The 69,138-nt window shown below is 38.8% G+C and overlaps 2 protein-coding genes across 2 annotated transcripts; one reads left to right on the top strand and one right to left on the bottom strand.

The window, feature by feature from the left end:
- The first annotated feature begins 31,691 nt into the window (after positions 1–31,691).
- LOC113362827 (ABC transporter B family member 4-like) lies at positions 31,692–37,341 on the top strand. The gene is made up of 12 exons (XM_026521232.1): positions 31,692–32,276; positions 32,452–32,506; positions 32,661–32,836; positions 32,950–33,171; positions 33,321–33,559; positions 33,657–34,185; positions 34,273–34,546; positions 34,643–35,604; positions 35,704–35,970; positions 36,067–36,330; positions 36,442–36,735; positions 36,807–37,341. The coding sequence occupies exons 1-12, from the start codon at positions 31,962–31,964 to the stop codon at positions 37,155–37,157; spliced, it is 3,948 nt and encodes a 1,315-aa protein (XP_026377017.1). The 5' UTR covers positions 31,692–31,961; the 3' UTR covers positions 37,158–37,341.
- Positions 37,342–52,926: 15,585 nt separating this feature from the next.
- Positions 52,927–54,324, bottom strand: LOC113273211 (vinorine synthase-like). The gene has a single exon (XM_026522969.1). It carries the CDS (start codon positions 54,322–54,324, stop codon positions 52,927–52,929), a length of 1,398 nt encoding a protein of 465 aa, XP_026378754.1.
- Between the last annotated feature and the right edge of the window lie 14,814 nt (positions 54,325–69,138).

Raw genomic sequence — 69,138 nt, 5'->3', positions numbered from 1 at the left:
AGAAACCTATAATCCTGGTTGGAGAAACCATCCGAACCTTTCGTGGTCTAAGGGCTAAAGTGAAGGTCAGTTTAGTAATTCTAATGCTCCCCCAGGTTTTGGCTATACTAAGAATCCTTCAGGACTAGCTCAGTTTCAGAATCAGTCAGATAAGGAAATCCTAAGTTTAGAGGAATCTCTCGCCTTGTTAACTCAGCAAACTGCAAAATTCCAGTTATCCGTAGAACAAAGTCTACAAGCTAGTAACAGGATAGGACAAGAAAATAGTCAGGCTATTTCCGAGTTAAAAACCCAGGTTGGTCTGATAAGTGATTCTTTGAGAGAAAAAGGTAAGTTTCCTAGTCAAACACTACCCAAACATAGAGGAGTTCATGAATTAGGTGCAAAACCATCGAATCAATTGAATGTTGTTAGATCCTTAGAAGTGGTAGAGTTATAGACAATAAGGTAACCATGCCTGATAGTGAACATACTGTAGTTCACCCCTCAAGATCTCACCTCTCAGGACCAGTAGCTGAAGAGACTGATAAAGTTTCTGATGATGTGAATTCGGTTCCTGAAAGGTCTGATTTTAGGCCTAAAGCCCCATTTCCTCATCTATTAGTACCAACAAAGAAGGAATCGGACTTTAATGACATAGTGGAGGTTTTTAAGCAAGTTACCATAAACCTTCCCTTATTAGATGCAATTAGGCAAATTCCTGCTTATGCCAAGTTCCTTAAGGATATGTGTACGCGAAAGCGAAAACTTAGCATCCATAAGAAAGCCTTTTTAGCTAGTCACGTAAGTTCAATCATTCAGAACACCACAACTCCAAAGTACAAAGACCCAGGTTATCCTACCATTGCTTGCACAATAGGTAACTTCCGGGTAGATAAAGCTTTACTTGACTTAGGAGCCAGTGTGAACTTACTGCCATTCCATGCATACTTACAGCTAGGACTTGGTGAAATGAAACCTACTCAGATGACACTGCAGTTAGCTGATAGGTCTGTTAAAATCCCTCGAGGTGTTATCGAGGATGTTCTTATTGAGGTCGACAAGTTTATTTATCCAGTGGATTTCGTGGTCCTAGATACCCAACCTGTCCCTGACCCAGAGAACCAGATACCTGTGATTTTAGGTCGCCCATTTTTAGCTACGTCTAATGCGATCATTAACTGTCGAAATGGTGTGATGAGTTTATCTTTTGGTAATATGACTATGGAGATGAACATTTTTAATGTCAGTAAGCAACCTCATGAGCTAGATGACACATGTGTTGAGGAGGTGAACATGATAGAAGCCTTAGTTCAGGAGTCATTACCAAACATCTTGTCTGAAGACCCATTAGAAAGTTGTCTATCCCATTTTGGTTTAGATTTTGACGACGATAGCACTATTGAACAGGTGAATGCTCTATTAGATTCTACCCCTGTGTTAGACACTGATAGATGGAAAGCTAGGTTCGAACCGTTACCAGTTTCTGAGACTACCCTAATTCCTTCTTTAGAAGAGCCCCCAAAGTTGGACCTTAAACCACTACCCGATACTCTAAAGTATGTGTTTTTAGGCCCATCTGAGACTTTACCTGTGATTGTAGCTTCCAATTTGGATAGTGATCAGGAAAGTAGGCTAGTAAATGTACTTCAAGACAATAAGGAAGCTTTAGGGTGGACTATAGCAGACATTAAGGGTATAAGTCCTACTGTGTGTATGCATCAGATTCATTTAGAGGAAGACTCCAAACCTTCTAGGGAGATGCAACGTCGACTGAACCCTAACATGAAAGAGGTAGTTCGAAAAGAGGTGCTTAAGTTGTTAGATGCGGGTATTATTTACCCAATTTCAGACAGTAAGTGGGTCAGCCCTGTTCAGGTTGTCCCCAAGAAATCAGGTATCACTGTAGTCCAGAATGATAATAATGAATTAATCCCAACCCGAGTGACCACGGGATGGCGTGTGTGTATTGACTATAGGAAATTGAACAAGGTCACAAGGAAGGATCACTTTCCCCTTCCTTTTATCGACCAAATGCTAGAGCGATTAGCTGGACATAGTCACTATTGCTTCTTAGATGGCTACTCCGGTTATAATCAGATCGTTATTGCCCCAGAAGACCAAGAGAAAACCACTTTTACCTGTCCCTTTGGTACCTTTGCGTATAGACGCATGCCTTTCGGGCTATGTAATGCCCCTGCAACTTTTCAGCGTTGTATGATGAGCATATTTTCTGATATGGTAGAACGGTTCTTAGAGGTCTTTATGGATGATTTTTCAGTGTTTGGTTCATCTTTCGATGAGTGCTTGCATCATTTGACATTAGTGTTGACTAGGTGTAAGGAAAAAAATTTAGTGCTTAATTGGGAAAAATGCCATTTCATGGTTAAATCAGGAATTGTATTAGGGCACATCGTCTCTTCAAAGGGTATAGAGGTAGACAAAGCCAAAGTTGACCTTATTAAGACTTTACAGGTCCCAAAAACCGTAAAAGATATTAGGTCATTCCTAGGGCATGCAGGTTTTTACCGTCGATTCATTAAGGATTTTAGCTTGATTTCTAGACCTCTTTGCAATTTGCTTGCAAAAGATGTTAAGTTTGTCTTTGATGATGCTTGTTTAGAGGCTTTTGAGAAGCTTAAAACTTTACTCACTACTGCCCCGATAGTCCAGGCACCTAACTGGAACCTACCCTTTGAGATTATGTGTGATTCTTCAGATTATGCTATAGGCGTCGTTTTAGGACAACGAGAAAACAAATTACTTCATGTGATTTATTATGCTAGCAAAACTCTGAATGATGCCCAAATGAACTACACAACTACCGAGAAGGAACTTTTAGCCATCGTGTTTGCCTTGGATAAGTTTAGGTCCTACCTATTAGGTTCTAAGATCATAATCTATACAGATCATGCTGCTTTGAAATACCTTTTATCTAAGAAGGATACCAAACCTAGATTGATTAGATGGATCCTATTGTTACAGGAATTTTCCCCAGACATTAGAGACAAAAAGGGTGCAGAAAATGTAGTAGCAGATCACTTGTCTAGGCTAGTTGTTAGTTCCCCTAGTGATTCCCTTCCTATAAGGGATAGCTTTCCTGATGAACAATTGTTCTCTGTTTCCCAATCACCTTGGTATGCAAATATAGTGAATTATCTTGTTACTGGTCGAACCCCTCAACATTGGGGTAAGCAAGATCGTTCTAGGTTTTTAGAGGTTAAGCATTTCTTTGGGACGATCCTTATCTGTTTAAGTATTGTCCGGACCAGATTATTAGGAGATGTGTATCTGAGAGTGACCAGTCTAGTATTATCTCCTTTTGTCATGAACATGCATGTGGGGGTCATTTTAGTGCTAAGAAGACTGCTGCTAAGATTTTGCAGTGTGGATTTTACTGGCCTTCGTTGTTTAAAGATTCCCATAGTCATTGTGTTTCTTGTGAGCGTTGCCAGAAGTTAGGAACCATTTCCCGTAGAAATATGATGCCTTTGAACCCTATTTTAGTGATTGAGGTCTTTGATGTGTGGGGCATTGATTTTATGGGTCCATTTCCTATTTCGTTTGGTTATCTTTACATACTTGTCGCTGTAGACTATGTGTCTAAGTGGGTTGAGGCGGTTCCGTGTAGAACGAATGACCACAGGGTCGTAGTCCAGTTTTTGAAAGAGAATATACTTACACGTTTTGGTACGCCGCGAGCTATAATTAGTGATGGAGGTTCACACTTTTGTAATAGACCGTTTTCTCTTTTAATGAAACAATACGGTATTACCCATAAAGTAGCAACCCCATATCACCCTCAGACTAGTGGTCAGGTAGAGGTTTCCAATAGGGAAATTAAACGTATTCTAGAGAAAACAGTTAATCCAAATAGGAAAGACTGGTCGTCGAGGCTTACTGATGCCTTATGGGCTTACCGTACTGCGTTTAAGACACCCATTGGAATGTCACCTTATCGTTTAGTGTTTGGCAAGGCATGTCACCTGCCTGTTGAGTTAGAGCATCGAGCCTATTGGGCTATTAAGAACTTAAACTTTTCACTTGACAAGGCAGGAGCTCAAAGAAAGCTCCAGCTCAATGAGTTGGACGAGATTCGTAGAGATGCATACGATAGTGCTAAGGAGTATAAGAACAAAATGAAACTTGTGCATGATAGGAATATTTTACGAAAGTCATTTTCTCCAGGTCAAAAAGTTCTTCTGTATGACACTCGTTTGCATCTATTCCCCGGGAAGTTGCGCTCTCGGTGGACCGGTCCTTTTGTGGTCCGTACTGTTTTTCCTCATGGCGCTGTTGAGATTGAGACACCAGATGGTAGTAGTTCTTCGAAGGTTAACGGTCAGCGATTGAAGCCCTTTTTAGAGCCTTTTCCTACAGGTGATGTTGAGGAGGTCCCTCTGGAGGACCCTGTTTACCTTGATTGACCATCGAGGCGATTTTGTATGTTGTATAATATTTTTGTAGGTTTTTGGTTACACTTCACCCAGGTACTATCTTTCCGACTTCTCTCTTTACTATTTCCTCATGTTACTTATATTTTTGGTACTGTTCTTTGATTAGAAACATTGAGGACAATGTTAGATTTAAGTTTGGGGGTGGGGTAGAACTTTTTGTTACCTTTTCGTTGCAATAAATAAACTCCAGAGCCTAGAAATTTATCCCTATTAAGGATGGCACTAACCAATCTAAGTGGATGGAAGCATTTTGGTTGTAGGAGTTGAGGAACCAATCTGACTAGATGGCAACATCTAAAGAGTCTATTCATAAAAGCACAGAGCTCAGGTGTTAGAAATAACATGATAGTTTCACCATATCTCGTTGAGTCCTTTTCACTTCTGTTTTTATTTTTTTTGTTTTTAAACTATGTTTCTCTAAGTGATTAGGTGGGGCTCACGATTCAAGTTGTTACCAATGCTAGGGTGAATTAGAGTGATTGAGATACAAAAAAAAAAAAAAAAAAAGACCAGACCATCAGACCAACTGGAATAAATTCAATAAAGTCGACCACTGGAACCCTTGTATATGCCAGTTGTGTTGACCTAGAGTTAGGATTATCAATCACTGGTTCCCTTGTATATGCCAGTGTGTTGATATTAGTCAGACTAGTATCTCAGTCCATTAGGATAGGTTCATTTTGGCGGAGGCCTTCAGACAGATATGAGAAACACCGTTCACCTAGTAAACATCAAAACCATCTATGTTTTTCTATATCCATCTTCTTGATCTATCCATGTGATTAGTTTTGACTCCGGATATTGATGTCCATAGTGCGACTATCTGAGTAGAGCTCTGTCACTTCATATGAATTTTAGTATGCTTGAGTGCAAACTCGTGTACAACAATTGGAATTTCGCATCAGGGTACTTCCTCCTGTAGTCAATAAGTATGCCAACCAAGGAGATTCTTTAGTGCCTTCCAAGGTTCTGTGTAGATAGCTAGGGTCTGGAGTAAAAGGTTTTGTGGGTATACCTCTGGTAAGCCCTCCGGAGACAACACTCCGCCACTAGGGACACCTAGGGGTTTAAAGGCTTATTGCATACGCTAAATGCAATCGACGATGCCTGCGACAGTGAGTTAGGATTTTATTTCTATTTTATTTTTGCTCGAGGACTAGCAAATAATAGGTTTGGGGGTATTTGATAGACACATTTTTGTGTCCGATTTGTCTCGATTCTATATATTGTTAGGGCTCATTTTTGTACTTATTATGGTTTTTATTTATTTAGGTATTTTTGGCTAATAAACATTTTTGGAAAAAATTGGCTCGAAAAGTTGTCGGAAAGCACCCGGAGGACATTTGCTATTCGGACTCTCACTTTGGATAAGGGGTAACCTAATTACTAAGGGGCATCCCATTTCCAGGCAGTTGCTAATCGCACCCCTACTCTGGATAAGGGGCAACCATCTTCAACATTCAAAAACCAGGTTTTGGCGGGAAAATAGTGCAGTTAAAGAACAGTTTTGGCAATCGTGATTTGGAGGAGTTTGAGGTCGATTAAACCTCTGATTTTCATAGGATAGACTCCTTATGGGTCTAGGAATCTGATATGGGTGTTTAAATCGATTAGACTGGGCTCAATCGACGGATTTTTCTCACAACAGAAAATATGGAAAGTCACGTGTGTGACCTGTTTTAGGGAATTTTAGAGAGATTAAAGCTGTAAACCTTCCCAAAGATTTGTATCTATCTAAGGAAGAGTTTAGAATAAAAAGGAAAGCTCAGAAACGCGTAGAAATCTAAAACAAGAAATTGCCGCAACTTGGCCGTGAAGAGAAGGAAAGAGATTTTGGAAGATTTGGGAGAGATTTAATCGGTATTTTTGATATAAATAGATGTCTTGGGTCATATAGAAGAGGTGTCGAGAGTTTGGGAACCTAAGGAGAGCCAGAGAAGAAGAAATCAGAGCTTTACCAAACTCTGTTTCTGCTGCTGCTGCTGCTGAAGAAGAAGAACGCGAAGAACATTGACGCCGGTAAACAGTCGCAGAACAGTGTCGTTGTTTAACAGCTGAAGAACATTAAGCTGTGGGCAGTCTTATTCTAGGGTCTTAAAATCAGCGACAAAGCAACAGTTTTTCTGTAACAGTTCCATTGTAACAGCTGTTTTGCAACACCAATACACTGTTGCAAACAGTCTGTGTTATTACTTTTCACTCTTTTAATCATCTTTTGAGCAACAAACACATATTTTGAGATCATGATTAATATGAGGAGCTAAACCCCATTGCTGAGGCGATAGAGGAAGCTATTTTTCCAACAAAAAGTGGTATATTCTATTTTATCTTTTTATTTGCAATAATTATATGATTATTTGCCTTGAACTATTATTGAATATGATTTTTTTTGAGTGATTGTGATCTATTTTGATGGAGTATGCTTAGTTTTAAGACTTTTGATGCTTCATACTTGGTATTTACAATTATTACTTTTGAAAATCTACTTGTTGCAATATTTTAGAATCAAATTAAACAAGAAAATTGCATAAATATAAGTATTGGTTTAATCACTTTGAACTTGGAAAATAGTGGAATCTTAGCCTCAGTGTTTCTTTTAGTATTGATATCATCTTTGATTGAGTTTGCTATAATTTTTAGTGAGTTTTCTATTTTAATATTAGAATTTAATTTTAATTAATATCATTCACAAGTCTGAGAATCGAACCACTTTTACCACTATCTACAAATCACATCAGGTTTTTAATCCTTTATTTTTTTTCTTCACAGTGTCTCTTCTGCCAATATCATTGAATCCAAGAATGTTCCAACATATAATCTTGAAATCCATAAAATACAAAGTACCCCAAATCCAAAACCAGCTTAACCACTTACGCAGACTTCAAATTCTCCACATCAAAATTCAAGAGATGGAGGTTGAAGGAATCAATCATAACATCATCAATTTCCTCTCCAGAACCATTAAAATGAATACCCAATCTCGGACAAACGGATACCATTTGAAGAATAATGTTCTCAAAATCTCTTCTAAGGCTAGGATTTATTTTGGCTTTAAGAGTACACCATTTTTTATTTGTCTTCCATAAAAAATAAAAATCACCAATCTTGTGAATTGATAAGTTATCCTGCCGATGAGAATTTCCCATTGCATATGTCATTTGGAGGCATGGTATAGAAACCGCTGCTTGCAAATATTCCTCTACATCCTCTTCATTTTGAAAAATTGGTATTATCTCCATTGAAGATGATAGAGTTAAATTTGAAGTATATTTATTCGCCGATTCAACCCCATCTGATTTAGTTACTGAATCAACCATCTCTGTGTTTAGTTTGTTCGATCCAGATGATTCTGTTGAATGAGAAGTTTTCATGGGGGCTGAGTCAAACCAACAGAAGCCGACTCGTCTAACTTAGAAAATGATGGAGCCGGATCCGAATTTGTAGAATTTAAATTCAAATTTGAACTGAAACTTACTACCGAAGACTTTCCTTTTGTTGTAACGGAAAATTTTCTGAACACATCTTTTATACGAGAATCATGGGGATGTCGAATAACTTGAGGTATTCGCGGCCAATCTATATTGAATGAAAGATTCTTGACTGATTCTCCGACTGGTACAGGGACCAATTTAAGTTTTGAAACCTGATTTTTTTTGAAGGATTGAACATAATCACCACTAATGGATTAAGAGAATTGTAACTTTATTGAAAAATAATAATTTCCATGATGATAGAGAAAGGATGAAGATACCCCATCAAAAATTTGGACTCTTAATCTAATTGTAGATACATCTTCCCAATTGATAGTAGAAGAATGAACCCCTAAAAGACCTTCAAATGTTGGCACCAAACTCTTAATAAAATTTTTGTCCCCACAAGTTAAACGACACCCCAAAAATCTCAATCCAAGAACTCCTTGAATTTTTCTCCGCTAAAGAGATGAAATTTGAAGCATTCCACCAAGGTAAAAGAAGAATTGACATATTATCCATGTTCCATAAACCTTTGTGAATCATAGCATCTTTGTATTAATTTAGAGAAAAGAAAAAGGCATTGTTACACTCAAAAGGAAATAATTCAAAACCAGTGGCCGTATTGAATCTCTTAGCTACTTCCAATCCTATATTATTCAAAGAATCAACTCTTTTGGATGTTTCAACAATAATAGATTGATTCCAGTTTTTTGGAATCTCTGTTGGAATTGTAGGATTGTGTTGCTCAAACGAGTGCGATTTGACAATCACTAGAAGTTTAAGAGAAACAATCTTTGAGAATCCACTAACGAACCGATTTCCATATCTGATCTCCCTCTTCATAAGGAAAGCACATTGACTTCTTAACCTTATCACAAGAAATAATAGTTCTAAAAAATTCTCCATATTCATTTTTTCTTAACATTTTTGTTTCTGGAAAACAATATGTGCTCACTACCTCTATAAAAAATCCAATACCAACTGCCATCTAAACTATTTCTAGAATCCTTCCCATAATATTCTTCATCCATATGACACCTTCAGGACTTATGGGAAATTGAATAATCTTCTTTGTGTTCCTTGTCTGTACATCAAACAAGATACCATTAGGTTGTTTTAACAAGAGGAAGGATTTGTACTCACAAAAAATAGAGACCTCCCGCATCTGCTCATTGGCCTCTTTAGTTTTTCGCTTTTCTGAAACCACTTTCCATCTGTGCTTGTAGAATCATAAACCTTATGTTACTGATCACCAACAACTTCTAACCAACGCTTCGAAGAGTGCAAACTCTTCTGTACATGTCGATATGAATCCAATAACCCTTCTCTGCTCCATTGAGAAGATGATGTTCTCACCATTCTTGCCGCCAGAATTTCGGACGTTCTCTCTCCTCCACAGAAATACAAAGTTTGTTAATCCCTTTTGTTGATGGTGGTTTTTAGTTCAGGGCTAAAACCGTAAAACCTCAAATTTATGTACTCTTGTTCTGTAAAGAAATAAAGCCATTTTAACAGTGATGAGTACCTACGCATCTTTGCTTACATATGTATTGAGCAATTCAGTATACTTATATATATGAAATTTACTTAGAATAATGTTGGTTGTAAAATCCCAGATATTCTATAAATTTTATTAATCTCCCACCTGCGTTATGCATTGACGCATGGCATGCTGAGTATCTATCCTATGCTATGTTTCCCGGCTGAACTCTTAATATTGACATGACATGAAAATTAATGCTCACTCGCGGTTGAGTAGCATGAGTTTCCCGAAGTGTCAGGATTAAGATCTGCATGAAACTACTCAATCGGAAGCACGCAAACTGCGCTGCTTTCTGAGAATAAAATTAGTGATTTTGTGTCAAACACACAAAATTCACAAAATTTGATTAATTTTGTGTCAGCTCGCAAAATTAATTTTTTTTAACCTAATCTAATTTTACCAATTTACAAAAATTAGATTTTTGCGGCCTGCGCAATATCTCGATCCCCATTGGTCGAGACTAAACCTAGGAAAACTAAGAAATTGGTCCATTATGGACTAGTAGGAGCAAAGTCCTACCAAAAGTTGAAAAACAAAAAATAAAAAGGAAATGCGGCAAATAAAGGCAGCAGCAAAAGGGGCACGGCGCGCCACTTCGCCGGCTGGTTCGCCCTAGCTTGCGCCGCCGTACCATCGACCGACCATGCCCATATTGCTGCTTGCAGTCCCCTCTTTCCTACCGACCAATCAAATCGCTCTAAATGCGCAACCTATACTTTTAATTAAAGGTGGAAGTTTCCTGATTGACACACTTAATTCCTTAAGAAATCAAATCTAGATTGTCCATGCCAGTCTTAAAACGATCACGGCCGCACGATTTGGCCGACCAATTTAACGAGCTTAACCTTCTCCCAGCACGACCAAACAAGCTCCATGGTATTCACTGGCGAGCTCACTTTTATTCCAACCAATCGGAATTCTCATAGCCTGCCAACGACAACCATGACCGCTAGCCAAAATAGGCCAGCCGCGCGGATGAAAAAGGTTTCAATCGAATTAAGACCGCACATGGCAGTCTTAAATCAATCGTGGCCGTCCAACTTTGCCACCCGAATTGAACGACCTAGATTTGATTTTAAGCGACCGGCAAGGTATGAATATGCTCACTGGAGGCTCAGCTATAGCCCTGACCAATCGCATTGCTTCAAACCTACCACCAATGCCGCAAATCAATCGTCCAAAGAGTGCCGGACACACGGCTTTAAAAGCCTCGAGTTCTACCAACGACAGCGCATAACTTTCGCAAAGCGATCTCGGCCATCCAACTTCGCCAGCCAAATCAACCGGCCTAAATCTGATTTCGAGGAACCAATGAGATGTCGTCGTGATCGCCGGCAGCCCCTCTTCCATGAGAACCGATCGACCAATCCTCAGCCTACCCATACGGCTCCTGGTGGCTTCCCAAAGTTAGTTGGCCACACCACTCATAAGAGCCTTAAATAAATTAGAGGCAACCAATAACTGCCGCAAATCATCTAAGCCATCCAACTTGGCTAGCCAATTTAACCGGTTTAGATTTAATCTGGGCCAACCAATATGATGTCAAAATGGATACCAGCCATCATTCTCCTATAGGGACCGACCACCTCATATTTAATGTACATGGATAGATCCTAGAAGCTTCCTGAAGATGGCCGGTCATCCTCCTTTTAAGACATTAAGTTTCGCGACCAACCAAAACATGCTCTATACAACGATGCTTCATATTTTGAGATGCTTGCTTAAAAGCGATGCTTTATATGCATCAATTACAAACGATATTTTATAAATATCGATTTCACAAATAAACTTAACTATTTAACCTAAGAGCATTACATGCTATTTCTTGTAGCAAGTCTCACAACTTGACTTGTAACATGTGACCGCCTAGCTTGCGCGTGATTGGTCAATATAATTAAGTCTTGCAAGCAAGACCCACTCAAAAACTTGCCACATATTTTCTACAAAATACTCGATACATCAAACATGTTACAAACTTGGGGATGTTCATCAGGGTATTGGTCTGGCGGTTTACATCGTGCGGCGTACAACACGCCCATTACAAGAAAGTGTCGGAAAAGGCGGACAGTTAGTAGCAGTAGATAAGTAGTGGGAGTAAAACCAACTAGTCTTCCCCTCATGGTGGGTACATGGTTTTTACCATTCTACACTATCTCCACTTCTCCATCACTCAACTACTTCCACTTCCTATGAGATCAGTGTGTGTTCGACTATGACTTGTATAAATAGGTTTTTCAATCTATTTCAACCAACAGTTTTTGGTTATCAACACAAGTATCCAGAAAACACCAAGAACTTATACCTTACATTCTGCAAGCAAGTTCTACATTCTGAACAAGTCATAAAACAACCACACCTTCATAATTCATCATCCTGATCTCAACACCTTCTTCGCTTCCCTCCCTAAGATCAACCCTTCTCTTTCATTTTGTGACCGAAGCAAGACTGGAACGACCATTTATTGGTTTAGGCCAGAATTGTATAGATTGATCTCTTGAATCTAAAGTACTCATGTGCAGTACATTTGTTTAGGGTTTAGATTCGTTTCTCGGCGTCACACCCAATTTACCATTTTCAGCAGAATCGGTTTTTACCCTACTACAAATTGGCGATAGTGGGAGATTAATCTCTCGGTTGCAAAATCAATTTCTCAATTTTCATTTCAATTTTTTCAATTTCAATATGGTGGATCTTAGGTCTGGATCAATAACTAAACCTGATACTGCTGGCGCTGACAACACTCATGGATTTAATATTCTTGCTGTCGATACCAATGTACCGCCTGCCAGAACTTTCAATAAATTTCATGGCGTTACATCATATACCACCAACACCAGCGGCACCGGAAATATTCCTTATGGCGTGACACCTCCTATCAGCAGAGCCAGAGACGCTGGTACTCTTCCTAGTATTTTTTCGAGCATGACACCTCCAATCACCACCAGAGATGCTACCATTCCTCCGTCAAGACAGGATGCTAGAAGAATCCGAGACAATCAACCTCCTATTACCATTAATGATTTAATGGAGAGGCATGAAGTCCTTGATAGAGCTCAGACGGACATGGCTGCAACTCAGAAGGAGGTATTCACTTTTCTCAAGACACTGACAAAGCGGCTATTACCAGAGCAGCAACGTCAACATCAAACGGAGCAGGCATGGAACACTTTCATGACTCCTGGTGCAAACACTTCAACAAGGCCAGCCTTTATAGATGACGAAGATTGTGTGGTTTCTGAACGTCCATCGCAAAGAAATCAACAATACAATTTTATCACACTTGAGGATCTGGAAAGACTTCTTCAAAATCGAGGCAGAGAAAACCCAGCAGCCATGCATCAGCATCAACCTCCTTATTCTCCTGATGTGCAAAGAGTTCCTCTTCCGAGAGGATATTCTTATTCTCAATTTTCCCTTTATGACGGTACTGGTAACGCTCGTGAACACATCTCTCGTTTTCTGGAATCGTTAGGAGAGCATGAATACAATCATGTCCTTCGCCTGAAAGAGTTCTCAAAATCACTTACTGGGAGAGCATACACCTGGTATAACAACATTGCACCAAACAACATAGCTAATTGGTGTGAGATGGTTACTGCTCTCTAGAAGAAATATTTCTTTGTGTCTGAGCAAATCACTCAGTCAGACTTGGGAAGAATGTTCCAGCGAAACAATGAGCATCCAAATGATTATGTCAAGAGATTCAGAATTTAGGCAATGGATTGTCATGATCCAAATGTAACCGAACAACAATTGGTGGAGTTATGCATTAACAGAATGATACCCGTCTACCGTGCTTTACCGAAGAACATACGCTTCCAAACATTCTCTGAACTTCATGAAGCTGCAATTTCCTACAGCGTTTTTGATAACTTCATCCACTAGAAGGATTTGCTCAATTCTATCTTGAGTAATCTCGACTCTATCCCCTGTGTTAACAATCAAACCTGTATTGCTTTGAACGACTAAATCTTCAGTATTAACCGGAGATGTACAATGAAGTAAAAATATTACCTTTGAGCTACACTTAGCACTTGAATGCCAAAACTTCTTGCAGTGAGAGAAAGCATCAGGTTTCCAAGGATACTCAGCCTTCACTGTAAATTTTTGATTATCCACTTGAATATGCAAATCAGAAGGGAACCCATAATCAGCTGTGTTGATACATGAAAAATATTACCCCTTAGATGGACTAGTGTGACCCTAAAAGGGAGGCAAGCCCAACATGAGACATGCGGACTAAAGCCCAAGTCCACTAAGAAAGTGTCTATTAGATGGAAAGGACAAGGGAGGAATTAATAGGAAAGAAGGAGGTTTTATTAGAGAAGGAATGACATTAGTAGTAGTTAAAGAAGTTTCGGACACATGGCATGATGTCATAAAAGGAAGGGTCTTTTGGAAAGTCTATATAAAGAAGGATAAGGTACAATGGAAAGACAACTCTCTCTCTTACTATTCTTGGTAAAGTGAGGTCATTTGGCTAGCTAGGACGGGTAAAACCTCAAACCTAAATTCACCCCTCAACATTTTGTGACCACAGTGGGAGGCTCATGCCTAGCTAACTATGACACACGTAGGAGGCGCTAACTCAAGCGCAACAGAGAGTCCACCAAACATCCCGCCACTCAACACAGAAGGATAAAGAGTAGGGATAATATCATATCCCATCACACAAGCGAGAAATCCAGACGCGCGCGCGATAAGGATGAGCTACATGAAGTCGAGGAAACACCACCCGTACAGCTTTCCCTCAAAGAGATGTATAAGGAGTTGGAAGACCACATACGCAGATAGAAAGGGTTGGGAAGACTCATGAAAGTGGCGAGCGCCGAGAAGAACACTAAAGAGGTGGCAGAAGTTACGGAAGAAAAAGAAGGACCCGTGGCTATGACGCAAGAAGCGATGGCTAAATACTTGGAGATGAACTATAGGGTTGTCAAGCAAGATAATTACGATTTCATGGATATCCTTTACTCCTCGGAAATCACAGAGTATTAATACCCGGAGGATTATACTTCAACAAAATTCAAAGTCTACAAAGGGCAAGGAAACACGAGGGAACACCTTAGCCGATTTCTGTCTACTATGAATGAGCGTGCAACCGACGGGAATCTATGTCTGAGGGAGTTTCCAAAGTCGCTAACTGATACAGCGTTTACCTGGTATGACAACCTAAAACCGGGAAGCATCATCTCATGGTTAACTATGTCTACTCTCTTCCTCAGAAAGTTTTATTCAGCAAAAATAAAGGTTACAACTATAGACCTGAGCAAATGCAACCAGCGCCTAGGCGAGGAAATAGGAAAATATATCACCAGGTTCCGATTACTCACTCTATATTTCCATGAGGATGTTAAGGAGGAAGCGCTAGTAGAAATCTGTGTGCGGGGAATGACTCCGTCCTTTAAGAAAATCCTGGTCAACTTCCGCTTCCCAACGGTCGTCAATAGAAGTCTGGATAAGATTTTGACAAACCCTAACTTTGTTTTCCTTGTTTAGATCTGTTTGTTTTTCTTTGTTTAAAAATAGAATCGAATCTGTGATGGGTACTGTTAAAATGATAAGGGTACCAAATACACCATAATATTTTCGTATCAACCTACATAAGATACACTTGAGCGATCTACTATAGGCAAAAAATATTAAGAAGATAGCAACCACAATATGTCCACTTGGTATATAGTCAAAGTCCGGAACCGCACCAACTATGGGATCAAACCAAGTGTTAATAGCAATGTGTAATCACAATATAGACTATTCCAAACCCTAGTTATCCTTCTTAAAACACAAGTGTAAAGTCTCATAAGAAGTTTCCTATACAAAATAAAAGGCCGACAAGCTAAAAACCAAAAGACTCCAAAACCATCAAAACCGATCATGAATTAAAATCAAAGAGCTTTTCTGGAACCTTCACGAGTATTGAGACCTTTGAGCTTGTGATTCAAAGCATCCACTGCTTCTTTAGAGAAGATATCCTTATTGAGAAGATCTTTAACATGTGTTTTCATGAGAACAAGGTCCGAGTTAACCTTTTTCAACTAAATGCTTAACACATCGAGACCCTTCATAGTATCAACGAGCTGCAGTTTTTCTTTCTCAAAGTATTTAAGAAAATAATGAAACAGTTCGGTCGAAACCATCTCATCATGCTCAACATCTTGATGACTATAGGAATAGTAGCATGAGGTATCAGGATTTTGACCATCAACTTCTACTAGGGTTCTTTTCTTCCTCTCTTTGGACTCGAAACCAATACCTTTATCAAGAAAACCTCTTGCAAAATCACAAGTGAGAACGTGAAGACATTCTTGACAAAAAAAACCTAGAGTACACTTATGTGACTCAATAGATTTGGTATTTAAAATGTTTCTTAGGGACTGTAAATTTTAGGGTTTCTAAAGATAGTTCGTGACACCCGTACGAATACAGATCGAACCCAAATGAAAAACAAAGCTAAACTGTAATGTACCCTTTTACAAGGTAAAACGAATACAACAATATATTTGCTACCTGAAGATTTATGAAGAACAACTTTGTGAGTACTTGAAATCGAATATTTGTTCTTCATATTGATAAATATGTTTTTTTTATTAAATTTCTGTTTCTCTAACACTTGAGATGAAGAACAAAAGGGGGCAGTAGAAGTCTGGTATGATTTTGACAAACCCTAACTTTGTTTTCCTTGTTTAGATCTGTTTGTTTTTCTTTGTTCAAAAACAGAATCGAATCTGTGATGGGTACTGTTAAAATGATAAGGGTACCAAATACACCATAATATCAACCTATATAAGATACACCTTGGGTGATCTACTATAGGCAAAAACTGTTAAGAAGATAGCAACCACAAGATGTCCACTTGGTATATAGTCAAAGTCCGTAACCGCACCAACTATGGGATCAAACCAAGTGTTAATTAATGTACAAGTGTATTTAATTTAATTATAAAGACAAGCTAAATAATGCGGAAGTAAAGTAAATAACACGACACAAGATTTTGTAATGAGAAAACCGTAAATGCAAAACCCTTGGGACATAGTATAGTTTTGAACACTCTCAGAATTAAGCAGCTATACATAGACTACTACCAACTTGGTATAGTTGAGACCAAGTAAAATAACTCCAAGTTACTCAGTTTATTCGGTATTCCTACGCCTACTACCAATCTGGTTAAGACACGTGAATCCTAAGATAGAGTTCACTTTCTTAAGTTGCTTCACCCGTTGTGAAGACTTCTTGCACTCAACTAATTTTGATCATATTATGAAACAACAACGGACTGATCTGCATTCGATAACTTTTCTATAAATCTCAAGAACTAAATCAGATATATTTGTCGATTTATACAAAGGCTCTGACTTTTAAATGATATAAACTCATTTGTATCGTTTAGATCAACCAAGATCTATGTTATCGAGATAATCAGGCTTTTCTTATATCTGATTGTGTTGAGGAACACAATTCAGATTATATCTAGAGCAACACAGTTAACACAGTGTCAACTGCACCAAGGAACACTCGCACCAATAATAACCGAGAGGGATGGAACACCCAATCGCTTCCTCCGCCCCTACCTTGCAGCAAGGAACAGGTCGTGCGTCTGTTAGAGCAGTGGATCACAAACCAAGAAACTCAACTGCCGCCGACAAAGACGGACCCCAGCACCATTGATAAGAACGATGCTAGGTACTGCCACTTTCACCGAAGGATACAACACTCTATAATCGATTGCTATAATCTGCGGAGACTGTTCCAGAAGAAGATGGAGATAGGCGAGATTGAGATGGGAAATACGGAGAATGGCAAGGCGGTCCAACATCAAGTCATGATGCTCTCCTATGACCCAAGCGGAGATGTTTGGAGGCCTTGGGAAGATAACAAGGAGGAGGCATGTGAATCCAAGGAAGAGAACCCAGCATTCACGAATACAGAAGGCATAACTAATCAGTTTTCCAAAACAGTATTGTCCCAACAGTTCTTTGACTCCCTCGGTTTCAGCGAAAATCAAATCAAAGAAGCATCCAAGGCTATAGCGGCTATCGAAGCAGGAAGACCATGTGGTCTCCTCCCCAAGGAGGGGATTGTGTTCACAGACGAAGATATCTGCTACCCAGGGGAACATCTTAGACCCTTATACCTGACAGCGTACATTAACAAGCAACCGCTAAAGAGAGCTTTTATAGATGGAGGCGCGTCCCTAAACCTAATCTCTATGCATACACTAGACATTCTAGGTGTACAAAGGTCCGCAATCAGAACACGGGTCACGACGGTAAAAGGATTCGGAAGGCAAGCTCAGACAGCTATTGGGATCGTCAACCTGGTCATGAAGATCGGTCATATCCGAGCGCCCACACCGTTTTATGTGCTGGAAGATGATACCACATTCCATGTATTACTAGGGCGAGGATGGTTGCTCAACCACAAGGTGGTGGCGTCAACATACCACCAATGTGTCAAGACTAACATAGAAGGTAAGCAATACCGGATTCCAGCCACTAGCAATCCTTTTGACCCGGAGTAAGCTTACAAGGCAAATGTGATCTTCTATGATGAACCAAAAGAAGCAGACGAAGTGCCCGAAGTACATCTCATCCCGCTACCTAAATGAGGAGAAGAAGAGGAACCGAAGCCAGCCAAATCTATGTTTAGCCCATCCAGGATGGTGTTCCCCACGGAAAGAAAGAGAAAGCAAGAGGAGCAGCCCAGATTCCAGCGCTTCTCTAGGCCGGAAGGGGGGGTATGTGTATCAATTATATCAATTAACTGAGGGAGTGTCCGCAGATAAACAGGACTGCACGGAAGTATCAAGAAACAAAATGGAGGCTCCTTCTGAAAACGCAGAGCAAAGTTTAGTCGAGCTACCCTATAACGCGATTGATGACGAGGAGTTGCGAGATCATCTCGCAGACGCAACCAATAGAACCACAGAAGAACGGACACCCGGAGACCTCACTATGGACGAGATAAAAGAAATTGATATAGGAACGGAAGGAGACAGACGCCTAATCATGATAAGCAGGAGCTTAGACAAAGAAGAGAGGGAAGCACTAATTGCTCTACTGAGAGACTACAAGGATGTTTTCACTTTCGACTATGATGAGATGCCAGGACTCGATAGCGAGCTCGTAGATCACACCCTTGGGGTGTCACCTGAGTTCAAAACAGTAAAGCAAAGGAGTAGGGAGTTCCCCAGAGCCACAACCCTTGCAATAAAGGAAGAGGTAGAGCGACTGTTGAAGGCCAAATTCATCAAACCTATCCAACACCCATCCTGGTTAGCCAACATTTTGCCTGTGACAAAGAAAAATGGAATAATCAGGTACTGTGTCGACTATAGAGACCTAAACCGGGCATGCCCAAAAGACGACTTCCCCTTGCCTAATATCGATATGAAGCTAGACGCGACGGGAGGAAAGTGGCGATTCTCATTTATGGATGGCTTCAGCGGGTATAACCAGATAAAATGGACCAGTCGGACGCGAAGAAGACTGCGTTCCAAACCCTGTATGGGAATTTCTATTATGTAGTGATGCCGTTTGGTCTAAAAAATGCAGGAGCCACGTGCCAACGCGCTATGACCTCCATATTCCATGATTTGCTGCATCGAACAGTGGAGGTATACGTCGATGACATTGTGGTCAAAACTCAAGCAACCGAAGACCACGTCTCCCACCTAAAACGACCTTCGAGAGGTGTAGAAAATTCAAGCTTAAAATGAACCCCCTTAAGTGCGCCTTTGGCGTGGAATCAGGAAAATTCTTAGGCTTTGTGGTAACCAACGAAGGAATCCAAGTAGATCCGAGTAAAGTCGAGGCAATCATAACTATGGCGCCCCCAGCAAACGCAAAGTAATTACAAGCCTTCATTGGGAGGATATCATACATACGACGCTTCGTACCATGCTTAGCGCAACTAATGACCACGTTCCTCCCCTTACTGAAGAAAGGGATGGCCTTCATATGGGGTGAGATGCAGCACGCCGCATTCGAAAAATTGAAGCAATGACTTGTCAGCCCTAAGGTTCTCAAGCCGCCGGTTAAATGTGTCCCTCTCTATCTTTATACAGCGTTTACCAATTCAGTGATAGGCGCGGTCCTTGCACAAGACATGGGAGGGGATGAGCTATCGCCTATTTATTACGTCAACCGGGTACTAAGAGATGCAGAGTAAAGATATCCGCGCGTAGAACAGGCATACTTAGACTTTATCTACGGGACACAGAAGCTGCGACCTTACCTCTTAGCACATGAGACCATCGTGGTAGCCGCGGAAAACCCCATAGCTTATCTGGCATCCAAACCTGTCCTGACCGGAAGGACCGCTCGATGGCTGCTACATTTGTCTGAATTCGAACTTAGATATCAACGACCAAACGCGGTAAGAGGACAAGCAATCGCCGACTTAATGGCTATGTTTCTAGGAGAAGGATACGATGAGGTGCACGGATACCTACCCGGAGAGGTGGCATTTGTGGATGCTGACAAACCTTGGACCATGTTCTTCGATGGGTCATCATATGGCACCGTCGAAGGAGTCGGAGTAGTGTTTGAAGCCTAACAAGGCGAGTTACTCTCGTACTCGTTTAAACTGGATTTCTCGTGCAGTAATAACGTCGCCGAATATGAAGCATTAATCCTAGGGATCCGAATGGCAAAGGAACTTAACCTTGGAGGCGTGGAAGTCAAAGGTGATTCGAAACTCGTGACAAACCAAGTAAATGACGATTTTTACATTAAAGAACCGCACATAGCACCTTACTGGGCAGAGGCTCAAAGGTTAATGAACCAAACAGGGTCAACACTGGACCATACTGGCAGAGGCGGGAATAAACACGCGGACGCCTTAGCAACCTTAACAAGAAAAATGCAATTAAACGACAAAGAAGAGGGTGCGGTCATAATATGGAGAAAAGAACTACCCATCACATGGAAAAAAGATTTGGCATTCGAAGAAGCCGACGATTGGAGGTGAGTATATATTGAAGACCTCACCAGGATGGACGAAAATCGGGTAATGCCAACCCAAGCCTTGAAATAGTTTGTGATAATCCAAGGGGTGTTGTACTACAGGGCTGCCGGAGGATCACTTGCGAGATGTGTGAATAAAAGGGAGTCAGATAAATTACTTCAGGAACTCCACATGAAAACTTGTGGACAAACCGGCGCTGTTCATCTTTACCGAAAACTTCAGAGATTAGAAGTATACTGGCCGAGCATGTCCGCGCAGGCAGCAGGCCTCCAAGACAGTTGCGCCGACTGTCAATCTCCACCACAACCCGCGGAAGTTTGTACAGTCGAGGGAGTAGATTGGAGACAACCTTACATAGATTTTATCCAACACGGTAGGTCGCACGGTTAAAGGCAAGCGGCTCTGAAAATTCAGAAGAAATCCTTACGTTTCTTCGTACATGGCGGTATCCTCTACCGCAGAAGCTACAATGGAGATATATTGCGATGCCTGTCAGACCAAGAAGCAACAGAGGTAATGACGCGGTCACATGATGCCGAGCATCAGGGAATGCGGAAGATGTTCCTCCATCTTTAAGAAGGAGGATTTTACTGGCTGACCATGGAAAGCGACACCAAAAAACATGTCCGAAAATCCTTAAGTTTCCAAACGTATGGAAATCTGATCCAAGCGCCCCACACGCAGCTACACAACATAGTGACACCATGAACGTTTCATAGCTGGGGACTTGATCTTATAGGCCCGATCAACCCGACGTCGTCGAAGTGCCATAAATACATAATAACGTCCACCGAGTACGCATCAAAATGGGTAGAAGCAATACCTCTCAAAGACTACGCTGGAGCAACTGTGTCCGCATTCATCAAAGAACATATAATTTATAGGTTCGGCGCGCCCATGATAATTAGAGAAGGTAATGCCAAGTCTTTTGTGAACAAATATGTAATCGATCTGCTCCGCCAATACAACATAAGACTTCATACTTCGACCCCTTACTACCCAAAGGGAAATGGGCAAGCTGAGGCGACAAACAAGACGCTCATTCGAATCCTCATCAGAACAGTACATGATCACCATAGAGAGTGGCACGAACAGTTGCCATTAGCACTCTGGGCATACAGAATATCGAAGCGTAGCTCTACCGGAGTGTCACCCTATTCACTAGTCTACTGAGAAGACGCGATATTGCCGTCGGAGATAGGGATTCCATCGGCAAGAGTAGCAATGGCCATCCACAACACGCCGGATGAGATAAGTCTCTTTGCCCACCTAGATACAATAGAAGAATGGAGAACACGAGCGGAACGGTTCGCAGAGCTTACAGAAAGCGCGCAGCCAATTATTATAACCAGAGCGTGAGAGAGAGAACCTTCAAGGCAGACGACTTGGTATTAAAAATTGCCCCTCATGTACAAAGAAATGATAGCGCCGGCAAGTTTGCTGCAAACTGGGAAGGCCCGTTCAAAATAAGAAAAGTGGCAGAAAGCGGATACTATAAGCTTAGGCGCATGGATGTAACTAAGGTCAAAACACCCATCAACGGTAAATGGTTGAAAAAGTTTCACGCCAGAACCCCTCAATGTATAAATATTTGCTTCAAGAAATAAAAATAAGTTATCAAGAGTGGGATGAATCTACAAAAGGTCTCAGGTTAGCCAAAGGCGCCTGATCGACTGACAAATTTACAAAAGGTTTTAGGTTAGCCAAAGGCGCCTGATTGACCGACAAATCTACAAAAGGTCTCAGGTTAGCCAAAGGCGCCTGATAGACCGAAAAATCTACAAAAGGTCTCAGGTTAGCCAAAGGCGCCTGATTGACTGACAAATCTACAAAAGGTCTCAGGTTATCCAAAGGCGCCTGATCGACTGACAAATCTACAAAAGATCTCAGGTTAGACAAAGACGCCTGGTCGACTGACAAATCTACAAAAAGTCTCAGGTTAGCCAAAGGCACCTGATCGACTGACAAATGTACAAAAGATCTCGGGTTAGCCAAAGGCGCCTGATTGACTGACGAATCGACAAAAGGTTTCAGGTTAGCCAAAGACGCCTGATCGACTAACATCCAGAAGAGGGGGATAATACGCGTATTTCACTAACGCCCACCCCACCCGATACCCTCTAAATAAAAAGAAGGGGGAGTAGGCGCGTTTCACCAACGCCCACCCCACTCAATACCTATTCCATAAAAATAAAGGGGAGTAGGCGCTTTCACTAACGCCCACCCCACCTGATACCTATTGCATAAAAAGAAGGGGGAGTAGGCGCGTTTCACTGACGCCCACCCTACCTATTACCTATTCAATAAAGGAAGGAGGGCGCAGGCGCGTTTCACTAACATCCACCCCACCTGACACCCTTTCCATTAAAATAAAAGGGAAGTAGGCGCGTTTCTCCAATGCCCACCCCACACAATACCTATTCTATAAAAAGAAGGGTGGTGTAGGCGCGTTTCGCTAACGCCAACCCCACCCGATACCTATTGCATAAAAAGAAGGGGGAGTAGGCGCGTTTCACCGGTGCCCACCCCATCCATTACATATCCAATAAAAGAAGGGGGAAGCAGGTGCGTTTCACCAATGCCCACCCCACACAATACCTATTCCATAAAAAGAAGGGTGGAGTAGGCGCGTTTCACTAACGCCCACCCCACCCGATACCTATTGCATAAAAAGAAGGGGTAGGTGCGTTTTATCAACACCCACCCCACCCGTTACCTATTAAATAAAGGAAGAGGGGAGCTGTCACGTTTCACTAACGCCCACCCCACCTGACATCCTTTATATAAAAAGAAAAGGGGAGTAGGCGCGTTTCGCCAACGCCCACTCCACACAATACCTATTCCATAAAAAGAAGGAGGGAGTAGGCGCGTTTCACTAACGCCCACCCTACCCGATACCTATTGCATAAAAAGAAGTGGGAAGTAGGCGCTTTTCACCAACCCCCACCCCACTCGTTACCTATCCAATAAATAAAGGGGGAGTAGGCGCGTTTCACTAACACCCACCCCACCTGACACCCTTTCCATAAAAAGAAGGAGGGAGTAGGCGTGTTTCACTAACGCCCACCCTACCCGATACCTATTGCATAAAAAGAAGTGGGAAGTAGGCGCTTTTCACCAACGCCCACCCCACTCGTTACCTATCCAATAAAGAAAGGGGGAGTAGGCGCGTTTCACTAACACCCACCCCACCTGACACCCTTTCCATAAAAAGAAAAAGGGAGTAGGCGCATCTCACCAACGCCCACCCCACACAATACCTATTCCATAAAAAGAAGGGGGAGTAGGCGCGTTTCACTAACGCCCACCCCACCCGATACCTAATGCATAAAAAGTAGGAGGAGTAGGCGCGTTTCATCAACGCCCACCTCACCCAACACCCTTTCCATAAAAAGAGCGGGAAGTAGGCGCGTTATATTGAAGCATTTACCCTCTTTTATCAGTGGTATACGCATACCCCTCTCACAAAAGAGAGAGAGAGAGAAACGAGAGGAGGGAGTAAGCGCATTCAAAAAAGAGGGAAGAGGAAGAAAACAACACCCACAACTTAAAGAGCCAAAACTATTCATACTGATTCAGAACAAACATAAAAGGGAAACCAAGCGTCAAAACAAAAAAGACAACCCTGCAGAGGGACACACAACTTATTCAGCCATTAACGCCCGGCAACGAGCAATATTTGTATCCAAATCTTCCACCATCAAACGTCCGTCATCACACTGGGCAGTAGCCAAACGAAGATCCTGATCAGCTTCATGCACTAAATGATGGATGTCTTGAATAACTTCACCCTCAGCTCCGGTTTCACGAGCAAGCAAAAGAGTATCCTTGATAGGTGTCTAAAACACCTAATTTTATATCTAGTATTTATGCTTTCTTTGCTACTTTTCCTGTAAAATATGTATCTTATGTTTGTTTTTGAGTGTTTAGGTATTTTGGAGTCATTAGGAACAAAAAGAAGTTTCACACTCGAAAGTTGGATTTCTTCTTATCGCGTTGAAGAAAGTGAAAAGGCTAAACCACCAGGTAAGAATGAGATCACTACAACGTCATTCGAGGAAGTTATGAGCAAAAGGATCGATAGAGCTTGTTAATTCCCTAGAACTGACCGGCTAATTGGTAACTGGGTGATTCTTATCTGGATGCTTGGGCGTGTATATCAATTTATATTATTACCTTTCCCCGACTCGAGAAGTGTGTTCTTCTTATTATTATTCTGTCTGGAACCGAGAGATAAAGGGCTGTTGTTGGTGGTGATAATAAACTCAGGAGAGGTCGAGAAGCTGAGCCACTGCTGCTGAAATTGAGAGAATCGGTGAGATGAGACGATGAAGAAATCAGTCGATTAACTCAGGTTTCATCTGGTGAATGAGTAGAAGAGATGGTGGTGTCTCAGATCGAGAAATTAGGGTTTTATGAGTAGAATGGGTAATCTCAGATTTGAGATTTAAAGAGTAGTTGAGAGTCTGATGAAGTTTAGAAGAATGGGTTTATGCTAATTCGTGCTACAACATCTTTGAGAACGAGATTACAAGGGAGTTTATTGCTGCAATTGGAGGTTGATATGTTGCTGCTGTAAGACAGTAACTGCCATGGATTAATAGGTTCTGGTGAAGTAATCAGAGATGGGTTCATGTTGCAGGTGAATCATGATAAGAAGATATGGAACTGGTGGATGTTTACAAAGGCTTCTGAGAAGCAGCAGATGAATTGAAGCTGGAGTTGCAGATTAATGCTAATGGAAATGGAGGATATGTGCACTGAAATGGCAGTCTCTGGTGATGAATCTCAAGTGGAAGCTGTTGTTGGTGAAATTGTAGAAGCTACAGATGGAGTGTGGTATGATATTGGCAATGAAGACAACAAACAAATGAGATGGTTGTCTGCAGGATTGGGAAGTATGGCTTATGGTGCTATAAGGCAGATGAGTGCAGTTGCAGTGAGATGATGGTGCAGTTTTATACTTGAGAAGCAGAGAATGGAACAAGTCAGGGAAGCTGGAATTACATTGCAGCTGTAATTGGAGATGGACTTAGTGATATAAGGAGGTGCAGAACAACGGTTTGCTTATGGAGATGGTGAATGCAGGAGCAGACAACAGTGCTGGTTGAACTGAATTGGAATGAATGGATCAGGTGGAGTTCGAGTCTCTGGTGCTGAAATGGAAATGACGTCAATAAGCTGAAATGAAGTGCACCTGGAGTTGTTGGCTTGGTTATGCTTATAATGGCAGGATATGGATATGGAGGTGCACTTACTGATCGCAGAAGCAATGTCCCATAATTCAGTTTGTAGTTTTTCTTGAAGGGGGAGAGATGCTTGTTTGTTGGTATTGCAGCTGCAGTTCAAGTGTGGTTTATGGCTCAGGTTGAGATGTGTGTTTGTGACAGGAAATTGCAGGTGGTGCTGTTGTTGCAGCAATGGCTAGGCAGTTTCTGGTTGGTTATTAGAGTTGAACTGTGGTGATCTCAGAGGGTTCAAGAAGGCTACAGGTTGATGCGCTGAATTGGTGGCTTACTGATGTGGATTGACTCAGGAAGGAGAATGTAGATAGGTGGAGCTGCAATGTGCTGGAGGAACTGAATTGCAAAGGTGCAGTTGGTGCAAGATAGTTATGAAGTTGTGGTTGCAGTGATTATTGAAGCTGCAGAATGGATGTGGTTGGTGATAAAGACATGGAATGAAGAAATGTGTATGTTGATTGCGATACAGGGAAGGAGAAAGTTTTGATCGACTAATACTGGTGGTGGTAAAGCTGAATTAGCATGTCAGTTCTAGGTGACTGACATGCTCAAGTAAATTTTATCAGTCAAGAGGAGCTGAAATTGGTGGAAGAGTGTTACTCCCCTGATGTGATGTTTGCTGTGGATGAAATTCAAGGGTTTGAGGAAGTGGTGCTGCTGTGATGCCTGCCATGAAACTAGTGTTTACAACAGAGCTGGATGGGTTATGCTGTGGTCCTGTGGCAACAGTGAATGGAAGATAAGCTGCAGTTGGAGATGAATTACAGCTAGTGAGTTAGTTAGTGATGAGCATTTGAAGCCTTGGTGGGGACAAACTGGGTACAAGGTTGTATGCGAAGGGACTGAAATTGGTGATCTTGGTGTGGAGATAAGTTGCAGCTAGAAACTCAAAATAAGAGCAGGTGTTGCTGTGGAGCTGAAATGTTGAATCTCTTTTAGATGTATGCTAGGAAATGCTTGCAGGGGAGATGGCCGGCAGTTGGAGGAATCAGGAAGTAATTGAACAAGAGGATACACTGTCAGTTCTACAAGACTGACAAGCTTAACAAGATAATGGGCTTATGGGCTTTGTAAGGCCTGAACAGTAGTGGTGCGTATGGGAATGTGATATGGGTGGGATTTGGAAAACTTAGTTTTGGGGGTATAAAAGAAAACGCTTCTCTCCGTTAAAAGATATATCTTCTTCTACCTTTTGTTTCTAGAGTTTACAACATGATAGAACTTCTTTTTTTCCTTGTTATGAATTCCATTAAAACGAGTAGTTAATTTTATTATTGGTTATGGATTAGTTGGATTTTACAAAGCATGTTTCTTGTTCAATAAATTAGTTTTGTCTCATTTTATCGATTATGATTCATTAGAAATATCGCCATGTATGATTGATTGTTAGTTTTGTCAAGTTGCAAATTGGTAGAACTTGTAATCACATCTATTGCTAGTTTAAGGTTTATTATACGTAAACGTGATGTAGCATAATTATGAATATTGCTTGTAGTGATACATCCTAGTAGTCATAATTGAGTCATAACCTTTGTTAAATCGGGTTAGTGCTTTTACACGTCCGATTGCTTTGATTGGCCTGATTTCATAGAACTTAGTGCATGTAGGGAATTAAACTTGATTAGTGCTTTTACACGTTAGGTTGTTCTCTTAGGTACAATTCATATTCGCATATTTTAATGTTTTGTTGATGACAAGAGGAAATTAACGGGATATTCTTGCGATCAAGGTATCCTAGGGCCTTTGATAATGAGAGATTAAATATCAATTCTAGTTATTATGACAAGAGCATGTTAGTGAATGAAAACGAAATCATTAACCAATACTTTCACGTATTTGAATTGTGTGCTTTATTTCTTGTTTTGCTTTTATTTTATTTTAGTTTATTAAAAATCAGAAAAATCCCCCCTTATTCTATATAGGAATCCGAAACAACTTGACAACCTACATCTCTATGTGGGAACGATCCTTTCTTGCCCTTTCTTCATTATATATTTTGAGTAGTAAGAAAGTGTAATTATTTTTGACGCCTACGACAGCGATCAATCTTCATGGCCATCGTACTCTTTACGAGCTTTATCCTGACGAATTAACGGAAGCGTCCACAACAAACCCGCTTCTTCTTTTAAGACCAATAAGCGCTCCAACTCATCCTCAAGATAGGGGTGAGGTACGAGCGTAGATGCAACCTCCAAGGTCAGTGTATGCCCAAGGAGCGGTAAGACTATCTGATAGGAAATTCAGAGATAGAAATCGGAAATGGCGCGATCTATAGTAGCCATCAACATCACAGAATCTGCGAATAATTGATTTGCCGCGTCATGAGCGGTAGTAGCCTCGTCCAACGCTCGTTGGATCTCTAATGGCACGCGACCTGATGGTTCAGCTTGCCGAGCAGTATGGTACGCCTCATGTGGTAACCTAAAGTTCTCGCGCTTGGAATTTCTATTTATCTTCCTCTGCTTTCGAAGTTCCTCGATTTAGGACTTTACAAGCAGAAGTCGCTTCAATTCACAACGTCTGAATCTCGCCGAAACCAACATGAGCGCCAAAGATAACACATATCCGTGAAGAGAGTTGGCCATGCAGGCAATATGATTGACCAAGAGAAGGAGAAAATGAAATTAAAAAGAAACTACTAAGCATACTAGGAAGAAGAACTGTATTTAAAAGTAAAGAGCGTGATTCTCGATGCATCTACCGTCCATACCCCTCCTTTTTTTTCGTTACACGTGGAGATACGTGTCGATTCACACTTGCAATGAAGTACAGGAGTCGATGCTTCCCAGGAAACTCTGGGGTACCTCCTAGAGGGAAGAAAAACTTGAAACGAGTCCTGGGGACTCAGAGATCAAAGACCGGCAGGGCAATATCCACGACACAAAAAGGGAAGGGAAAGTAGCAACAAAGAACAGAAGCATAAAAACGAGTAATAAATAAGACTAACATCAAAGAGAAATCCACAAGAGACAGAGTTTCAAAGCAAGTGCACGAAAAAAAAGAAGCTAGCAAAATAAGCCGCCCCAAAACGACACGAAACATTAACCGACTATCAGCTCGCGACAACGGGTAATGTCCATATCCACGGCTTCCGCCATTAAACGCTCCTCATCACAATGAATGACGACTTGAGATAATTCCCAGTTAGCCTCTCTTATCAACCTGCGGATATCCCGCATAACTTTGCCCTTACCTCTCGTATTACGAGCGAGCGCAAGAGTGCCTTAATGTTCATCACACTCCCTACGTGCTTTGTCTAAGTGAGTCCTCCTGAGAACCCACAACGCCTCCACCTATGCTCTTAACGCTAGTAAACGCGCGAGCTTATCTTTGGGATGCAACAAGTTTACGAGCGCTGAGACAACCGCTAAGGACAGAGTGTACCCCGAGAGCCGCAGAGTTACTTGGTCAGGGGTACACGAACAACAATCAGCGATGGCATGATCTATAGTTGCTTTCATTAGTGAGGACTCTGTGAGAAGCGAATTAGTATCGTACCGAGCTGTGACGGCGTCGTTTAAAGCGTGCTGAATGGTAGATGTCATGTGTCCGACCCTCTGAGCCGCCTGATGCACTTCATGATGTTCCGCGAACTGGGCACGCATGGAGTCCCTTTTTGCCAATCAGTGTTCGGGAAGAGCCTCAACTTCGACCTTCACTAACAACAGGCGCTCCAGTTCCGCCTCCTTGAACATTAAGACCAGTGCAGGGATAGACGCTAAGGTTCAAACTTACCCACGAAGGGAATGAGCCATTCAAGTAAAGTATCCTACAGGTAGAAGCAAAAATGGAAAACGAGGTGTTTGGGGTAGACGATCGAATAAGAGGAACAATATCTATATATAGAGGAAGTGTCATCATAAATGACATAACGACCGTCCCGCTGCTTACAACATGTGGTGATCGAGAATGAAGGATGATTGACTATCGGGTCATTTAACAATTGACCCAATAGTCAGGGACTGATGTTGATACATGAAAATATTACTCTTTAGCTGAGCTAGTGTGCCCCTAAAAGGGAGGCAAGCCCAACATGAGACATGGGGACTAAAGCCCAAGCCCACTAAGAAAGTGTCTATTAGATGGAAAGGACAAGGGAGGAATTAATAGGAAAGAATGAGGTTTTATTAGAGAAGGAATGCGATTAGTAGTAATTAAAGAAGTTTAGGACACATGGCATGATGTCATAAAATGAAGGGGTTTTTGTAAAGTCTATATGAAGAAGGACAAGGTACAATGGAAAGACAACTCTCTCTCTTAATATTCTTGGTAAAGTGAGGTCATTTGGCTAGCTAGGACGGGTGGAACCTCAATCCTAAATTCGCCCCTCAACAAGCTGCAGCTTCAACCGCAACCCTGGCGTATGACATCCTAGTTTTCAATGTTGTTGGAGTATCGGTCATGATTGGAGTACCCACAATACTAGCAATCCTAGATAACCCTAATTCATTCCAAAGATAAAGAGGAACCTGCCTGAGGTTCATCCATACCGGAACTGAGGTAGTATCATCGATGTTTTGCTCTAGAGTAATGGACCAAAGACGAATCGGAAAGAGTTTCTTAGATATGAAAACAGAACCCAATTCTAGCACCTTAATCCTGTCTTTTTCGTGAGCAAATTTGAACAAAAAAGCTTGTTTTCCATGAATAGTCATGGAGAAATCACCTTTCAAATTCCACTAAGATATTAAGCTTTCTTTAACAAAAGGGAATTGAAGTTTCTTTCCCACAAAATAACCTACTACATAAGATTCACAATCAAAAAAGTGAGATTTGAGTTCACCTGAATTGAAAACAGCAATAGAAACTCCATCAATTTCCTTAGCTTCGTCAAAAGAAAGCTTGGTTGATGAGATTGTTTGAAGATTATTGTTACCAAAACAACCAACATAGCTTAAAACTGTCTGAGATTGACTCAAATTCGAAATTGATTTTGGATCTAGGTTAAATTAGGTTTAGGGTTTCTAATACCCCAAAAGATGAAAAATCCTCAAACCCAATGTTTGCTGCTGACAAACCAGCAGGATTGGAAGATTCTGCAATCAAGTTAGGGGTTGAAAGACGCTTCATGGCTTCTAGCCATGTAAAACGCAGAAGAGGAAAAAACGCATCTAGTTCTCTTGACACGTCATCGATGAGAGCACAAAACTCCGGCAATAACCCTCTTGAATCCCCATTGCACACAACATTCCAAGCCACATAAAACTGCGGTAACTTCAATTACAAAATTAGTAGTAACACCTAGACCAATGCTCAGCACTCCAGTCACTCTACAGTCTGGACTTCTTGCTAGCTACATTACCAAACCCTGAAAACATTGATTGATAGTGATGCTTGAAAAAAGGTTAATTAATTTATGGTCGTCACCAACGTTTTTATGTTCTTGTATTTAATGTTGTCCTTAGTGCTTACTTTGATTCATGCATGAGATGTGGTTGAGATTGACAACTTACCTTACCTACAGCAGCAGATGAAGGGGACATCGTGGTGTCGAACCTTACCTACAACCAAAATAATAAAACACATCATTGTTCCCGACTTACCTAACTATGTTTGATTGAGCAATATTACGTTTACTTTGAGTCTAAAGAGGACTTTCTCTTAAGAGAAGATCATCGCAACGTGTATTCCAACAACTTCAGCTCCACCAACAACCAAGGCTGGTTGTTTGACAGTAATGACCAGCATATACATCAAAATATTTACATTTCCTTAGTGGGTGACATGCAAACTACCGCTGATTGACGATCCGGACGTGTAATTAGATTTCGTCGCATACTACTTGGGTTCTACCATCTAGTATATATAGCGTTAAGGGATGTGGTTCCCGGTTCGGTATGTTCTTATTTCCTAAAACTAGACCGAATCTGAATCTGACTCAGCGAAAATAACATTTGGACTAAAGATAAAAAAACATCACTAATTTTATCAAAAAACTTGATAACAGGGTATCTTTTATCCACACCATAGTAATTTTGTGAGGATGCTTATCGACCGAATGCAAGATAAAAGGATACTAATGATGGCTTCAAATGGCTTAGTAGTTTCCTGATGGCAATATACTATTAAGCTTAGGATATGTATAATAAATAATACTATAGAAAAGCATAAGGTTGGTGGGAATGTATGTCAACTCTTGTATTATTTTAGTGAGATTAATGATGTTTGCTGAATATGGGTTCTTAAATCATTGATTCAACTACCCAATAAATTTCTATAAACTTGATGATGGCATTTAGAACCCAGATTTTGAAAACTTAAAACTGAGCTTTGTTGGTCAGTTTTAAGAGTTACTAACATGGATGAACACCGTGTTAGCAGATCAGCTAATTACGTACCTGACACAGAAAAAGATAGCAGGTCACTGAAGAGAGATGATCAACAAGAACTTGCGCATACTGATGGGAAAGAGGAGGAAGTTATTGGAACTGTTCCATTTTTCAAACTATTTCGTTTTGCTGATTTTAAAGATAAAGTGTTGATGGCCGTGGGAACAATTGGAGCTTGCGCAAATGGAGCGACAACGCCTATCATGACTATTCTTCTTGGTAAAATGATAAACTCTTTCGGAAATACTGAAGGTACTGATCAAGTGGTAAAACAGGTTTCTAAGGTAAGCAACATACATCTGCCACATTAGTTTTCTAGTTACCAACAAACTTGATTTATGTTTTTCATCCTGAATTCTAACTTGAGGTACAGCTCGGAATAGCAAAATTAAGTCATTTTGCCCATGGATATACGCATATGTGTTTAATTGTCCAACTCTGTCATATTGATATGTTCAGGTAGCACTGCAATTCACCTATTTGGCTGTGTTAGGCCTAGTGGCTTCATCCCTCCGTAAGTTTTTTTTTTTTTTTTGCGTCATTATAATCTACAATTAATAGTAGGAAAGTTTGTGCAATCTTCATGTTGTCACTGCATGTCTTACAGCTTGAGATCATTTCGAACTATGTCTTTTAATCCCAAGAAAAACTATTATTTGTATTGTCAGAGGTGGGTTGTTGGATGGTCACTGGGGAGAGACAAGCGGCACGCATACGAAGTATTTACTTGAAAACCATACTGAGGCAAGATATTGCTTTCTTTGATAATGAAACAACCACAGGAGAAGTCATAGGAAGGATGTCAGGTGATACTGTTCTCATTCAAGAAGCTATGGGCGAGAAGGTATGTATAATTCATTTGTTAAGCGATGCAAAACTCGAAACTTCAATCCACACACACACACCATAAAGTGTGCAAGTTCAGTGGTCAACTCTTAACACCTTTTTATTTCAAAGGTTGGCAAATTTGTCGAGCAGTTGGCGACGTTTGTTGGAGGTTTTATAGTTGCATTCGTCAAAGGCTGGCTTCTAACGCTTGTCATGTTAACCACAATCCCCCCTCTTGTAATCACCGGTGCAGCCATGTCCATTGTAATTGCCAAAATGGCATCTCGTGGACAAACAGCTTATTCCCAAGCAGGAATTGTTGTTGAACAAACGCTCGGTGCAATACGAACAGTAAGTAGTAATAAATTCTATCTCTTGTCAACAGACAAACTGTGAAATGCTAAATTCAAACATATAACTTACTGATGGGCTAATGCTTGATTGTTACCTCTGCTACTGAAAATACTAGCTTAACAATAGCTGACATTACTCTTATATAGGTCGCAGCATTTACCGGGGAGAAGCTAGCAATAGCCAAATACAATAAGTCGCTAGAAATTGCTTACAAGGCTGGTGTTCAACAGGGCTTATTTTCTGGTTTAGGTTTTGGTTCAATTACTTTCATTTCATTTTGTTCCTATGCGCTAGCCATATGGTACGGTTCGAAACTGATAATAGACAAAGGATATACCGGAGGAGATATCATTAATGTTATCGTTGCTGTGTTAACTGGCTCCATGTAAGCGCTTGTATTTATCTTTCATATAGCTTGATTTGTTAGCCACTCAGCTACTGTTAATCTGCTTTACTCTTACAAGTTCTCCGTTATAATGCAGGGCACTGGGGCAGGCAGCTCCATTTTTGGGTGCATTTGCTGCGGGAAAAGCAGCAGCCTACAAGATGTTTGAGGCAATTAATAGAAAGCCGGAGATTGATGCGTATGATACTTCCAAGGGGAGAACATTAGATGACATTGACGGGGATATCGAGTTAAAAGATGTTTGCTTTACTTATCCTGCAAGACCAGATGAACAAATATTTAACGGATTTTGTCTACGCATACCAAGTGGCACCACCACTGCTATAGTTGGACAAAGTGGAAGTGGAAAGTCGACTGTCATTAGTTTAATAGAAAGATTTTATGATCCACAAGCTGGTGAAATTCTAATCGATGGTATAAATATCAAAGAGTTACAGTTGAGATGGCTCCGGGAGAAAATTGGACTTGTCAGCCAAGAACCTGTTCTATTCACTTCTAGTATAAAGGATAATATTGCCTATGGAAAGGATGGGGCAACTCTTGAAGAAATCAAAGACGCATCTGGGCTAGCTAACGCTGCCAAGTTTATCGATAAACTACCAGAGGTTGTTTTTTGGTTTCTTTAACTTCCAAATTACCATTTGTTCGTACACGTATTCTAAACTAACTTCTATGATGAATGTGTTTATCAGGGTCTAGACACTATGGTCGGCGAGAATGGAACCCAACTGTCTGGTGGGCAAAAACAGAGAATTGCCATAGCTAGAGCAATTTTAAAAAATCCACGAATTCTACTTCTGGATGAAGCTACAAGTGCACTTGATGCAGAGTCTGAAAGGATTGTGCAAGAGGCACTTGATAGGGTGATGATCAATCGAACAACGGTCATAGTTGCCCATCGGTTGAGCACCATAAGGAATGCTGATATGATTGCTGTCATTCAGACAGGAAAGATCATCGAAAAAGGTTTGTGCCAGTGAAAAAAAAATACTCGGGCATTCTAGCTTCTTTAGTGAGATAACAAGAGGTTTATTTATACGTTGCTACATTTTCTTTCACCAGGTTCACACACTGAGCTTCTGGAAGACCCAGAAGGAGCATACTCTCAGCTCATACGATTGCAAGAAGCAAATGGAGAATCAGCGAATGGTAATGAGAAGTCAGAACTTGGGGGTCAGCTTAGCAGGAATCCTAGTAGACAGTCTGAATATTCGCATCAACTTAGCAGGAACGCTAGCAGACAATCAGAATTGTCGCGTCAGCTTAGCAGGAATCCTAGTAGACGCATGTCACTTGGAAAATTGTTAAGTCGTGCATCATCTACGCGTGGAAATAGTGGTCACCACTCTTTCTCCATTGAATTTGGATTTCCTTCGAGAAGAAATTTTGGCGATGTTGCCTCGGAATACAATAACGATGATAACGTACCACCTGCCAAGCAGTACAAAGATGTCCCAATCAGTCGTCTTGCATCCCTCAACAAGCCAGAGATTCCTGTTTTGCTACTAGGGATTATAGTTGCGGGATTAAATGGAGTAATATTTCCCGCTTTCGCTCTAATGCTTTCCAGTGTAATCAAGACATTCTTTGAACCTCCAGCTCAGCTCAAAAAAGATTCAAGTTTCTGGGCATTGGTATGTATAGCCTTAGGCGCCGGATCCTTAATTTTATCACCGGCGAAAACATATTTGTTTGCCGTGGCAGGATGCAAGTTAATAAACCGTATACGCTCCCTGTGCTTTGAAAAGGCTGTTCATATGGATATTGATTGGTTTGATGAGCCAGAACACTCTAGTGGTGCTATTGGTGCCAGGCTTTCTGCAGATGCAGCAAGTGTTCGCAGTCTTGTTGGAGATTCACTTGCAATGCTTGTTGAGAGCATAGCAATCGTTATTGCTGGTCTGGGCATTGCTTTCCAAGCGAACTGGAAGCTGTCCTTAATTATCCTTGTGTTGATACCTTTAATTGGACTGAATGGATGGGCTCAAATGAAGTTCCTGAAAGGATTTAGTTCAGACGCGAAGGTTTGTCTTTGATCTATTTGTAACTTTCATGAAAAACAAAGCCTAAGATAAAGTTCATTTGTGGTCTAACATCCATAATTTCATGGGTATATATTGCAGAAGAAGTATGAAGAAGCAAGCCAAGTTGCTAATGACGCAGTTGGGAGTATAAGAACTGTAGCATCATTTGGTGCGGAAGAGAAGGTTATGAAATTGTACGAAAGCAAGTGCGAAGGACCAGAAAAGGCAGGTGTACGTAAAGGGATCGTTAGTGGAATAGGTTTCGGGATTACGAATTTCTTGATGTTTTCTGTCTATGCGCTTAGTTTTTACATTGGAGGAAGACTAGTTCAGGCAGGCCAAGCAACATTCGCACAGGTTTTCCGGGTATGTGTTTCTTTTTACTTTAAGTCTTACTGTAATGTCGTGAGTACATTTCACAAAGGTGGTTCCTTGTTCTTATGATTTCCATGTTGTTATCAGGTTTTCTTCGCTCTGATATTTACTGCAGTTGGTGTGTCTGGTTCAAGCTCCACGGTAGCAGACACTGGCAAAGCCAAGATTTCAGCTGCATCCGTATTTGCAATTCTTGACCATGAAACTAATGTAGACTTAAGCAATGACTCCGGAACCACATTAGAAGATGTAAGAGGTAAAATCGAGTTCCGACATGTTAGTTTTAAGTACCCAACAAGGCCAGATGTTCAAATATTCCGGGACTTTTGCTTGTCCATTCAATCTGGAAAGGTATAAACTCCTATTATATATATGCACATTGTGTACTATAACTACTTCGAACATTTTCTCCTGTATATACATGGTTCTTTAGCTCTAATGATGGTTCGTCTTATGTATCAGACGGTAGCTCTGGTTGGAGAGAGTGGAAGCGGTAAATCAACTGTAATATCATTGTTGCAACGATTTTACAATCCTGATTCAGGACATATTACATTGGACGGGGTCGAAATTGAGAAGTTTCGGGTCAGATGGCTGAGGCGACAAATGGGTTTGGTAAGTCAAGAACCCATTTTATTCAACGAAACAATTCGCGCCAATATTGCTTATGGAAAGGAAGGTAAAGCGACAGAGATGGAAATTATAGCAGCAGCAGAGCAGGCAAATGCTCACAATTTTATTAGTGGCCTACAACAGGTTAGAACTTCAACACCCACTAAAAGCTCTATAGATGTGAGGTTAATACTTGTCCTTTTCTATTTGTGAAGGGGTATGATACAATGGTAGGCGAACGAGGAGTACAATTGTCAGGTGGGCAAAAGCAACGAGTGGCGATAGCACGTGCCATTGTCAAAGCACCAAAGATTTTGCTATTAGACGAGGCGACAAGTGCACTTGATGCAGAATCGGAACACTTAGTTCAAGATGCATTAGACCGAATCATGGTGAACAGGACGACGGTTGTGGTTGCACACAGGTTAACCACAATTAAGAATGCTGATGTTATAGCGGTTGTCAGAAATGGGGTTATCGCCGAGAAAGGAGATCATGACACATTAATGAAAATTAAGAATGGAGCATATGCATCTCTTGTAGCACTTCACATGAGTGCTTCGTAATATTGAACTTCTTACAGCAATAATTTATTTCGTAAAGTTATTTTTATTATTATATCTGTTTGTCTGTTCTTTCATTATTCTTCCGATTAAGTCATTGTGTAGTTTGGATATGTAAATTATGGCTTTGTACTGTTATAATTGATGATAATATGTACTGATCAATTGACGCGGATCGTTATCTCAATCCTAGTTAGTAAGTTAGCCAATAGTTAGCGAATTATTCGTGAATTATCCGAACACGCACTAGTACACGCATTTTTACAACCCGGATCATTTTTGCGATTTTTTTAGCATTTTTGAATTGTTCGCAAACTATACAAATTCACGAATTATTTGCCGCATTAATCCGGCCATTATTTCAAATACTTAATTGTTTGTTGGTGATTATGTTCTACAATTTTTGCATACACCATTTAGATCATGGTTTTTCATACAATATACAATGGAAAATCATAAATAATACGGAAAATGGGTCATTTGTCCAAATATTTTTAAAACATGGTTCAAATGGACTAGTAAAAATTAGTATGGGTGAAATGGACAAATTTTTTTTAGCAAGGATGAAACTGGATTCATCTTGGCTTAAACTTAAAATATAGCAAGGATGAAACTGGATGCATCCTGTGTAAATTAAAAAATAAGAAAAAGTATTTGAAAATTGGCAGGATGAAACTGTTTACATCCTGACTATTTTTACATTTTTGTCCATTTAAACAGTATCAAAATCTAAGTGTCTTTTTCACCCAGGAATTATTGATTTTGGTCTTTTTAACCAATTTTGTGTAAATAATAACACTCAAATGATTTTTAATACATGGTAATACTAAAGATATATTTTTATAGTAAAATATCTGCCGAATTTTACGTGCCGAATTGAGATAGGTTAAACGCATTAAACACGAATATACGCATTTCCATATTTTTCCCGAATCATGAATTATTGACCGCATATTTGACCGAACTAATATTTTGTCCAGCCGATTAATGAGCGTATTTTTTTACCGATCCGAATTTTTGTCGCTCGTCGAATTGCTAATTAGGATCCCAATGAGCTTTGTTGACATCACAACTGAAAGAAACATCCTTAAAAACCATCCAAATGGGTTGGCTAACTTAAGAACAATGAATATGTCCCCCATTCTCATTAGAAAAAAAAAGAAAGAGAGCGGACATCCCATTAGATTTGCATACCGACTTGGGATGAAAATTGACTTCGAAGATTAAGTTATTTCCCACCCCACCCCACCCCACCCCACCCCACCCCACCCCACTCTTTTAGTTTTGGATTATTACTTCTTTTGTCTTTATTACCAAGCAGCAAAATGATTTGTCACTCCACCTAGTGTGGTTGTAAGTGATTGTGTTTACTAATGATATCATTTAGGTGGACTAGATTAAAATAAGTAAAACAAATGAGTAGACGTGAACAAAATTTTCGCTAAAATAATTAGTCTGTTGCATGTTTGTTTCTCAATAAGTAGTTCCACATAAAGTTAACTTTGTTGCTCTATAAATTATTACTCGTATGTGATTGTGTGTACCAACATTATGAAAGGTCCGTTGCCTAAAATAGAAAGCCCGTTGCCTAAAATGTTTTCAAAATGTTCCCCCATCACCAGAAGGCACTATCACTCTCATCCATAGCCATATCAAGTCTCTCAATATCAGTCCTTCGAACTACACCCATAATCGGAAACCCAACACCGACCAACTCAACCAAACTATTGTCAGCACCCCCCAAGCACAAAGAAATCATGATATGCTACAACACTTGGATTAATAACTTAGCCACTACACGTGTCACAATTGTTATTACAGATGAAGGAGGACAAATCTATAGACAGAGACAATTCAACTGTGTAGTAGACACCTTGGAGAAGAGCAACATGTTGGCTGCAACCGAGGCTCTTAAATGGTGGAAACACTTGATTTTTACATATATAAATAGCCTGGCAAAGTTGGGGCCTATGCCATTTAATTGGGGCCTATGGATTTTTTCATCCACCTCATAGAGAATGATAAGATTGATGAAACTACCATTTTATCCTCTATGAAATTATAATACTACTAATTTATCCTCACTAAATCCTAATAACAAAAAGAAAAAAAAAACTAAATCAAATCAAAATCATTTTTATTTCCATTTCCATCAAAATTAAGAATTCAAAATCAAACGAAAAAATTATCGATAATCACCAAATTCACTAAAATAGGTAATTTTTCGTTTTAACTCGAATCAGGTACTTTTCTATTAACCCAATCCCCTAAAATAGGTTTCAATAACATGTGATCACTCAAACAATCCAACTTTTTTAAATCAAAGTTTTTTGGTTTATAACAATCAGTCTACGTCAATGCACTTGTAAATCGATTTCATTTAGAAACGGTTGTTGTTTATGCCCACAAAGACCGATTGTCCTGGATGGGCATTCTGGTTGGAGGAAATTGAACCAGAATTAGTTTACGTTAAAGCCCACGTAGCCCGATTCTGGTATGGAAGAGATAATTATTTTTCTGTGTTTTTTTTTCTTAGAATCGTATTACCTGAGCATTTTTATAAACCGATTCCTGTTGTGCAATATCATGAATCGGTTTTTATATATGTATCGTGTAAAACGATTCTGGTTAACCCATTTTTTTCCAGTTAATACTCAATCATGAAAATGAGTATGAAAATAGATTTTACCCAATTTGGAAACGAGTATAACTTTATACTCGAATTGAAAACGAGTATAACTTTATACTGGAATTGAAAACGAGTACAACTTCTTAAACGATCTGAAATTGAGTATGAAGTCATACTCATTCTTAAGTCGGGTATAGAATGAATTTTAATTTTATTTGATGTTTAACAACAAATAATTCACAGATAAAAAAAGAAAAAATTTACCCACAACCGGTTTACGTTCATGCCTACGAGAGTATGACCCGTGCCGTAACGGCCCGGGTTGTTTTTTGTTGTCAAAATGAATGGCGGTTGAGCATAATGATGGTGCACTACAGTCTATATGCAATACTGGTAAAGTCTCTTGATAATATATCTTCTGAAAAAAGCTCACCTAAAACCGCAAGTATCCAACTTAGTAAAAGATGAAAATTGCATCAACAGTATCTTAGATACAAATGAAGGATAAAATCCCCTCCATTAACAAATCTATAAGAAATGTGCTTTTAAACTTACAAACTATCCATTGAGAATGAGATTTCATATCTGGAGGTATCAGGTATGTAATATGTATGCTCTAAAGAGTACGCAAATACTACAAATGATGAGAATCAACACTCCATGGTGTGAACTGTTCCCGCCAGCTCACAAACTTCTTGCTCCATAAAGATATCGATCAAGAATAGAGGGTCCAGAAGATATAATAATATACGCCCTAAATTAAAATGACATTGATCATACACGTTCATTACATTTTGAAGTATTACAGTTGCCATTTTATTTCGTTGTATAAAGAAAAACGAATTAAATTTTTTTTCACAACGCAAAGAAAGATTTTCAAATCAAAGACACTATTTTTTTTTAATACGAAAAGAGGAATTTTATTTCATTCATATAAGAATGGATAATAGAGTTTCATCTGAAGCTAATGCCTCATTTATCCAGGAAGGCATAGTATGTTGCCACTCCTGTTTCCGTGGAAAGTTAATTGCTTTTTTCGCAATAGAATCCACTACATTATTGCCTTCACGATGGATAAAACTACATTTCCATGTGTTAAAAAGAACTAAGTAAAAATATGATATCCTGAATGATAGAAGCATTGGTCCATTTGATAGCTCCTTGATTCCCATTTATCGCATTCACCACTCTCTGACTGTCTCCCTCCAAGTGTAGATTCTGAAAACCTTTTTCTTTTGCCCACATCACAGCTGCAAGTGCCGCCAATGCTTCCGCTTGCTCTGGATTCATTGCTGTAGTGCGGTTTCCACAAGCTCCATTGCTTGTACCTGCAAAGTCACAACTTATTAGTCCTATGCCTTTCAACTTATTAAATTTGCAAAAAGCTGCATCAAAGTTAACTTTGATGTTGTTAATTTCAGGTTTATTCCATTTCTTTTGCTGCACTGGAGACACATTGTCTCTTTTGTTTATAACTTGGAGTCCCTGAACTCTTTGCCAATCTGCAATATGTGTCTTAATACCTGTACCAACAGAGGCAGTGTTAATCTGTTCATTATCAAAAATAACACCACATCTTAGTTCCCATATGTGCCACATTGTAAAACATATGCATTGAAATTGGCTAGTGTTTTAGGTCTATTTTGTGGGTACTTATCAAACCAGAGTTTCATCCAATCATGTATATTCTTACCCTGAATCAAATGCACACAATTCACATCAATGATAGATAGAACAGAAATAAAAACACTGCAATTTAGAAAGAGGTGCTGACTAGTTTCCCTATGAGCATTGCAAAGAGGGCAAGTATCTTGGGTGTGAGAAGTGAATCTAGAAGTTCTGTCCCTAGTTGGAAGGCACTGTTGAAGGAACTTCCATATAAAATGTTGAACTTTGATAGGCAAATTAGATTTCCAAATTGATTTCCAATCTATGATATCACTATTAGCTGGTTTATCTTGAGTGGAATCTAAAATGGCTCTGTAGAAATATCGTGAGGTGTTTTCCCTTTCCTCATAGGCGGTGTATACGACGTGGCGGTCTTGTATTCAAGCACCTGAAAATGAAATATAGGCATCAAGTGATGCGCAAATAACTGTGCATCACTCTCTAAACTACTTTTAGGGAGGTTATGAAATACTACATTGTTCAAGCTGTAAAAATTTGAAGAAGCAGCTTGAACATATACGATCAGATAGTAAATTGATCAATAATGACTTATCACAAAATTATTAGAATACTTCTATCATGTAGTCTGTGCGAGTGCAATTTTAAAGTGATAATTGCATCAAGATCTGATGCAATATAATTTGATCGGTTTTAGTTACCACTTACGACCTCAAACCAAGAAGTTTTTCACATATTTGAACCAAAACAAACAAAGTAGATAACAACATGGTAAAAACAACCACACAAATTAAATGAACAACTTTGTTTTAGATAAAGTGGACACCTGCACAATCTCTAGTTTCTATATTTCTCACTAAGCCTAATAATAATGATGCGTGCATTTCATAGAAATTTGAGAAATTCATTCGTACTGAATACTATGCACTTCAGTTCCCAGGTGAGAAAATGGGCCTTTTGGAATGACCTTGTCTCTTAATTTATGACTTAACAATAACACCAGTTACCTCTTTTCTCATTATGTCCTTGACCAACAAAAATTATAGAAAAAATCGTTAAGAACAACTAAATCAAATACAAACTAAAGAAATATTAAATGTAAAAAATCGTACATAGTCAAACTTACAGAGCAGCAATCGAGTAATCTTTAGGTTTATATAGTTGAACATCTCCAGCAATTGATTAGCGAAAATAATGGAGTTAGAAAGGATTTTTTTTTTTAATTCTTACTGGCATGTCAGAATAACAAATTTGCAAGCGCTCAAGAATGGTTGGATGTTATCTTACCTGAAGTGGAATTTTTCTATGGCTTTTGGAACCGTACCAACTTAAGCAAATTTTATACTATCGACAATATTCCGAACTGACATCTCAAGAGCTAGACAGTTTGAGAAGAGACGTTTGATCCATCTATTACACAATTGCTTAAATATGGAAAACTTAATACTTGCCTTCACAATCTCGCCCTAAACTCATAATGCTGTGTGAAGAAATACATCAAATAAAAAAAAATTGTCATTAAATTAATAGAAATGTTTACACAACTTGTGGTCGTAGATACTCAACAATGGCAGGAGGGTGGGACGTAGTTTTTTCTCATTGAACGACCAACCTTGGCTTCTATAGGAACAATATATTTTGCTTTTTCAGGGTCCATGATCGAAGAAACAGAATTACTCATCAACTATGATAGCAACTCACTGGACTGTAGTTCTTGAATGGTGACTCCAGCAAAAGCAAAACCAACTGTAAAAAATTCAAGCATAATTCCAATCTAAAATAGCAGCGATAGCGACCAATTTCAATACCAATGTACATGAAAAATTAGAATTCATTAGAGTCTTGTCATTAGTTAAAGATACATTAATTATATACACAATACTAATTCTAAATGATAAACTTTCGATTACTACCCATCAAAGAGTTGAAAACATACAAATGCATTAACACCAAATCAAGGATGAACAAACATTTAATTTTTACAGAAAATCCAATGTTGTCCTAAGTTGTCTTCACCAAGAGACTCTACCTGGACACTTCATGTAAACATGACGAAAACCACAACTTTATAAGGTTGGGTTGGATCGTCTCTAAAATTGTTCGATTGAAGCTTCTCTGGTTTAGTAGTCTGATAGCATCACATAATTGATGTAAAACAATATAAATAACAGAATAGACCTATAATAAACCTGTAGTGATATATAACATGCACTAACGAAAATACTCCTTACCTATTCGGCACAATTCTTCTCAGCATGATTCCAAAACTTGCCTAGGGTAACTGATAATTAGCTTACATTTGCCAGTAGAGATAAAGATGGGGGTTATGACATAACCTTTAAGAATTTATTCTGGAAGTTGTAATTTCCTAACTCTTCATGCTCTAAAAACTTCATAGCTAGAACCCTTAACGTATCCAATACAAAGATGTTACAGAGATATTTTCTGGTAACCCCACTAAGATAAAGAAGTTCCAAGGTGAAAGAACATTCTTAATATATGTGAGACCACACCAATCAGATCCAATCCATATTGTAGTGCATGTAGGTACAAACATAATATTTTACAACAGGCCTAACTGCAAATGAAAAAGACAAAAACAATATACTTTGAGCATAATATTTCAAACTGCAGATGATTATAAATCTATATAGTATACAATCGTCACAGTCCATGCATATTATTTTGAGATGTCTACCTAATCTGAGAAAATTAATAAAATCAAGTTTATAAGAAAACCCGTCCACAGTAAAGAAGGAAAACACGCAAAGATAAAAATATGGCTTTACAAATCAATAAGAATCTGAGATAGAGATGTGAGGCAATACCTGAAGTCAGATCAAAGGATTGAATTTAATTTTGAGCAAAGAAACTAAGAAGCCAAGTTGCTGGAAATATTACACGACAAAAGCAATGGAATTCGATGTTAAGTTTTTACGAACATAAAACATCAATTATTTCCTGCTTGGATACATACCTAAGGTTTTTTCCTGCTTGACATAACCCAATATGCTGGGAAGATCAATCTAACATGCATAAGAAATGAGATGTTGATTTAGTACCTAAATCACATATTTCCTAACCTGTCCAGAAACCCAAGAAAAAAAATCAATTGGATACAACAATCGAAATTTAAAAATACAATTGAACTACCTGAGATGTTTGGACTCTAACGATTTTATGAATACAACAAACGAAACCTACGATACAACAATCGAAATTTAAAAATACAATTGAATTACCTAAGATATTTGAAACTCTAACGATTTTATGAATACAACAATAGTTATCTAATTAAAACCCAAAGCAAATCAAACTATCACCAAAGAGACGAATGAAAAATAACCGGCCATTACCTAGTAGTGCTGAGAGAGAATGCGACTGAAACTGGTCAAGATGATAACCTCGTCTAGGGTTTATGTAGTGAAACATTTGAAACAGATGCTGTTGCATGTAACGTTTGAAGTTATTACTGGGACTATAAAGAAAATCGTATTTTTGTTCGTAACCGAAGAGGATAACGAGAGAAGGAGAATATTATTGGAAACAATAATGGGATGATAAAGGAGAGAGAGATAATAATGGATGCGTGAATCTTGATGGTTGGATAGAGGCATTAAACATGGGTTGTTTCTTAGCCGCGATTTGTCTCTCAACTTTCTGAACTTTGAGAGCAAATAGTGGCCGTGGATCGAGATAAAAAATGCATCCACAACCATCGGATTTTACAAAACCCATTTTTTTTGTAAGATAGATATAAATCGATTCTTGATAATCGGTTGATTTTCATGTTCATATAAACCGATTCTGGGTAGAAGCAAGTTTCAAAAAAATCTCTGTATGTTTTTCAGGATACAATCGGTTGATACCACTGACAACATAAACCGATTTTGAGTTGGTGTTGTTCAAAAAATTTTAAATTTTAAATTTTTTTTTTCAAGTTCAGATGATTCATTAACACAGATTAATTTCACATCTAACACGATATATTACGACTAATCACCTGAATTAACACTAATTAATCAGGAGTAAATTAGCCATTAAAAATAGTTGGTTAAGGGGTTTTATGAATTACTTCTTAATGACCCTATTTTATCATGTAGCTATAGGCCCTAATTAAGTGGTATAGGCCCCAGTTATTTTTATGGGATTTCTTATAATTTGGGTATGCTATTTTGGGGTCAATCTATTAGGAATAGGCCTACATAGTATATGGAGAAATCTTGAAATAATAAAAGATAAAAATTTATTGAAATGTGGTATGAAGCCAGCCACGAAGAAAGCTAACTATATTCGACTCGACTCCGGAAATAAATTAACAAAGTGAACATTCTCCGATTTGAATTTTGCTGAGAAAGATGAAATAAAGTAGACACAAGATCCAATAGCTAAAACAAGTTACTAGCTAGGACATAAATGCAAGGAGTTGATATTCAAAATCAGCAGCGTCCTCTATATCCAATCTCACCGTGGCTTCAATTCCGTCACCTGAACTAGTGTCCGTTAGCACAACCATCTTCTTAAAAGATAATGAGAATGAACTTCTAAGACACTTTAGCTACATGAGCAGAACTTCTAACCCTCCTAGATCAGATGATTATCTCAACAATACGCATGCTAAAATTAGTGATATTGATAATGTCATGTTAATTGCTATCCCCAATGCTGATGAGGTTAGAAAAATTGTTTCTGATATGAAACCTTAGACACCTTTAGGTCCTGATGGTTTCCCACGTGGGTTTTATCAACTAATGTGGGAAATTCTTGGAAATGTTGTAGTAAAAATGGTTCATGGCTTCTTCCACTCCCATCACCTGCAAAAACAATTAAACCATAAATTTATTACTCTTATTCCTAAAAACACTTGTCTTAAAAATTAAGTTGATTTCAAACCATTAAGTCCGTGTAATGTGTCTTATAAAATCATCTCTAAACTGCCTGCTTCTAGGCTTCATAAGATCATATCTCCTTACCAAACTGCTTTCTTGTCTGGTAGATCAATACATGATAATATAACAATTGCCCATGAATTAATTCATTTCATGAAAAATACAAAAACTGTAGATGGTTGTGATACTATTAAAGTTTACATGTCAAAAGCATTTGACAGAGTAGAGTGGTGTTTTCTCATTGATAATCTTAAGAAACTTGGTTTCTCAAGTGAATGGTGCAGCATGATAGAACAATGCATAACTATTGTCTCCACTTCTATCCTTCTCAATAGAGCTCCAGGTGATGTTTATTTACCTTAAAGAGGATTAAGGCAGGGTGGTCCTCTATCACCCTACTTATTCATTCTATGTATGGAATGCTTTTCTTGAAGTTTGATAATTGCTGAAAAAAACAATCTTATTCATGGCTTCAAAGCAAATAAATATTTCCCTTATATCTCTCACTTGTTCTTTGCAGATGACTGCCTCATTTTCATAAAAGCTAGGAACAAGAATGCTATGAATCTGTCTACTTTGATAGAACAATTTAGCAAATTCTCAGGGCAGGCAGTAAACTTTGATAAATCAGCTTTGGCTTTTAGCATTAAGGTTCCAACCTCAGTTAAGAATGACATAACAAATATACTCAGTATTAAGAGAATGTCCCTTAATGAAAAATACCTAGGAGTACCCTTACTTCTCCAAAAAAGAAAGTATGATTCTTTTGTTCATCTGTTAGACAGTTTTAAAGGTAGACTTAATATATGGCAGGCCATTTTCTTAGCTGCTCCAGGAAAAACTGTCAATCAATTTGTGTTAGGAAGTCTTGCTAGCCACCACTTAACTGTCTTTCCAATGTCTAAAGAACTTACTAATAAAATGGATAAAATTCAAATGATTTTTTGGTGGGGGAAAAAGGAAAACCAAAAAGGTTATTATCCAAAGGGATGGAATGACATTGCTATCCCTAAGGAATTAAGAGGTCTTAACATAAGGAAAACTGATTTGATAAACTTGGCTTTACTTGCTAAACTAACATGGAGGATGATTACTAATAATGAGGAACACTTGTCTGAAATTTTGAGAGGAAAATATTTTTATGGTGCTAATCCTTTGACTAGCAATATTTGTAAGCAGTGAAGCTGGATCTGGAAAATGATCTGCATGGTTTTGAATATTGTTAAAAGACATTATGTTCGGGAAATTGGTGATGGAAAGTCTGTAATTTGGAAAGACACTTGGATTCCAAATATGCACAGACCACTCAATAACCAATTCTACTCAAGTAATATGTCCACTGTTGGTCAACTTATTGATCATGATAGGAAAAATTGGAATACTGATTAACTAAATGCTTTGTTTGATGAACATATTATTGAATAAATTACTAACATCAGAATTCCAACTGCAGGAAGTGATAAACTAATATGGGAACCTTCCGGCAATGCAAATTTCACCATCAAGTCTGTTTACAATGTGATTTTGAATGAACAACTAGCATCTAAGCCTACAAAAAACAACTTAACTATTATTTGGAAATCCTTCTGGAAACACAAACTGCCTCCTAGAATACAACATTTTATGTGGAAAGTTTTACATAAGTGTATGTCAACTAAATCTAGGCTCACTAGGTTTACTAAACACCATGATAGCACTTGTTCTCTCTGCAATGGTAGTACAAAGACTAGGGCTGAACATGGTTTCGGTTTTCCGCCAGAACCAGACCGATAAGGAAGAAACCTAACCAAACCATTTACTAATGGATTGGTTATGGTAAATTTTTTTGAAAACCGACATTACTGGTTCGGTTTTGGTTTGACCTGAAAACCAAACCAAAAACCAATGGAAAACCGATAAGTATAGGCCATTGATTAAAATCAAATAGATTTAATATACCCCGTCCATCTCACACTTCGTAAACCTAAGTTATACCCTTACCAAGACGAGATCATATTTTCTCTTTTTTTTTTTCTCTTCTTCTTCTCTTCGTCTCCTGTCGGAAGTCGTCATAATCTTCTACACCACCACCATCTCCAGCCGTAATGAAACCAGTACCACCACAATTTGTTTACTAGTTCAGGGTTCTCCTTCTATTTCTTCTTCTCCTCTTTTTTCTTCTTCTTCTCAATCTTTTTACTTCTCAGATGTACTGAAATACTCAATCTTAGAAACATCTTTTCACTTGTCACATAACCTAATCGATTATCTAAGTCGACTATTTTCATTATTACAAGGTATTTAAACTCGATGATGATGATAATTTTGCTGATTTAAGCTTATAATTTATAATTTTAAAAACTACGGTTTAGTAAAATTGATTTTGCAGGTTCCCTTTGATTTAATCATGGAGGATTCACAATTAACACCCGTTAGTTCCTATTTCTTAACTAGTCTAGGTTTGATTCTGGTTTTGATAAATAGTTTGTGAATTTTGATTATCAATTTTTTCAGTATGTACCTGGGAGAAAAAATGGTCACAGCCTACTAGTTTAGAATGTAACTTGCAAATTCTGGAATAGAATTCTCTTAGATTAGCACTTCTGTTGATATACATGCTTGATTAGCAATCTATAGCTTTCACTTGTTTTACATGATAATTTACAATTGAATATACATATATTGATCCTCTTTAGTTACTGAATTGTTTTTACTCGTTTCGAAAATGTTGATGCGTGCAAAGACCTACTCATTATGATTGCCATGCTTGTATTTAGGTTTGCTTGTACAGAATCTTTTTGTTGTTCATGTGATTAGGTACATGAAGTATCATACCAAGAAATACTTGAAGAAGCACAATGTCAGGGACTGTTTGAGAGTCATTGTGGCACATGTAGTTATGAATATGGAATTTGGAGCATGCATGTAGAACTTGGAATTTATGTATTTTGAATTTGTAATGTTTATTGTTATAGTTTGAAAGTGGTAGTAAAGGTTCGTTGCTCGGACTTGTAAAGATTTAAAAATAAAAATATATACACAATATTTGTCACAATGGGCGAGAGGTACTGGGACTAGGATTCCGCTAATTTCATTTCTTAAGGTTCAAATAATAATTCTTTTATCAATAATAGCTCAAAAAATATATTAAATATATCGACTCTAATTTATTGCCAAGATTGATTCTCAAAATATTAGGTGTAAATGTTAAGCATGGGACATCAAATCATCTAAGATAAGCATGACCCATCAAATCAAATCACAACGAATTAATTTAAATCATAATTTCAATTAAAATTAATGCAAAAGTCATGAAAAGAATTAAATATAATTACCCAAGTGTGAAATAAGGCTTCCTCCATTGCCCCAGTGTTGGGATTTAGCTTCTCATATTAATCATAATCTCAAAATACATGTATGTTGCTCAAAAGTTGATTAAAATGATAAAAATGAGTAAAACAGTGAATGTACGACCCACAGGAGGCGTCACAAAAAGAACGATAAGAGACAGGTGCTGCTGATATTTAGACTGCGCTGCGACCCACGGTTGTGCGTCTTAGACACTGGTGATAAACGACTGCCGTCGCGAGTCCGTTCTTGGTGTTCTTCATCAGCAGCAACAGCAACAGATTTTCATCAACTCTTGATTTCTGCTTCTCTGGACCTCCTCTAGACCCCAAACTCTCGACAAAGCTCCTATGAGACCCTAGGATGCTATTTATACATAACAGGAGCAACGAATCACTCGCAATAACTCCACATAATTCTCATTTACTCGGGAAAATATTTTTTTATTTTTCTTCACTGTCAGCCAAGATACGATCTTTTCCACCTCTTCTGCCTGCGCAAATGAGTTGTAATACTTCCATAAGCCACATACAAACTTTATAAGAGAAGATATCTTCCCCTGTTTATCCACAAACTTTCCAAATTTAGCTCACAGTGCACCCGATAATATCTTCCCCTGTTTAACTTTGATTTCCTCCCACGGCTTATTTGGCCCATTTTGCTCGATCAAATTGCTTACACTAGCCCTGTTTAGATCTATCAAGTTAATCCCAACTGATTCTGGGTATTGAATCTTCACAAAACACGTCCAAAAATTGAATTGAAAATTCATGCAGTTGTGAAGAAAAGTTCCCGCCAAATTCAAATTTTGAATTTTAAAGATGGTGTCCCCCTAACCACTGTTGGGTGGAAACATCCTTTTGGGGTGTAAATAGTCATGAGGTGCCTTTAGCAATTCTTCTGGGATATTTTCCGCACTTTTTCGGGGTTCCTTCGATACACTTCTGGGGTACTTCCGGTACACTTCTGGGGCGCTTCCGGTACACCGTCAACGGAGCTCCAAACGCCGCATTTTTAGCTTATTTCGCCGCAAAATCTTATTTTTCCAAAAACACCTATAAATAAATAAAACACCATAATAAGTACAAAAACGGGCACTAACAATATATACAAATGAGATATATTAGACACATAAATGCGTCTATCATTTATGTTTTGAACTATGCTTATAAACTTGAGTTATGAACTACACTTCTGTGTTAATTACATTCTACAGGTAGGTTAAAAAAATCCAAATGTGTTATTTTTTTAAAAGATTTGAAATGTCAGATTAGAAAACTGACGTACAGTCGGTTTTTCATTAACCCAATGGAACAAACCGAAACCGGCTAAAACTATTTAGAAACCGAACCAATGGTTAATGAATTGGTTTGGTTTAGATTTTTAGAAACCGATAGTATTGGTTTCAGTTTTGGTTTAGATGGAAACCGAACCGAACCGACTATGAACAGCCCTAACTGAGACCACTCGACACTTATTCTATGACTGCTCTGTAGTTAGGCCAGTGTGGAATGTAGTAAGATTAAGTGTTATTCTTCAGGATAAAGGCTTGCATCAATGGGTTAGCAATTTGTTTTCATGTGGAGTTACTACTGTGCAACAAGATTTTAAGATGTATGAGGAAGTTAGTTTTATTATTTGGATAATTTGGAAGGCTAGATGTACAATTTCTTTGGATAATAAGTCTTTCAACAGTAATGAAGTGACTAACAACATTATTTTGCAGACCAATGACTAGAACAGAATCAAAATTAGTCAATCTGATAACACTACTGTATCCAATGGGATCAGTAAAATATGGCACTCTTCAGCAAATGATGTCTATAAAATAAATTTTGATGCTTCTCATATAGATAAAAATGTATTATCATGGGGTCTAATATGTAGAGATTTTGCAGGCAACAACAATGGATTGCGAGGAGGTGCATCTCTAACTATTGATCCGGAGCAAGCTGAAGCACAATCAGTGCTGGAAGCGGTACTATGGGCGCAAAGGAATGGTTGGAAGAAGATACATCTGGAGGGTGACTGCTCAAATGTGATATCAACTATTAATGGAAAGACAACAACAATAAAATGGAAAACGCACAATTTAGTCCAAGATACTCTTAATATTCTTAGTACTTTTGAGTTTTGGGTTTGCACTTGTGCACACAGAGATGCAAATCACTTAGCGGATTCTCTAGCAAAATATGCAAGAACTCATTCTGTCTTTTTAGTTGGGAAAAATATTTGATGGGGCGTTTTATGATGGGGACATGGTGGACAAATCATGTCTTGATATGTGTTTCTCCAATTAATTGTTTTAACAAATTCTGTTACCAAAAATATAAAGGATAAAATATCACCAATTAAGATAACCAACATTTTCACCAAAAATACACTTCTTTTATATATTTGGAAACAAAATTTGATAGAATCAATTTATAGTAAAGACATGTGTCAAGACATGATTTATCCCCCATACACCCATCAGAAAACACTCCCATCAAATATTTTTCCGTTTAGTTGGTTAAATAATGAGCCTGTATGGATTAAATCTTTGATCAAGCAAGATCAAAACTCTATGTAATACTCCCTTTTCTCAATGAATGATTCATACTTTCCTATTAAAAAAAAAAATCTCGGAAACTAATGTCAAAAAAATTGATAAAAAAATTATAATAAGAGATGATGTTTTGAAATTAGCTAACGTCAAAAAATTTGATAAAAAGATTATAATAAGAGATGATGTTTTGAAATTCATCACGTACAGCTAAGCTAAAATTTTGGTCTAACAATCAATCAGTGAGTCCATCCTCTAACTTCTTATAGATTTTGTCAGTCACACTTAGTTTTTACATACATTATTTGAATTAAAACTTGAACTGCCAAGAGTTATACATTATTTTTACATACATTATTTTCAACCTGAGTTCATAAATTGCCAACACTTATATCGACAAATCTTGAAATATATTTTTTTTTATAGGAAAGAAGACACGTTGCAATAAGAAATTAAACTAGATTTACATAATAAGAAGAGTATTTCATGAGATCTCCAAACTCGTGAGCGGAGACTCGATCCGCTGTCTTCCTACTTGAGAGTCAGGCTTCTGACAAACTGAACTAACCCTTAAAATAATAAGAGATAAACATTTATTGAAATGTGGTAAGAAGCCAGCAACCAGGAAAACTAACAAGATCCGAGTCATTCGACTGGATTCAGGAAAGAAATTAACAAAGTGAACATTCTCCTGTGCGAGTTTTGCTGAGAAAGTAAACACAAGATGCAATAGCTAGAACAAGTTGCTAGCTATAGCTAGGACATAAATGCAAGGAGTTGATGTTCAAAATCAGCAGCGTCCTCTATATCCAAGCTCACCGTGGCTTCAATTCCATCACCTGAACTAGTATCCATTAGCACAACCATGTTCTTAAAAGGGATTGAAGAAATACTTATCCATGTTGGCTTTCCCCAACCAAAGTCTGCATCATATATTGGAAACCTACACCAACTAGTGAAGTGTAGCATCGACGTACTCTGGCCACTTGCTTTATTCTCGTTCATCTTCAGGAAGTTTAAGAGCATATCAGTAGTTCGCAGTTCTTCTATGTAATCTCCATCAATTTTCTTTATGGAGTCCCTAACTTTACTCACCAAATCTGGGTAGTTCTGGTCCTTTACTTCAACGTCCTTGCTATTATTCATGTAGACGTGGGGAGCAACCGCAAGGCAAGCCATATTGCCGAAGGAGTGTGGCGGCAATGGTGGAACTATCCTTGATCTCATATTTATTGCATGTGTCAGTAGGTAAACCGTAACTGCAGGAGGATCAGAAGTAGCCCCCTTCATGATCTTGCCTTGATCTATATCAATTAAACATTTCCATATTAAACCAGACAGGGCTTCAACACGAGTCGGCAGCTGGTACCGTAAGTCGGTTGATTCATTGGTGATGATTTGGCATTTTTCCTTGAGTAGAGCTAATTTTGAATCCGTAAAAACAAACTTCTTTGTAACCACTACTCCATTCATTGGCAGAGAGGCAGGCGGTTTAAAACCTGTTAAATCTTTTTGTGGGAAAAGACATTGTAACCCAAAATCAGGACCTTTGATTTGCTGATCAGCATCTACAGAACTAATACCACGAGCAATAGTAGCCCAGTCGTTGATGAAAGTGGTGAATGAAGCTGCGTCAATTATCTTGTGGGAGATGCACAAACCAATCACAATTCCGCCACCACAATCCTCGTCGAAAACATTGACTTTGACAGATATCAAAGGAAGTTGCATGGAAAGTATTTCAGGATCCCGGGGTTCAAATGGAAGGAATATATTTGCCACTTCATGGACATCAGGATGTTGGATAAGTTGAGAGAGCTGACAGTTACTTACTTTGGCTTCGAAATAATTTGCTCCATCATCGTTGCAATCTACAAATTTGTCATCGATGACTTTACCAGATAAGGGATAGAATTGCGTTAAGGCTTCAGCTAAAGATTTCTTTGTTACAGAACAACAGTCGACTGCTTCGATACTGTTATGATTGTCATTTTTGCAGTAATAAAGAAGGAGTGGAGTATAAAATGGAGGAGCAAGCTGATCAAGATGGGATAAGTTGAAGGTTTTAAGGTGATTTGGAGTCTGGCAAGAAGGCTTGATAATTTCTTTTGAAACTACTTCAACTTTCATTGCAGCAACCATATCATTCGCCATGAATATACTAATTAGCTAGTAGTATTTGACAATGAATGCAAAGTTCTAAGTGTGCTGCTTCACTTAAAACAACTCCGTTATATATATATATAGTTTACTCTTCAACTACTGCCGAATACAAAAAGAAGGGCTTAATCAGATATACAAGATCAGAGTAACATTTCTGGCTCTTTTCTGTGCATGCATCCACCGTTTGGTGGAAGTATATTATGCATTCTAGGGCTACATACCTTTGCACCCAATGTGAAATTGTTCCCGGGACATTAAAAACATTATAGCTAAGATCAATTATTATTACATATCAAGATTAGTGATTGGCCACACTACTACTACCTGCCAATGGTAGTTGGTTTCTTTTGACGTCTAGCTTAATCATTGGTAAGGTTGGTCATTTCGTTGAGTGTTCATAAGGTGATCTACCCATGGGTCCTCATTTTGATGTAAGGTTTTGCCAGCTGAAATATTCTTTGGTTGCATTTCACAAAACAACTCGAGTCCATTTTCTTATTCTCGCCCGGTAGGGGTATTGGGTATACAGGAATTTAATGAACACTAAGGGGTAACCAAAAGGGGAAAAATTATGAAATATCGTCATCAATTCTATTTTTTTTTTGATAAGAAAGAAATTTATTGAATATGACAAATCACTTAGAGTTATTACAAGAAAGAAAACAAAACAAAGAAAAACAGTAAAATGTAGAACCACCAACATCTAAAGGGACATGATGAGATGTTGGACACGCATATGTTGCCTCGTTAAAAACCTTGCTGAGGAGATTTGCGAAGGAAAAGAGTACAACGCGAGAAGTCCTAAGAGATATAATAGATATAAGCATACGCATACGGGAGTAACCAATACAATAGTGGAATTTCATAGATCTAGGAATGCTTCGTGCTTTATTGGTACCCAAAGAGCTGTCTTCTAATACTGGCGATATGTTAGATTCCACAAACAAGTTGTTGGAAATGAGCACCGTTGCTCGAGATAGCGCTAGCAAGATGGATTCCTGAGCCCTTCTAGCGAGAATGATAGAAGTGTCACGTCGGCCTGTGTTGGAACAAAGGAGAATATTTGGTTTCTCTATTTATGATTGGCTTACACTGCAAGAAAATATTCTCTAGATATGTTGCTATCTATACGAATATGTGGTATGTATAGGATATATATACACTTCTTGTAAAACCTCCATTGATAATAAGAAACCCTAATCATTCTTCTCCCGTGGACGTAGGCTATAGCCGAACCACGTTAAACTGTGTTTCTTCTTTAATCTGTTTTAGTTAACTGCATAACATCTTATGCAGATCCAATATTGACTGCATAACATCTTATGCATATTGCATAACATCTTATGCATACCAACATGGTATCAGAGGATCGTTAACGATCCTGGCCGTTTCTCTGTAATCAAGTTTCGTTTCTCTGTGTGTTTACTATGGCACAATCAGATCATAATACTAGTTTGCGTTTAACCTCTGTCTTGCTGAATGATGTCAATTATGTCAGCTGGTCTAGGGCTGCTGCTCTTGCTCTTGGGGGTAAAAGAAAGTCTGGGTATATTGGTGAGAATAGTACTTGTCCAGATGCTAAAGATCCAAAGTATGAAGATTGGATTGCTGATGATCAACTGGTTCGCACGTGGCTTCTCCAGTCGATGGAACCACATATTTCGGAAATTTTCTCGTTTTCAGAATCTGCAAAGGATTTGTGGAAGTCTGTTGCTAGTCTGTATGGCTTACGGAATAATGCTGCTCGGGTGTTTGAGCTGAAGCGTGATATTGCTGAGGCTGCACAAGGTACGAAAAGTTTTACTGAGCATTTTGGTTATTTAAAAAGGAAGTGGGATGAACTGGATACATATCTTCCTCATACAACTGATGCCAAAATTCTCTTAAAGAGGGTTGAGGAGGATAAATTTTTTGATGTGCTCAGTAGCCTCACATCAGAGTATGAATCTCTTAGAAGCACTATTCTCATGAGTGCTGAATTGCCAAGTTTGTCTAGTGTCTGTGCGACTGTGCAACGTGAAGAGACACGCAAGAAAGTTATGAATCCTGTTTCTAAAAGCATTGTAGACCTGGATGCTGCTGAATCCAGTGCTCTTCTGAGATCCAGAGATGATAAACGAAGAGCCATGCCATTTGATAAGGACAAGACTTCTCGTGCTAAGGGTAAGAGAGAAGTTTTTCATTGTGATCATTGTAATAAAACTGGTCACACCAAGGATCGTTGTTGGGATATTTATCCTCATCTTAAAGCTAATTTTGACAAAAATAAGCTTGCTCGAGCTGCTGTAGCTGACAATTCATCCTTTACCATAGACCAGTTGAAGGATTTCTTTCACCAGTTGAGTAATAAGAATGAGCGCAAGGCCAACCATACTTCAGGTAACCTGCTAGCCTTTCTTACTATGCCTATTTCCAACCGTCACATTTGTATTATTGATTCAGGAGCTACAAATCTTATGGCAAATGATCCTTCGTCAGTTCATGCATTTATTCGCAGCTCTCATAAAAATGTGTCTGTTGCTAATGGCTCTACTGCTCCTGTGCTGGGCAGTGGGAAAGTGCATTTTTTCCAGATTGTCCGCCATCTAATGCACTTGTTGTTCCCTCGTTTCCTACTCAATTGTTATCTGTTGGTCAAATCACTAATTCTCTGAATTGTGATGTTACATTTACCCCTACCTCGGTCATCTTTCAGGATCGAAAAACGAAGAAGACGATTGGTAGAGGCATCTTTTCTCATGGATTGTACCTGTTACGCTCTAGTGACATGGCATTTCTCACTCACAGATCCACTCCGCAGTTTCTTTATCATCAACGACTTGGACATCCTTCCAGTCGTGTTTTGTCTAGGATTTTTCCCACTTTTTCTGCTCAGTCTCAAGTCTGTGATGTTTGCCAGTTTTCTAAACAATCTCGTTTTCCATTTCCTACCTCTGTGACTCGAGCTACAATGCCTTTTGAATTAATTCATTCTGATTTATGGGGTCCTGCTCCAATTGATGCTTATGATGGGTATAAATATTTCGTTATCTTTATAGATGATTGGTCACGTGCTACATGGATCTATTTACTCAAATCCAAAACTGAAGTTTCATCTGTATTTGTGGATTTTCATTGTATGATCCGCAACTAATTTGATGCACAAGTTAAAATTTTTAGATCCGATAATGGCACTGAGTTTGTCAAAGGCCCTCTTCCAGGTATTTGCGTAGTCATGGTATTATCCGTCAAACTAGTTGTGTTGGTACTTCACAGCAAAATGGTGTTGCTGAAAGGAAACTCCGTCATATTCTGGAAACAACCCGTGCTCTTATGATTCAGATGCATGTTCCAAAGAAATTTTGGTCTCATGGTTCTCTGACGACCACTTACTTGATCAATCGTCTGCCTAGTCGTGTGCTTGAGTTCAAATCTCCATTAGAGGTTTTAGAACATCATCAGCCTGACATTTCTCATCTTAGAGTTTTCGGTTGTGTGTGTTATGTACATTTACAGGCAAAGCATCGTGATAAACTGGATTCACGGGCAACTAAGTGTGTGTTCTTTGGTTACTCTTCTACAAAGAAAGGATATATTTGTTATCATCCACCCACTAGAAAGCTACAGATTTCTTGTGATGTTGTGTTTGATGAAACAGTGGCTTATTTTCAGTGTGATTCTGGCAGTCGGTCTCAGGGGGAGTGTTATACAGATTTGGCCCCAGTTCCAGTTATTAATGAGATACCTACTGCAACAGATTCCCACAGAGATAATGGTGATGGGGTAGAGTTGGTGGACTTACCTACTGCAGTGTTGGATGTGCATAATGAAGCAGTTCATGAAGAAGCTTCAGACAATAATGTTAATGTTACTGATGATAATACAGGACTACAAGATGTGCCGCATCAAGTTCCAGAAACTGAGGTTATGGTTCCACAACCAGTGGTACCAATTGTCAGAACCTCAAGTCGTGAGAAGAAGGCTCCAAAGAAATACAAATATTTCTTTACATATCATTCCGCTGCGTATCCTATACAAGCACATTTAACTTATGATCATGTAGGTTCTTCACACTCTGCATTTCTAAGTGTTATATCCAGTCATCAAGAACCTAAAAACTATAATGAAGCAAAGTCTAATCCAAAATGGAGGGCACCAATGGAGAATGAGTTACGTGCCTTAGATGTAAATAATACATACAGTATTGTCAAGTTGCCTCCCGGGAAGAAGACTGTTGGATGTAGATGGGTGTACAAAATTAAATACAGAAGTGATGGAACTGTTGAGCGTTATAAGGCAAGATTAGTGGCAAGAGGTTTTACTCAAAGATATGGAGAAGACTACACAGAAACTTTTGGACCAGTTGCAAAGATGAATACTTTTCGTGTTCTTATGTCTCTTGCAGTTAATAAAGATTGGAAATTGTTTCAAATGGATGTGAAGAATGCATTCTTACAAGGTGATCTAGAAGAAGAGGTGTATATGAGTATACCACCTGGACACCCTCGAGAAGGAGAGAGCAATATGGTTTGCAAGCTTAAGAAGGCAATATATGGTTTAAAGCAATCACCATGTGCATGGTATGCAAATCTAAGTTCAGTACTCATCCAGAATAAGTTCAAAAGGAGCTCTGCCGATTCTTCCTTGTTTATTAAAAGAAGTAATCTTGGTACAACTATAGTTCTAGTGTATGTTGATGACCTTGTGATTACAGGAGACAATCAACAAGAAATTAGAAATCTCAAAGCAATGCTTCATTCCAGATTTGACATCAAGGATTTAGGAATACTGAAGTATTTCCTGGGATTAGAAGTTGCTTACTCAAAGAAGGGTATTTTTCTGAATCAAAGAAAATATGTGTTGGACCTGTTGAAGGCTACAGGAAAAATGGGAGTAAAGCCTTGTGATACTCCTACAGAAATTGGCAACAAACTTGATAATGATGGTGATGTGTTAAGTGATATTGGGTCATGATGAGTGCTAAAAAGTGCATATTTCTATATATTTTTCTTGGCATTTAACTCATCTTTTGTGCATTAATTCTACATTTTATCCCATATTCTGTATTTTCTTTGTTTTCAAGAATAAATATTTTTATTAACTAATTTTGCATTTTTAGGTAATAAATAAAGACTAGATGAGTTGCGGAGCGAAAAGTGCAAAGACACGGAGAAAGCCGGCGGAAAATCTAGAGGAAAAGAAGTGCAGAATGCGGTATGGAAGACTCAAGGATGAAAATGGGCTCACAAAGGAAGAAATTGTTCTTAAGAAGTGGGCTCAAGATTGTTTAAGCCCAAACCCATTTTCTAAGCCTAAAATCAATACCCAAACCCGTTTCTCTCCTTCACCGTCAGATTGAATCCATTCCATCATCCAACGGTTGTTCTATCAGAGTGCATCGAGTTTTGATGTTCTTGTCTAACACTATAGCACCTAACTCCATCCCAGACCGTCAGTTTTGATGTATCCCAGATCCAAAGGTCGCTTCATATCCATTTCCATCGAGCCGTTGGATCATTCTTTCATCTTTTCATCCTACGCCTTTCACCATCCAAACATCAAGACTTGATGTGCCTTCTCAACACCCAAGAACCCATACCTCCAAATCGACCACTTCTTCTTCTTTTCTTTCTTTCTTCTTCACCCATCCCTGTTGCAGAACCACCACCACCTACCCTGTCACTGCCATCGCCACCACCTACTCCATAGCCACCTAAACACCACCAAACACCTAACCCTTCATCATTAGCACACTCTACACCTCCCTCAACAACCAATTTCACCTCCTCTCACGCCAAAGAAATCCTAGGTGTGAAATAGGTGAAATAGGATGATGAGATGGAGATAATCAGAGGCATGGAGAGGAGCAGGAGACTAAGGAGAAGAATGGGTCGAAGTCAGTAGCGTGTAATCGCATCAATTTGGGTAAGAATTTACCAAACCCTAGTTCTGTCAATTTGGGGGTTTTTACATAAATCCTAATTAGGTTGAGATAGAGCATGGAGAAGATAAAGTGGGTGATATAGGGTAGGTAATTGAACCTAACTGTGATTTTCTGTCACATTAGGTAGAACCCTAATGTCTACTGTTTTGGGAATTTTTGGGTGAAAAGGGTGTAAACCCTAATTATGTAATTGGGTATAAAAGGGGATATTGGGTGAGTGTTGGAATCATGCTGGAATAGCCAGTGTCATTTGGTTTGATTTTGGGAGAACTGGATTAGCCAGTCTCTCCAATTTTTGTGCTGTTCCATTTATGTTCACTGTGATGTTTTATGTTTAATACTATGTGATGTTAATGTTTAGTTCCTCAATTGTTCTAAGTTTATCCACTGTTATGTGCTTCCCATGTTATGTTATTGTGTTTAAATTCATGTTTTGTTTCACTGTCAACTGTTAATGTATGTTTATCTTCATGTCTATCATGTTCTGAACCTCAAATGATAGGATTAGATGAATCTATGAACCAGTAAGGAGTCAGATCAAATTATGACATTCATGTTGTGTTTGGAATGCTGAGATAGTCTTCATCATGTGCAGCTCATGCCCAATGTTGCTAAGCCCTTAGACTAGTTGTACTTTAATCAGACAATTAGCACTTTGGTAATTATCTTAGCGGTGATTAGAATATCCCTTAGGCATCCATTCTCATTTATCTTATTTCCACATCTTTAAATGCCTACCAAGTTTTTGGCGCCGCTGCTGGGGACTCGGGTTTGTTTCTCTAGTAGTTTTATTAGCTATTTTTGCATTTCACTGCATAGCATTTGCATCTGCATCTGCTTCACTTCATTTGCTGTTGGACCTGCTGTTCTGAACCAGTTTTTCCTCTGCTGGGACGCCACCAAGGAAAAGAACCAAAGCCCAACTGGGTTTTTGCAACAATATCAGAGCAGCTGGGCTGTGCTTAAAAGGTAACCCATTTAAGAGAACCCGAATTGTGGGCTTCCAATTTTTAATTGTGGGCTTGTTATATTAAAGCCAATTTTTGGGCTTTTTATTTTCTGTTGGGTTTGTAATTAATTTTTGTGGGCTTGTTTGTTTAATTTGTGGGCTTGTATTTAATTTTTGTGAGCTTGTTTAATTTGGACTGGTATTTTGTATTCTGGGTTTTTAAACCCAGCTGAGCTTGTAACCGATCACGCTAGGTTAACTCGTTAGTGGGCCGAGTACCCAAATTCTAGGCCGAGATTTTGGACTCAGTTTCACCAAACGTTTTCAAACCAGCTGAGCCAAAGCAAACACAAAACCAACAGTGGGCTTGCTCCCATTCAAAAACCAAATTTTATTATCTTTTAAAATAAATAAATAAATAAATAAATATTTTCTCTCCCATTCAAAAACCAAAATTTTTACTTGCTCCCAAATTTTAAAACCAAATTTTATTTTGCTCCCACATTAACAACCATTTTTTTTTTTTTTCTTTTATCCCACCAAAACCAAATTTTTCCCAAAAATCCAAACCCATTAAAAACCAAATTTTGGGCCTTGTAATATAGTTACTTAGCTTTTGAGCCCAATCATGTCTAGATCTTGGTCTACAGTTGGGGAATACAACAAATCCCTTAGAGAACTTGCGTGTGGACATACTTCACGTTATGAACCTTCCATACACCATGATGTCAATAGTTATAGGAATTATTATGGACATTTTCAAAGTCCCGAGCCTCAATACATGAACCCTAATGACTATTCACACATGCATCATTCATCACAACGTGAAAATGAACATTTTGCTAGTGCCTCACTCACACAATCATCACTGATCGATCAATTAAAAGCTCGAATCACAGCTTTAGAAATGCAATCACATGAGGAATCTGTCACATCTAATTTTCTTAGGCAACCTGAAATCTATGCATGTCCCGCATGTGGTAGTTTAGACCACCCTGTTGATAATTGTCATATTTTGCATAATTTTAGGCAATCTAGAGAAAATCCAAGGTATGAAATGCCCATAAATTGTGAGAATGGTAGTCATTGGGACCATAATCAATCCTTTGAGGGTTGCGATCAATATTTTGTAAACCCTAATGACCATGCACACATGTACCATTCACCACAATTTGAACATGAAGAATTTTGTACTCCCATGAATTTAGACTCCACCACAGAAGCTTTAAGACTCAGTAAGCAAAACTTTGATAGATCTACATCACGAATTCATGCATATTTAGATCAGATTTTGCTTCACCTACAAAAGGAGGAAATTCATGAGGAAATGTATGTTGTCCCTAATGAAGTGTCTAGTCCCATTCATGTAAATGATGTTGAATATGAACCTAATTTAGAGGAACATGAATCGACTAATGGCACCACCACTGTTAATGAGGACCAATATGCATGCTACCATGATGATGATTATGATGATATGTTAGAAGAACATGAAAATATTGTGGAACCTGTTGGTTCAATAACATATGGCTTCTCTCCCTCGACCTTCATGAATGTTGTTTTTTCTAATACTCATTGTAATTCATATGATTTTGATATTGACATGGGATTCGTACAATTATTCTGTGAAGATGAGCATGACATAGGAATAGTTGAATCTTCTGTAGACACTAATGCTAATATGCATGAAAATATATTTGATGTGTCTGATTCTCTACCTAGGTCACATTGTGATATTTCTCCTGATTTTCCGATGCATGAGAATAAATTTGTTGATGATGTTGATGACTCTGATTGTGATCTTGCCAATTTTTTTGATGATTGTGAGCATGTTGTGACACGTGTAGAAGACTTAGGAGATGTTGATGTGATTAGTAATGATGTGCCTATCTTCCTACATAAGTCACAATCTGATGGCCTTCCACCCAACCTAGATTCGGTTTGTACCAATATTGTAAAACCAATTTTTCTGAGAATGCCTAATCTAGGTTTGGAACTGTGTGCTTCCCAAGTCCTCTTGGACCATTTTGCATCTAAATATAATATCTTTGAGGAACCACAGTTGGAAATGGCATGTTTGCCCGTCCATAGCAAAGTACATTTCGAATTAGACCTTGTGCATGATGAACCCCCAAAACTGCGAGATTTTGTATCCAAAATTTTATCTGTTGAAAAATCCAGGTTTGGGGGTAGCTCATTTTGTTTCACAGCTTCACTTGCATGCCTATCATATTATTATTGTGTGAAGCTGTTGAAACCTCTACACTTTGTTTTTTGGGTTGATCCTCAACTCTTTAGATTGTTAGTGTATGGTGAATTTTTTGTATATAATCCAGTAGATAAAAATTTTAAAAACCCTTTTGTTCCTTTTGTATATATTTTGCTAATCCAATATGATCTCGGCTGACATATGTTGGATTCTTGCCCTGAATAACGGAGTTCTAATATTACTTTCGCCGAAATCGGGTATTCTCTTTCCTTTTTCTCTACTCAACATGATTCTCTTCATATGTTGTATTATAATTTTGTTCATATTTTGAAACATTGAGGACAATGTTTAGTTTAGGTTTTGGGGTGAAAAGTAGATACTTTGATAATATGCCATAATTGAAAACAAGAACTCCCTCTTTTTGAAAAAATTTAAAAAATTCCAAAAAAATTAAAAAAATGAAAAATCATAAAAATGGAGCTCATTTACCTTGAAATGTTGACTCTTGTGCAAATATGTAATTTTTAGGAGTCTTAGTCTAGATATTTAGGCACCCTGATTCTAGCACAATTCACATAGTGATAAGAAATTTGCACGCGCACGATCTACCAATACATGTATAGCCTCGATCTTCAAGGTGTTTGATAGGAAGTTAGATTGCCAATCACTTTAGAATACTGAATGAGACTTGACTAGCTTGTTCTTTGGTTGGCTGGGATAGAAGTTGGAGGATACGTTAAGAAAAGCAACCATAGAATTTGACCGGATGCATTCGATAAGGGCCACCTCTTGCTAAGAGTCATGTAATTATGTTTTTCTTTTTGTTCATGTATCAAAAGTGTCATTATGTTGTAAAGATCAAAGTTTTTTTCTTTAAAAAAAAAAAAAAAAATAATCAGAAAAATTCAAAAAATTCAAAAAAAAAAAAAAATATTTATTCCATGTTTTGTCATGTTAAAGACAATAGTTCTCTCTTGTTCCAAAAATAAAAGAGAGTAATCAATGTAAATAAGAGTCATGTAAAGAGTCATCTTTTTGTTGTAAATAGTCTTGTAATAAGCAAGGAGGGTGCAGCCATCGATGTATAACGCGGGTAAACTGAAATATCACCAACTCATTGGGTGAACATTCACAATTCTCGTAAAGCCGGACAGCTAGCTTGGCTTAGAATTCGGTTCTTAGCCTAAAAACTATCTCTTGGTGGTTAGTAGTCATAACTTCAGGTCATTCTAGAAACATGTGTAGATACACTTTACACTCTTATCACATGTCTTTATTTGTTATCAGTGCTAGGATTGTGCCTTTGATAGCTAGATTGACATCTCCATTTTGCTGTGAGCTTAAACTGACTTGCACATGTCACATTTGATGGAATCTGAGCTTATATTTTGACCTAGAACTTTGTAGGTACGTTCTAAGCAAACCTTCACGAGACTTCACTCGTCCACTAGGGACACTTAGTGGTTTAAAAGGCTTAGTGCATACGCTAAATGCATTCGAGAGACCAGCGACAGTGGTATAGGTAGGATTTCCTTAGTTTTGTTTTACTTGAGGACAAGTAAAATTCAGGTTTGGGGGTATTTGATGAGTGCTAAAAAGTGCATATTTCTATATATTTTTCTTGGCATTTAACTCATCTTTTGTGCATTAATTCTACATTTTATCCCATATTCTGTATTTTCTTTGTTTTCAAGAATAAATATTTTTATTAACTAATTTTGCATTTTTAAGTAATAAATAAAGACTAGATGAGTTGCGGAGCGAAAAGTGCAAAGACACGGAGAAAGCCGGCGGAAAATCTAGAGGAAAAGAAGTGCAGAATGCGGTATGGAAGACTCAAGGATGAAAATGGGCTCACAAAGGAAGAAATTGTTCTTAAGAAGTGGTCTCAAGATTGTTTAAGCCCAAACCCATTTTCTAAGCCTAAAATCAATACCCAAACCCGTTTCTCTCCTTCACCGTCAGATTGAATCCATTCCATCATCCAACGGTCGTTCTATCAGAGTGCATCGAGTTTTGATGTTCTTGTCTAACACTATAGCACCTAACTCCATCCCAGACCGTCAGTTTTGATGTATCCCAGATCCAAAGGTCGCTTCATATCCATTTCCATCGAGCCGTTGGATCATTCTTTCATCTTTTCATCCTACGCCTTTCACCATCCAAACATCAAGACTTGATGTGCCTTCTCAACACCCAAGAACCCATACCTCCAAATCGACCACTTCTTCTTCTTTTCTTTCTTTCTTCTTCACCCATCCCTGTTGCAGAACCACCACCACCTACCCTGCCACTGCCATCGCCACCACCTACTCCATAGCCACCTAAACACCACCAAACACCTAACCCTTCATCATTAGCACACTCTACACCTCCCTCAACAACCAATTTCACCTCCTCTCACGCCACAGAAATCCTAGGTGTGAAATAGGTGAAATAGGATGATGAGATGGAGATAATCAGAGGAATGGAGAGGAGCAGGAGACTAAGGAGAAGAATGGGTCGAATTCAGTAGCGTGTAATCGCATCAATTTGGGTAAGAATTTACCAAACCCTAGTTCTGTCAATTTGGGGTTTTTTACATAAATCCTAATTAGGTTGAGATAGAGCATGGAGAAGATAAAGTGGGTGATATAGGGTAGGTAATTGAACCTAACTGTGATTTTCTGTCACATTAGGTAGAACCCTAATGTCTACTGTTTTGGGAATTTTTGGGTGAAAAGGGTGTAAACCCTAATTATGTAATTGGGTATAAAAGGGGATATTGGGTGAGTGTTGGAATCATGCTGGAATAGCCAGTGTCATTTGGTTTGATTTTGGGAGAACTGGATTAGCCAGTCTCTCCAATTTTTGTGCTGTTCCATTTATGTTCACTGTGATGTTTTATGTTTAATACTATGTGATGTTAATGTTTAGTTCCTCAATTGTTCTAAGTTTATCCACTGTTATGTGCTTCCCATGTTATGTTATTGTGTTTAAATTCATGTTTTGTTTCACTGTCAACTGTTAATATATGTTTATCTTCATGTCTATCATGTTCTGAACCTCAAATGCTAGGATTAGATGAAGCTATGAACCAGTAAGGAGTCAGATCAAATTATGACATTCATGTTGTGTTTGGAATGCTGAGATAGTCTTCATCATGTGCATCTCATGCCCAATGTTGCTAAGCCCTTAGACTAGTTGTACTTTAATCAGACAATTAGCGCTTTGGTAATTATCTTAGCTGTGATTAGAATATCCCTTAGGTTAATGGTGGATTCAACGTCCTAGTGATCATCCTCTTGTCTTCATTGTTTTCTTATTTCTCCTTCACTGTTTTCTTCACATCACTGCCCTTGGCTTAGGCCTTGGTTTATTACACTGTCATTTTATTGTCTTTGCTTCACTGTTTATCTCCATTGTTGTTTGCTGTTTTGTACCTTTCTTATCACTTGTTGTTCACTGTTAGTGGTGGAATTTTAGGTTAGAATTCATGTAAATTGAGCTGATTGAGAAATGGAGGAATTTAGTGTCCACTGTTGCTTGTGATTGATTGTGCTGTTAAAAGACAGTCAATGCTAGGAGTAAAACAGTTGGACAAGCTTCTTCTCCTTCCATTCCATTTATGTATGCCCTGGAACATAGGCAGGCTAGAACCTCCACCTAGCTCCATTAGGGACAAGGATTTAACCAAAAACAGCCACTGCCTAGCATCTTTCCTGTTCTTCTTTGTTATCTATCTGTTTTTGTGGCTTCTTATCACTGTTTTTATAGCTGTTTTTATAACTGTTTTGTGCCCTGTTCTTCCTTTGCCTTTGGCCCTTGGCCATTGTCTTTGATTTACCACTGCCATGCCATTGTAAATTCGCATCCTTTTTCCCTGTTTGCTTCCATGTATATGCCATTGTCACCTTCACCATCATCATTGTTGTTTGCTGTTTGCTTTTGCCATTGTAAATATCCATGTTTTACCTTGGCCTAGTGCTCTGCTGCCTTGTTTAGCTCCAGCTGCACTAGGTCTTTTTGGCTTTTCTGCCCTTTTCCTTCCCTGGCCTTGCTGCCAGTTCTCCCCCAGCTGCTACTACTTGCTGTTGTTGTTGCTGCTGCTGTGCACTGCTTCTGCTGCTGCTGAAGCCACCACTGCTGCTGCTCCAGGTCCAGTTCAATTTTGGGCTACAAGTCCAGTCATTACAAAAGCCCACTGTATCTGCTTAGAAACCTAAGGCCCAACTCAGTTCAGTTCATTTCAAAGACTACTGAGGGCCCAGATTCATTACAAAGCCCAGTTCAGTCTTGGGTTAATCTAGAAGCCCATTGACACTCAAAGCCTAGTGCACTTCAAGACCAACTGAGCCCAAGCTCAGTTCACTTCATTGTCAAACAAGCCTATAATCCAAAGGTACCCTAAGCCCAAAGCCCAAAAGGCTTCATAGTTAACCAACAATAGTTTAGGAGCCCAAAATAGCTAGAAAACTCCAAAACACTCCCAGTCTCTGTGGATAACCCGTACTTGCACGAGCTACAACTGACAACCGTGCACTTGCGGTATTACTGTAGGCCCGTTTCATTTCGCTTCAATTTTATACGCTTTCCCGGGCCCACCAGGTCATATCAAAGGTTAGTAGGCAAGTTAGTTTATCTCACTGTTACCAGACCTGACATAGCACATGCAGTAAGCTTAGTCAGTCGTTATATGCATACACCTCGTGTTAAACATCTAAATGCAGTAACTAGGATTATACAGTATTTAAAAGGATCACCAGGATGAGGAGTTTTGATGACAAAGAATGAAGCCTATTCAATTTCTAGCTACTGTATAACAGCATATTCAGATGCTGATTATGCTGGATGTCCAGTTGATCATAAATCAACAACAGGGTACTGCATATTCTTTGGTGGTAATCTGGTTACATGGAGAAGCAAGAAACAAAATGTTGTTTCTCGATCAAGTGCTGAAGCAGAATACAGAGCCATGACTTCAACAACTTGTGAGATTGTTTGGCTGCGAGCATTACTTAAAGATTTGGGTTTTCTGTCACCTCAGCCAACTAAGATGTTTTGTGACAATCAAGCAGCGATACAAATCGCATCAAATCCCACCTTTTATGAGCGTACAAAGCACATATAAGTGGATTGTCGTTTTGTTAGAGAGAAGGTATTGGCCAAAGTAATATGCACTCCCTTCGTTCGTAGTCATCAACAACTGGCAGATGTTTTTACTAAGGGTTTACCTGTCAAGCAATTCAATGGAATTCTATCCAAGTTGGGCTCCATTGATATCTTCGCACCAACTTGAGGGGGAGTGTTGGAACAAAGGAGAATATTTGGTTTCTCTATTTATGATTGGCTTACACTGCAAGAAAATATTCTCTAGATATGTTGCTATCTATACGAATATGTGGCATGTATAGGATATATATATACACTTCTTGTAAAACCTCCATTGATAATAAGAAACCCTAATCATTCTTCTCCCGTGGACGTAGGCTATAGCCGAACCACGTTAAACTGTGTTTCTTCTTTAATCAGTTTTAGTTAACTGCATAACATCTTATGCAGATCCAATATTGACTGCATAACATCTTATGCATACTGCATAGCATCTTATCCATACCAACAGCCTGTCCAGGAAGGGGTCCTGCTAATCGAGGTTTCAATTGGTGAGTGTTGAGGTTGTATCTTCGATAAAACACCGCCTTTGGGATCACCGGACCAAAAGGAAACCAGGATAACATAGCCAAC

This window comes from Papaver somniferum, chromosome 4 (assembly GCF_003573695.1).
Source record: "Papaver somniferum cultivar HN1 chromosome 4, ASM357369v1, whole genome shotgun sequence".
In the NCBI taxonomy this organism is placed as follows: domain Eukaryota; kingdom Viridiplantae; phylum Streptophyta; class Magnoliopsida; order Ranunculales; family Papaveraceae; genus Papaver; species Papaver somniferum.
This window is presented reverse-complemented; position numbering and strand designations above follow the sequence as displayed.

Coding starts and splice junctions, on each gene's coding strand:
- LOC113273211 (XM_026522969.1), bottom strand. CDS start 54,324: ATGGCGAATGATATGGTTGCTGCAATGAAAGTTGAAGTAGTTTCAAAA.
- LOC113362827 (XM_026521232.1), top strand. CDS start 31,962: ATGGATGAACACCGTGTTAGCAGATCAGCTAATTACGTACCTGACACA. Junction 32,507..32,660: donor CCTAGTGGCTTCATCCCTCC/GTAAGTTTTTTT, acceptor TTGTATTGTCAG/AGGTGGGTTGTTGGATGGTC. Junction 36,331..36,441: donor TGTCCATTCAATCTGGAAAG/GTATAAACTCCT, acceptor CTTATGTATCAG/ACGGTAGCTCTGGTTGGAGA.